Source organism: Rhipicephalus sanguineus, chromosome 1, assembly GCF_013339695.2.
Source record: "Rhipicephalus sanguineus isolate Rsan-2018 chromosome 1, BIME_Rsan_1.4, whole genome shotgun sequence".
NCBI classification, from domain to species: Eukaryota; Metazoa; Arthropoda; class Arachnida; order Ixodida; family Ixodidae; genus Rhipicephalus; species Rhipicephalus sanguineus.
The window spans coordinates 281,667,167-281,738,949 of NC_051176.1; the positions used below are offsets into that span (position 1 = coordinate 281,667,167).

Here is a 71,783-nt window from a genome sequence, read left to right on the forward strand (position 1 = left end):
ACATAAACTTTCACATGGGCTAAAAAATGTTGCAGGAAGATACAACGTCAAAGTTCTCTTGTCAGCTCCAAATAAAATGAAAAACATTTGTGGAATAATTGATGAGAAGTTGCTTAAAAAAGAACAGGTGGAAATAAGAAATGTTGCAAAGTAAAACATATGTCCTCGATAGTTCCATGCAGAATGGGCGTTGTTTACCAGGTGCATTTCTCATGTGCTCACTTCTACATAGGCCAAACGGGTCGCTGTTTGAGTATTAGATTACAGGAACATAAACGCTCACTAGAAGGCAATCCTTATTCACATCTGGCTAGACACTGTAATGAATATGGGTGTACAGCGATATTTGCAGACACAGTGTGTACTTTTGCGCATGCGGATCAGGCTACGAGAGAAATTATGGAAGCTTTGTACATTCACAGAAAGGGCCCTAGTTGTGTAAGCGTGCCTTCTTTAGCCCTGCATGACAGAGAAATTTCTTTCTTGAATAGTTCTGTCGCATGATACAGTTTGTTCATGGCAGGCCCGTAGCCAGGAATTTTTTTCGGGGGGGGGGGGGGGGGGGGCACTTGCTGAAAATCTTGACTTTTTGTGAAAAACGCCTATTTTTATTATTTATTTTTGGTAAAAACACATACTTCACCAAAATTTCGGGGAGGCCCGCCCCCCCCCCCCCCCCTGGCTACGGGCCTGGTTCATGGTCAGTCCTAATCTTTTGCATTTATCCTCTATTGACGTCATCACCGTGTGGTCACGTTGTTATAGGTTGCGCTTTAAAATATGTGTTTCTGCGCTAATAAACTTGGGTGTGAGAACTGCGTTGGTGTTCGTGTCCCTTCTTCATCTCTGTCCTCGTTGTATCGCGCTGAATCCACCCAATATGGCTAGCCTCTGCTGTGGCTTAATGGTTACGGTGCTCGGCTGCTCAACCGAAAGACGCGGGTTCTATCCCGGCCGCGGAGGTTGAATTTTGACGGAGGCGAAATGCTATGGCCCTTGTACTGTGCGATCCTATGCTTGTTAAAGAACCCCAGGTGGTCAACATTATTCGGAGCCCTCCGCTATATACGGCGTCTCTCATAGCCTGGTCGCTTTGAGACGTTAGACTTCCTAAACCAACCAACATAAGGGCCTACTTATCCTCACGCCACACTGCCGCCCCGAACTGAGCGGAAGTCATGCGCAATGCGCGGGTCGGCCGTGTGGCACAAGCGGCCCTAAACCAAAGCAGCCTGGTTGTAACCGTCTCGCAAATCCAGGATACTGAATTGCTGTCCACCACGCAAGTTCGCGAAGTTGTAGTTTATGACTGGCAGATGTCGTCTATGACTGACTTCATTTCACACACTGAGTTCGAAGTCACATTAAAGTCACCACAAATACGCACCGCACCGTTGCCTTTCAGCACCGGCACTATAGGCGCTGCATGCCTGTTCCGCATCTATACAGGGGACTGGCGATATCGCCGCATTCTACGAGTTTATCAAGCTCAGAAGGCGTCTTATCTAGAGGTGCAAAGGGAACTTTCCTTGCCTTGCAAAATATTGGTACTGCAGTGTTCTTGATGTAAAGCCTATCTGCAGCGGGCCCTTGAAGAGTCTCAAAACTTTCGTGAACACATTGGCGCGCTGTTCCATCATGGCACCTGTGCCTGCTGGCTTGCCGCGCTCGGTATATAGTCACGTGCAGGACCTGTGTCCAGTCTGCTGCAAGCTTCTGCAATAAGTCCCGTCCACACAGGCTGGACCTTCACAATCCAACACGGCCAGATTGCAATCCGCTTCCACCGCGGCTTGAAATATAAGCCTTCGTTGCCAATGTGTCCAATACAGGCAGTTCCTGTGAATAAAATGAAAGCTTTAACTGTGTATTCTGCAGCTATACGGACAATGGTCGTGATATATGCTTCGCACGTTGCTCTCAGAGTGGCACAAACAGGAGAGCCGGTACTCACATCCATGTTATGGTGACGCCACCCCACATGACGAAGTTCCGATCGAATGGGCGGGACCAAAGGCTCAGTACGCGTGATGGACCAGATTTCCAATGCACTGCTGTCACTATCGTCACTCTGCTTTGACATCAGTCCGCTACCGCTGCCAACAATTTCAATGGTAAAATGGAAGCGCGCATGGCGCACGTATGTTAAAGGGCCCTAAACAACCTCTGAAAATACAAAGAGAGAGGGCGCGATTCTCTTATGGCGTTTCCCGTCTTTTCGGTACAATTCATCACGCCAGCAGTCTGTTCGCATGACGTCATGAGGAAATAAGCTCTCGATTGGTCCATATACGAGGGATATCAGCTGTGAATTGACTCCTACCCTGCTTTCCATACAGTCGCGCACCCGTTCTGCCTTGTCTCACATGGCTATCGCGCGATCAACTGAGTTCAGTTCGTTTTGTGCGTTTTCGACTACGCAAGCAAAGATGACAGCGTATAGCCGAAAAGCGCGAAATCCTGATAGTCTCAACGCTTAGCGCTGACATTTTCCACGCATTTTATGAAGAAATTAGGGGCGATGAGGAGAGAGGGCCTGTAGGAAGGGTAATGAAGGCGAGAGGGAAACCGCTCTTTCATCTTTGAACTCGGAGTGGTTTAAGGGCCATTTAACGAATGTAGAACTAACACCACTGCAATCGTTGTCGTCAACACGGTGAACAGCGACATCATTCTGGTCGTCTGCTATTTCCGCTCCCTGGCGCTCCAGTTTCAGTTTCGCTGCAGAATGTAGCGCGATTTTACTACTTCACAATAATTAACAGAAGCCGCTTTTTCGAAATCTCAAAGCGGCAATGGGCTCTTCGCGGGAAGGACTTCAAGCCTCTCATTTAACCCGACCGCCTGTCTCCGCTAATTAAAAAGTTAATTAATATAATATTAATCACTGCCGTTATTGATGTCTCTATAGCCATATTAAGATATTTGCTGATACAGAAAAAGTAATGATGAATACAGCGAGCAAATACACCATTTTCTTTATTTCTGAGGATTTTTGGACACATTTCTTGAAACAACATGTATATAGGTTGTGATAGAGGTAATGAACGCGTGCAGGTTGCATCCTTGTTGAAGATCTTCATATTTTGCCGTTCTTTTTTTTTTTTTTTCATTCACCCAGGTATCTATATACACCTCTAGTGTGCTCAAAAATACACGCTCTTAGTTGAAAGTCAGCGCTGTATACTGCATGTGTGTGCGTGCATTTCTTTGGTGTAGTTCTCGCAGTTGACGACCCAACACATCCTTTCTCTGCACTTCCGCATTTTCAACAAATAGTACTGCCTAAAAATAAATCTAACGCTAACTGCCTAAAAATAAATCCTACCAAAACTAAAGTAATGTTTTTTTGGCGCAAAAAACAAAGCTCTCATACTAGCAATCAGACTTTAATGTTTGCTGGTAACAAACTGCAAACTGTTGATGCACATAAGTTATTAGGCGTTACTCTTTCTTCGCACCTTACTTGGGACAAACACGTTGAACATATCTGCAAAAAACTGTCTGCTATCACAGGTGTTTTGTCTCGATATCGGTATCTTCTTCCAGTGAAAGCAAAACTTAACATTTATTACGCCTTATTTTTTCCCCCATTTAAATTATTGTAGCTTAGTGTGGGTGACTACTGGAAATACGAATACTATGAAAACATTTTCATTGTAAAAGAAGATGATTCGGCACGTTGACGACATGGGTTTTCTGGAGACAACACGGCCAGCTTTCCTAAAGCTAAAATAATTAAAATACAATATTTCTACTCTTTTCGCCTGCTTCATTCTTTTTATTTCTCAAATACTGCCTTAAAAAAATTTCCTTGTGTCTGCTGCTTCATTGACACATATAGTCATTTCTACCAATACCAGAAATAGTGGCACGTGGTATGTTCTCTGGTTTCGCAACAAATATAGCCTACAATCATTAATAATATCTGGGGTTTAACGTCCCAAAACCACGATATGATTATGAGAGATGCCGTAGTGGAGGTCTCCGGAAATTTCGACCACCTGGGGTTCTTTAACGTGCACCTAAAGCTAAGTACACGGGTGTACAACTATATCTTATGTGTGTTCGTGCGTGCGTTTGTGCGTGTATATACACACGTGCAAAATCGAAAATTTTCGGGGGGAGGGGATGTTAAACCCCCCCAACACCACCCTAGTTGCAGATCGGTGAGCAGTGGCGAGTGCGTCGAAAAAAAAAACGAGTCCTAACGAGAGACATATCTCAATCCCCCTGGCGAACAAGTGGTTAATCGCAACACCACCACTTCTTGAAGTGCACTCAGTGTGGGTGACGGCCATAGAGAAAAAAAGTATATTAACTCTATGGTGATGGCTGACAAGACGTGCGCCGTAGACATCTTCTACGAAGGCCAATAACCAACGGCTTGCCGGTTCTCGAAGGTCGACGTAAAAGACCTCGGGTGAAAATCAACGGTGTCGTCTTGTCTTGACTGTTGTAGTCAGGAATCACAGTCCCTGGTGCGCACTGAATGAAACGCGGACGGATGTAAAGAGTGGCCAGTGCGATTTCCACGTCCCTCCATTTGACTCGTGCAGCACACAGGTCGCCCACACAGTCAGTAAGGATGAGCTCGACCTCTCGGCTGGATGGTGGCAACAGGCGCGTAGCCAAAAATTTATTTCGGGGGGGGGGGGGGGGGGTCAACCATACTTTATGTATGTTCGTGCGTGCGTTTGTATGTGTGCGTGCCTATATACGCAAGCAAAAATGAAAACTTTCGGGAGGGAGGGGGGGTTAAACTCCCCCCAACCCCTCCATTGGCTACGCCCCTGCCTGGCAGCGACTTCACCGGACCGACGAGGTTTTATCGCATTTCTTTTCTTTTCGCTGCAACATTCCTTTCGTTGTCCCCGCGCGACAGAGGAGAAACGCTTGTTTCAGAAACCCGTTAGGTAGTGTGGGGCGGCGTCTTCGGAAGGGGGGGGGGGTGAAAGAAGAGAGCCATATTATTTCCCCATCACAACCGGCGCCGCCGCTGACACGAAATCCAGTGGTAACCAAACGCACGACCTCAGTGTCCTACTGGGCAGCGCAACGCTATAGCTGCAGTGTTAAACTACCAAGATGGGGGTTAATGGTATACAGTGCGTAGCCAGAATTTTTTTTTTCGGGGTTGGGGTGGCGGGGTTCAACCATACTTTATATATGTCCGTGTGTGCTTTGATATACGTGTGCGTGTATATATAAACGTGCGAAACTGAATAATTTCGGGGGGGGGGGGGGGGAGTTGAAACTCCCCCCCCCACACACACACACACACACACATACACATCTGGCTGGTACCCGACGGCGCACGCGTCCCAGGCCACAGCAGAGCGAGCTAAAGTGGATTGAAGAGGCAAAGAAATTAGCTTCGCTTTAAAACGAAGATAACATTAACCCACCTTGGTGGCTTAGCAGCTATGGCGTTGCGCTGCCAAGTACGAGGTCGTGCGTTTGATTACCGACTACTGCAGCCGCATTTCGATGGGGGTGAAATGCAAGAACGCGCGTGTCCTACATATGTTCAGAAGCATTTCAAAGAATGCCAGGTGGTCAAAATTAATTCGGGGTCCCCCACTACGGGTGATGGCTTGGGCTATTTGGTATGTCATGATGATTGCTATTGCGCGCACTGAGATATATAGGACAAGGAGATACGAGGACGAGCGCTAACCTTAATCCAAGTTGGAAGTTTGAACAAAATGTGTCAGCTAACGTTGCCATTCGAAATAAGCCCTTTTCCACCATATCTCATATCATATGGGTCATTTCTGAAGGGGATTTGGCGCCAGGATGACTAAAACCTGGAAGCCGATCCTTAAGTATAGAAGTTTTGTTCCACCGTTATGTTTCACCATAAGGTGACCGCATGAGGTGCCCACCAATAAATAAATAAATAAATAAATAAATAAATAAATAAATAACCCATGCTTAAAAACGGTCACGTCTGTGTAGCTTACCCGAACCGTTATTAATCACGATGGGCGAGAAAATAATGCGAACACCATTTAGCAATTGCTAAGTGGTGCTCGCATTTTTTAACGACATTTTGACTGTTTCTGATATTAATGTCGGAAACAGACAAGGTTATAAAAAAAATGGGACGAAGACTGTTATGTGCGGGCCGCAAGCGAAAGGTCGGCGGGCCGCGTGTTTGAGACCCCTGGTATAAACCAAGACTAAAACAAATGAACGGGGAAGTCACACCAGGACTGAAATAATTGCGCGCTATCGCTTCAGTTCGTTGGTCGTTTATTTTCATATCTGTTGATGAGAATATATATATATATATATATATATTTTTTTTTTTTTTTGGTTCAGTCACTGCACAGGTGTGACCGACCAATGCAGTAATCGCCGTGTGGAGAATTATTTAACTGTAGTTGCGGTGGTTATTCTTTGTTTCTCCAGATAACTACACTATAAACTTGAAAGAGCGAGTAAAAAGGGTGTCTTTTCGTCTCACGACAGTAATCTTCATCTATCTCGCGTGTCTTTCCTTGCATTATCACCGCGCCCCCGGTACCTTCAGGCCACGAACGACATACGCGTTATCAGCGTGGCATAGCTTCCTTGATAGGAAAGTGGCGAGAGCCGAGTTTTCAATAAAGGAAACGCAAGCAAGCGAGACGATGATTATTTTTGCGGGACAAAAAGACACCCTTTTTATACGCTCTTTGTTGAGAGTGCGCGTCGTCATATATGAGGACGCGAGTGTATAACACTATACCTCGCGATAAAAACTGCAGTAATGACGCCGTTCATAGAGGGGCTCATAGCTCTTATACAAGCCTCTCCGCAATGCCGCTTCTACGGAGAACCCGCATCCCTTGGCTGTGGACAATCCCTACTAAAACCTTTAACTCAAATGGGTTTTGGGAAAGAGCATTGACAAGCTACAACCTCGAGCAAGGCTAAAGCTGGTCGCGAAGGCCCGAGCTCAAGGCATCCTGGAATAAGAGCGCCTCTCCTAAGCTATCTTCTCAAATAAAGACATTTATTCCTTCTCTCTAGCTCCCTTTAACCCGATTGAGACACTAGTGCAGACAAAGGTGGTGGGGATGAGGCCTATCCTTTGTAGAGGGCGGACATGGCTACGGAAAATTAGAAAAAGTAGCATATGCTAAAGTACAGTGAAACCTCGGTGATACGATCACAGCTCATACGAATTTCGGGGTGATACGAATTTTTCGTTGGTCCCGGCCAAGGCCCATTGGCCTGCAATGTAATGTATTACGGTTGTTGCGAACCTATTTTCACCCAGCCACGTTTGATACGAACGTACACTACCGCCCATGTACGAATAGGTGCTGTCCGCGCTGTCGCGGAAGACGCGCCAAGCACGTGCGAGCGCGGGAACGCAAGTGTGGGCATGCGCGCCGCACCGCCAAATCGTCAGAATCACGGTGTAAGAAAAACACTTTTCTTACGGTCAGAATAAACCTTCAGAAACGCGTCGCGGCCTCCGATATTGTGTGCGCGAATCTTTGAGGCTCTTATGTGCCCCCGTGTGCCTTCGCGTTTAGATTACAGAGGACATTAGCGCCATGTTTTTTTTTTTTTTCTGACGTGTCGACGCGGGCTGCTGTCGTTGTACTGTGTTTACACGTGCCTGCATCGAGCATCAGACATCCTATGACAGGTGGACAAGGACCGAAACAAGGCGAGGATGGTCTTAGCGAAGGAGTAAGGCCTCACATCGTCAACATGCGCGACCGTTGAGGTTGCACTTGTGCGGGCGCAGCCGTAAATCTCCCAAAAAGCATCCCCAACACTTCCACAATAACAAAATCATAACGCAGGAGCATGGTTTAGTAATTTTCTGGCCTTGATCCATCGCGTCAAGGCGCTTCTTTTGTTACTTTCGCTGCAGTACTCCGTTGTCATGCAAAAAAGCATACTAAAATTTGGAAGGGTCTACTGCTGTCGTGGGTCACAACGCACCTGGTTCATTAATTAAATACGAGCGTACGGGCCGTGTATTTACGAATGCTGGTATAATTGCTGACATATAAAAACTTAACTGACAATTATTCAGGCTTCTTTCTGACTTGAAAGGCTTTTGGTGTAGCGCGAAAGGAAACACGGACACGAGAAGGCACACAGGAACACTACACAGCGCTACTAGCAACAACAACTTTCTGACGTTGCTGCTTCCCTGAAAAACAATAAATGAAAATGCACGCCAGCTTTCTTTTGTCGCATGCTAATTTTCCATGCTTTCTGGTGATACGAATTTCGGATGATACGAATATTTTTGGTGGTCCCGTGAGATTCGTATCACCGAGGTTTCACTGTATATGTTGTTGTTTCAGTTTAGTTCGGTTCGACGTACGATACATTCAGTTCCGACGATTAGTCTGCAACGTGAAAGGTCTGTACCATGGTTTGTACGGTTTATTCATACAATGTTGCCAACCGCTGCCTGAGCCTGTTGGGGTGTGGCTAAGGACACATCGCAAAAGCAACACGCTGGACTACATTTAGCCTTCATCCCGCATGCCCTTCTTATTCCATCCTTTCTTGTGAATATGCACCTCGCCTAGAGTTACTGTATATGCATATAGAGTTACTGTATATGCATGGTAGCATAAACAGTAACTCTAGCCTTGCCCAGAGAAGAGCGGCACAGTGCGACCATGCATTACACTACGAATGTTCATACAAAGGCGTGCTTTGTTCCAAGTTCCAGCGGTCCATGACGATCACTGAAAGAGCCAGAAGGTGCCCTATCCACGTTCTTCTCCGATAGACTCCAATTATTATTGTTTCAAGTCATTTTTCAGAGCTATAGACTGCGAGCAAGGGCCATCAACATGATTAGAGTGAAAAATCGGCTTTCAAAATGCGCGCCTTTAAAGGGAGGTCACGCACGTTGATGGCATTCGACATATCGAGCTGACAATTGTTGCTCAATATATAAATATGTTACATTATACTACATCTACGTTAAGGTTATGGTTCTTTTTAAATATTTCTTTTGTGTGCAGAAGTATACGCCTTTTTTCAGCGAGGTGGCAAAGTTTGCTCTGGCAACCATAATTGACGTAATCGCGGTGTAACAAGTTTAGGGGCTGCTGGAGCTAATCAACATATTGGTGCGAATATTAATTTGTTCGGGTGGTTTTCATTTTCTGTTGCACTAATTGACGTAAGCAGTTGTCGCCCAAGAAAATAATGTTCAAAATTGCGGGATTTTCGCAGCTGCAATGAACCGTATTTGACAGCGTCGGCAGCGCGCGGCCAATTAGTGAGATGTCACAAAAAGGTCGTCTGCTTCTTTTCTCAGTTTTGTTCACGCAGCACATGAGACAAACTTGACCTATGGACGTAGTTTTCCGATTAACCCGTTACTTTCGTCGATTATCTGAGCGCTTCAGGGCAAGAGTTCGCCATAGGTTGCACTACTCACGAGTAGTTTTCAATTCTCTCGTGTACAATGAGTTTGCCGACATCTATTACGTTGGCGACACGTGCATGGAGCCGCTGTTCTGGATCGTCGACCACTTTACGAAAGCCATGGGGCCGGTACGAGTAATTTTAGCCGTGGTGCAATTCATGTAACGCCATTCTGCGTTCCCCTTTTCTCCCGTGCAGATATTTGTCACCACGGTTACCGTCGTGGCTTGCACTGTCATAGCGATCGCGTACGTGATCGGCATTCCCTACTGGTGGGAGAATAACAAGTGTGTCCTTCTCATCGCCCTAGTCATTGGACATTGGCTCCTCATCAACATAGTCTTTCATTATTGGATGGCTCTCACGACTAACCCTGGCAAACCCCCAGAGGTATGTTACTCCTGCAGTGAGCTCTCACTTACCCCACAAGCTTTAATGTTAAGAAAATACGCGTTTGTCGTATTCTTTCGACCGAGGCTTCGATCACACACACTCTGAGGATAAATTAAAAAAAAGAAAGTTCAGTGGTTTTAATTGCTTTCAAGTTCTACTTGTTTTAAACTCTCGCACTAACTAATTTTCATTTTGAAAGCTTTCATCTAATGCGCTATGCTGACAGCCGAAGTGGTGGTTTCATCACTTATGCATGAATAATACATGGTCACTTGTGTCTACACCCACTATCCCCCCTTCCACACACACACACAAAGGAATCCTACATGAATAATATTTAACTTCCCTCATGTGACCCTTGTAAACGCTTTAGATGCTGCAACAATGTGCATAGAAGTGACTGTGCAGATACTACGATCACGAGCAATTGACACCCTTTTAAATTCATGTGTACAGCCATCTGTAGCCGCATTGATTCATGTTTCTACATGAAGAGTCATGCACGTTTAGTAGGGCTGTGCGAATGGTGAACTTCCGAATCGAATACGAATACTAATCGAAGACTATTCGAATAGTTTTCAAACAGTAAGGCAACAGTTTTCAAAGCAGCCCTAGAATGGTAATGTAACCATTTTCAAAACAACCCAAGCCCAAAAAAGAAACATTACGATTACTTTTAACCGTCAAAAATAGCACAATTATGTAAACTTACGCAAGCTCGTATACAGCAGCAACTAGCGCCTTACAAATATTTTGTAACTGCAGGTTGAAATACAGAAGTGACCACAGTATTCAATGTGGCACTTTGTCAACAGATTTTAAGTAAAACTCATAAATGTTAAACAAATTCATATATGTATGTAAACAAACGTATATGTATGCACATGTGTATATGTATACATATATATGTTATGACGTGACAAACTGCGTTAGTGATATGTATGTGTTCTGTTATAGTCATCTCATTCAATTAGTTATCTCCTGTTCTATCACTGATGTACTTTTATTTGCATGTATATTTTGAACTATCATAAGTTTGAATAATAATTTACACTACGTTCATTTTGTTTTATTCGCTTGCTGTTTTTTCCTCAGTTGCCAATCATTGTTCTACCTTTTTTATACATGTATTCACAGGAGATCCCCCTGACAGTTTTTACTTTGGGACCTCCTTCTGTATTAGATCGATTTTCTACTTGTACTGCATTGTGTTTTATTGAATAAACTCAACTCAAATTCATGAGTCATCAGCATTACGAATGTCATGGTGAAAATAGCGGATTGATGACTCTGTCGCTTCGGCGACATTGGTGTTTTGAGCAAAAACGCCTTCATCCTGTGATCATTCTAGCCTCGATAGTATCGTAAAACCTTTGGCTGCTTGCATCTTGGTAATTCTACGACTAAAACAAGAAACGTTACGCCTCTCTGTTCCAACGTTTCGTTCCTTTGAGGTTCTCTCATCAGTGTTTATTATTCGGCAAATATTCGAAAAATATTCGACATTTTGAATATTCACTATTCGATTCAAGTGCTGAATCGAATGTAATGGTATTCGATTCGTTATTCAAAATTTTTGAATATTCGCACACCCCTAACATTTAGCTATTTAAGTAAAGGGTCTTTACATCCTATTTTGACCTCAAACATATCAATTATGCCGACTTCTACAGGTTTTTTAATTGTTTTTTTACCATTGTGCTTTTTCATCACTTTCATCCACAAAGGCGTCCTTGGTGCCAGAGGTGGTCTCGATATGCAAGAAGTGCATAGCACCCAAGCCGCCCCGCACTCACCATTGCAGCGTGTGCAATTGCTGCATTCTGAAAATGGATCATCACTGCCGTATCCTTTACGCAGCCAAGTTTTGGTGTGTGATGAAATCTGAATGTCGCTTCAACAAATAATATGCACTTCAGTTATGCAAACTTCAGGGAATCTATTGCCTATTGAGATACATTGAAGTATTGCAGTATAATCGCTTTATTAAAGCTCACAAACATCCTACCAAATCTACAAGTATTTCATGCCACTGGTTGCCCATACTGCCACAAAAAAATCGGCGCCCAAAAGACATTTTCCTGAACTCTCATTGCAGCTTGGTTGAACAACTGCATTGGCCACTTCACACATCGATACTTCTTTATGTTTTGCTCATATGTGCTCCTGGGCATCGTATTTCTGATGATATTTGGCTACAGAATCGCATATGAAGAGTACTTTTCCACCTTGCCAATGCCAGCTGTTGGTCTTGCCAGCTCAAAAATTCAACTTGGTAACCTTGACACGTCCGTCAACGTGACGCTACAAGATACACATGGGGTATAGTAGCATATCCTGGCATATTTTCTTGAACACTGTTGTGTGGCACCTTCTTGCATGTGTTTCATTATTATAAGTATAACTCGCTTTTCATAGGCTTTTGCTTTAAAAAATAATTATGCACTGTAAAATAGTTTCATTCGAAGGTGTATAGAGGTCTCTATTTTACAGTATATATCTCTAACTTCTTTTAGGGCTTACCACAGTGGATAAGCGACTGCAGCGCTCTCCGCTGAGCAGGAGTGATCGATCCCCAGCTGCTGCTGGCACACACACTGATTGAAACAGAATGCAAAAATCCTCATGAAACTTTGTTTTGGGTGCACATTAAAAACTATAAGTAACCTTCCATAGTCTGGAGCCATCAACTGTTCTTTCTTTAGAAGGCTAAATCCCACACTTTCCTCTTTTTAGCATTTTCAAGCATAGTCCAGTAACTGCAGTTGTACAGAAAGTGACAGCAGCCCAGTAATAAGCAACTTGGTTTTACTTATTAGTAATGCAGGCCTTAGCTAGCATGCTTTGACTAAATGCAATTATCAACCCTTCCCCCCCCCTTTTTTTCTGTAGATTAATTTTTTTAGTATGAATGCAAATCACTTTGCAGACCATGATGTAGTCTCTTTTCTCTCTCTTTTTTTTTTACTGAGTCGTAGACCAAAATTATAGAATTTGAACCCCATATCTTTCTTTTCGTCGTATTATCTGGAAGGACCTAACGATTACTTGCTAGTTATTTAGGAGGAGCCATCGAACATTTCAGATTAAAATTCCCAGAAGTAACAAGTGATCTAAAACAAACTTTGCGAGCAATATAAAATTTTGACAATACGTGGGAACTCACAGAGAATACCTTGCTTGAATAAGATTGCATCTCAAGTCTAAGCAAAACACTGCAATGTCCCGACTGTTTTGGACAAGATTATTCGAAAGAAAAAAAATCCCATTTGCAGCATTTATTATGCACTTCAAATCTACCCTTCTCTCACACTTTTATTGGTGTGGAGGCTGGCTACGAATTTTTTAACATTTAATTTCATTTTTTTTTTATTATGATCCATGATGCCATGTGGCCATTTCTGGCACTAACAATAAGTAGTCCTTACAAAAACATGTAACTCCATTTCAATTTGATACAAAAGTACGTAACCCAATTTGAATTGTTGTGCAAGCATTTCATTTAGATTGGCTCCATTTTATTTGCATCACTTTTGCTGCAAAGCTACAAACGTCTTTATGACATTTCAGAATACCACTCACCTCACCACACCTAAGCAGGACTTCATGAGGAAGTACTACATCACATTCACGGTGTTCATCTGCATAGGAATTTTTTTTGCCTTGGGGGCCCTCACCATGTGGCATGCTCGGCTCATTACGCACGGTGAAACAAGCATTGAAGCCCACATCAACAAGACGGAACGGATACGCCTTGGAAAAGAGGGTGTGGTAAGCTTGCTATTTCGTCTGATTTATTCCTTTTTGAACGGATCAGTATCAAGTGGGAAAAAAAAGTGCTTGGAGCATGTATAAGCCTCAGCAGGGTACTACTGTGATGTCTTGCTTGCCATGGTGGCTCAGTGACTCTTGTGTTCAACAGTTGAGCATGAAGTTGGAACAGCATGCATAAACACTTGTGCACCTTTTTTTTAAATTTTCTTTGATGTACTACCATTCATCAATATGCTACTGAACAACCATGCACAAGTGGACTACTAGAGACCTGCCAGAGCCCATGGTGTAAAAGTAAATGTTAAAACGTGTTGGCCACAATGTCATATGCAAATTAACAGAAAAGTGCCCTTTCATGTGTCTTGCAGCAAGTCTTGCATAATGTGCATTTGCTGCCTTTCAGAGTTCACAAGTAAATGCTGTGTCAGTTTCTTGCCATGAAAATGGGCTAGATATTCAATGCATGAAACAGGTTATGTTATTTACAAACAGTTTATTATGCCCAAAGGGAAGAGGCTGTTTTAGGTGCTTAAAACCAGCATTATAGGTGTTACCGGATAAAAGTAACTAAATACGTTTCGTGTTGCGCTAAAAAAAAAGTTACGTGTTGCTGTTACCGAAAAAAGCAACGCACATTACTTCTGCTGTTACTCCATGGTCAGAAATATTAATCGATGAGTATTCGCATCAAGAAACCCACAATAACAATTTGATAAAGCTTATATTTATACTTCACATTAAACTTGCAGGCCAGTGAATGATTTTACCCAAAATATTGATTTAATGAGAATAGCTTCCACAATCCTGCCAGACTTTAGCAATTTTATAGTGGTCTAAAGTTGCCTGTACAGTTGTTACATGCAGTGGCGTAAATCCAGTTAAATCACAAGGGGGACACACACATCTTGCCATGGTGTCCATTTTGTTTTTATTTGCATAAAAATTAAAATCATGCTTTGAAATAAAATTTTAAAAAACGAGCATGGGTCCCCAGCTCATGTAATTGCAATGTTCTGTTGAGTCTTCTCCAAAAGTGGTCAAGCGGCAGTTGCGATTTCAATAGTCTCACACAGCTGAAGGTTATTGAACACAAGCCTACACACAGTAGAAAATAGACAGGCATTAACAAAAGAAGTTGATTGCACTATACTTAACTCTCAAACAATTCAAATGTATGGCATTTGAAAGATAAATATCAAGGGAGGACAATGCAAGGGGTTTCCCCCCAGCCTGAACACAAGGGGGGTCAGGACCCCCCTGACCCTCCCCCCCCCTCCCCCATGATTTATGCCAGTGGTTACATGTGATGGCCTCTAACTCTAGCACATGGTGAAGCCATTTCTCTCAGTGTGACATTATACACAAACTGAGATTTCATCATCAACGCTCTCCACAGAGAAAACATAGCTGAACTCTTAGCAAACTTCAGCTATTATGATGGTGTGCTTCTACTAACAGAATAGATGCACAAATTTTGTAGCAATAAAGAAGTGCTTAAATGGCATAGCTACGGAAAAATAGAAATTCTTGTGCATAAACAATTCCTTTTTCCCTTTAACTTGTAAAAATATTGCGAGTGTTTATGTGAAGGTGTTGAAGGTGAACTTTTATTTGCAACATCACTTCAGATGCTATATGCTTCTTTTTTTTCTGGACACCACCTCCTGGAAAAAGGGGCATCAAGGATCATTTGAATAAAAAGCAACTGCCTACTTGACACCTCATGTTACGAAAAAAATGTTAACATAAATATGTCGCCATTTACAGTTCCAAAGTGATAACGAGTATGTTACAAAGTTACCAAAAGAAGTAACGTATTAACGGTAACACCATTACTTGCAACACGTTACCACCAACACTTAAAACCCACATTTTTAGTGCTTGAAAATCTGCACTCAGCTTGCTCATGATGATGTAGTTGGGCTCACTGAACAATGTGCACCCAAGGAGAGCAGCAAAAAAAAAAACAAAAAAAAACACAGAAATGGTCTGTCTAAAAGGTCTTATGTGGCCAGAGAACAAAAAAAAAGGCAGGGGAATATGGCACAGGGACAGGAACATTGGGACACCTATGACACTACATGGCACTCCCTGCATTGGAATTTTAAAAATGAATAAGGTGGTTTTTTTTGGTTTTTTTTTTCCTGTAGTGGCATTTATTTTACTTTCTAGGACTACCAAAAAGAAAATGTGAGACAAGGTTTTCTTTTCATTCTTCTGGTCTAAAATTCATCAGCAAATACTTTTAATAAGGCAACATATTGATCCCTAGCTTTTATTTATTGAAAACAAATTGTTATAAGTCTTAATCATTGCACTTGGCATAACCCGTATGATGCACGGAATACTTGTAAAAAGATAAAGAAGAACAAAAAAAAAATTGTGGTGTTTCATATCCACTATGTGCAGTGTTGTAACTGAACAAAACAAATTCTCAGCACTGTCAGTAACGTATGTTTAGAAAGCTTTGCTGGGTGAGTTCGTTCGTGGTCATAAAATGAAATCAGAGCCAAAAAGAGACTGGACATAGAACGGGACAGAGTGCTTGTCCCATCTTTTTGCATTTCTATGTCCCGTCTTTTGTGCGCTCTGCTTTTATTTCATGAATATATGTTAGGTCACATAAGCTGTGTGTTTGCTGCAGATTTACAAGAATCCATATGACTTTGGACCTCGACAGAACTGGAGGATTTTTCTGGGACTTACCAATGGCCGGTAAGCATTTTCCCGTTCTATTGTTCACTGCTTGTGCTTGAGCAGTATGCTATACATGGTGTACCCTCATTATGACGCAAGTTTATGGAATGGTAGAATACACCTACATATATGAGTGACAAGTACTGGAGCTGCGAAGAACTTTGCGTTCAACACCGCTTACTGCCTACAGTGTTTTGCTGCCGAGCACTAGGCGGACTTTTAATATGACGGAACTCGAGCGCACTTTTCTTGCTCGGAATTCAATGCTGCAAATGCTTGTAATGTCCATGTATTAAATGAGATTCATCTCCAGCTTAGAATACAGTTGTTGGCATAAAAAAAAAAAAATATGGTTGCAAGTTGCAACTGAAGATATATGAAAAAAAAAAGACTCACTGTAAATACATTTTAAATATTTTACTGTAATACTACCTGCACAGAATCGGTAAACGGACCATGATTCTTCCTAATGACTGGCTTATCTGATTTTATTTATGCTAAGGACACTTCACGTGCATCATTTAGTATAACTTTGCGACACTGAACTGAATGAGCAGTGTAGTGAAGAATGGTATTGAAAGTTTTTTTAAGTAAGGGTTTGTACAGTGTCGTCCACTCTTAGGGTGAACACGGATCAGCATGGCCGCGCTCTGCGCATCGAAACGAAACGGCGCAGACGCTTGGGAACGTGCTCCTCTTGCTGTACTACAGGGAAGCGATCACGGGCGTGCCAGCACCGGCGTTGGCTGGATGCACTGGCGCTCCGGAGAGCGCGGCCACGCTGAGCCGTGTTCACCCTAAGAGTGGACGGCACTGTACATCCTAATGTATGAGTATTAGACAAAGAAAAACTTCAAAGGTATTATTTTATGAGTAGTACTATTTACTTTCCACACAAGGGGCAACAAATGACCACAGCGAAAGTGACATGCAATGCCTTTTTGTGTTTTTCCCTGCTCTCTCTTGTTCCTGCTCTATAAGCAGAGATGAAAGCAGTGACAATTTATGCCTGCACCACTTTTGTCCATAGGCTCTTTCCAGTCAATCGCAACACAGCAAGTTATGCAAAGTACTTAATTTACATGCATAAAATTTATGCACGGAATTAATTGGTTAATTTGGAAGAGTGAGAGCTCCAGTTCGAAAATCTTAGCGTTTTTCAAAATGGCAGCAAAGTCTGTAGAAAAAGTGTACAACTGTGACGACATGGTACCGATTCCAGCTCTGCACTTATAAATGCTGCATGCGTCAAATGACAGGCAAGCACAAGAATTACATGCAATAGGAAATTTTAGTTAAACATGCACCTGCCATAATTTCATGATTGCAGAAAGCTTATTGCATGTGCAAAGAAAGTCGCTAGGAAGTGACATTTCAAAGCTAGAATGCAGAAACCAGCCAAATCTGACAGCTTCACGTCATTTGTAGTCATCTCGCCTATTGAGCTTCAACAGATTCTTTCAATCTAGATAATCAAGGGCACTTGTACAGTGCTCAGGACGTAGTAAGTGCAGCCGCGGTGGCTGTTCCATAGATGCAGATCTGAGGTGATCTCAATCTCTCACCCTCCTAAGGACAGGACCAATTTAAAGGGCCCCTAAACCACCCAGAGGTCATATTTAGTTGTGGTGTTGCAGTTGTGCACGAAGCTACAACAAACCCGGAGCTGTAAGAATTTTTCGAAACGGTGCTGTAATAGTGCAGTTACACGTGTCTGATGATACGAAAGACGCCCTCGCTCGTCTCTCTCTTTCCTTCCCTATGCTCCGTTCGTCTGCTCGTCTCTCCCCCTGGCCGAGTGTTCCTCCTCACCGTGCGAGGAGGAAGATCAGAGCGCACGTATCTGCGAGCGGACAAACAGGTGTTGTAGATGATGAGCAGACGGCATATTGACGTCACGGCGAACATCGAGGGGATGAGGAATGTTAAAAGGCACAGAGAGGAGAAGGGATTGTTTCTTAGAATTTTTGGGGCGCCCCCGCAGCTTGTAGCGCTGCCGCGCTTGGCATTGTTGATCGTGATGGCATTCTGAACTCGATGCACGCGTTTACTTGAAATGTTAAAAAAAATATCGGAGGTGGTTTGGGGCCCTTTAATGGCTGCATTTTGTTCCTAACATGCGGATCCTGGAATGACCCATGCGCAAATAGACTTCCAAATTTTTATTAGAACAATGACTATATTGTGTGCCCTGCTCAGTGCACTGTTATCTCACTGCCACATGAAGAATGTGGCAGCCCGCATAGTGAAGTCTAAAGTCGAGCAGTGTCCAATTGGGCTTGTTGGTACAGCATAATGAAGGGAACTGTGTAGATACCGATGAGGGCTAAGAGAGGGACACAGTAGAGAAACGCAGCGCTACCCCTTTGGTATCTGGGCTGTTCCCTTCACGAAGTGTAAAGTCACTCTGAGTAGTCATGTGACGTGTGCTTAAACTAGCAGCATTTCAATACTGCACACTTTTAGGATATAGAGGTAGCACTTTATTACAAAAATGTAACAAAAATGTGAACAAGGAGCACCAGTTTTCAGATGCAACAGGTTTTAAGGGATGAAAACAAGTATAAATGGTATGCCATAAAAATTCATTATCTAAACATTTTATGTAAAACTTAACTTTGCCAGCAAATTAAGTTAACATTTTTATGACAACCTTACCAATTTCATAGAACACTGTTCAAACCATTTCTTTCTTAAAGGGGCACTAAATCAGTTTAGAATGATAAATTATTTGAGAACTCAATTATCATTAATTTTTCTCTCTTAGGTGCATTATTAGAAGAGAAAACGAAGGTTAATTTCATTTTTCAAATTTTGCACCGGAATTAGTGCAATTCCACAGATTTTATTATTTTTTAAAATCGACATTTTAGCCTCATTGGCTATGTAAAGATTCCTGAAACTTGCTAGAAGTCCCTGGCTTCATTAGAACACAAGGTAATTTGTTTTTATCAATAAAGAATTATGTAGACCGTAGAACAGTGCCAGAATCTATGCCATCACCTTGAGCTCGTGCAGGAACCTCACGGCGGCGCCACCAGCTGTGTTTTCTTTTTGCATGTTTTTTTGTCTTGCTTTAGTGTCTTCCCATGGCAAGAGTGGCACGTTTCGTATTGCAACAGGTTCAATTACTAATAAGAGAAAATCTTTTCTCTTTAGTGTCCCTTTAATATAATGTCAACCCACTACAAGATTAATATTTCCTGGTACCTTTAAAACTGTTTGGTACTTATTGAGATTTAAACTAAACAGAAGTTTGCGGGAAGATGGAGGCTTGAAGTTATGAGAAATTGTTGAACAGGGAGTGTGGCTGGAGCCAATGTTTCAACAAATGGATCTCCGCGACATACACAACATATTTACTATATGGGAACATGGCATAAGTGCACTAAACACTTTCATTGACCATTTTAACAACTTTCACCCCGGTGTTAAATTTACTATGCACCATCCTTCCACTTAACTTCCTCCACACGGCAGTATTCATCGAAAGGGGACAATTAAAGATGACACACTACAGAAAGCCAACAATACCTACATTACATTAGTTATCAACCACGACACTGCAAGCAAGGAATACTTGTTGGACACTCGAGGTGCATAAGGATGTTTCGTAGTGACGACATTGACGATGTGCATCACTTGAGCAATCCAAAGGAAACTTTAGTTGAAAGAAATTACTTCCATGACACGCTAAACAAAGCCTACAATGAAGCATGTAAATCAGATAGGAAATTAGCACTAGCTAGAACAGACCCTAAAGCACATTTGCGCGCTCCCAAGCAAATGATATCCTCCATAAGTATTATTCAATATTAGCATGCAATGAGCGCCTTAGAAAAGCGTTTCCCAACCATGAATCGCCTATTGTCATAATAGAAAAATTAAAGACATCATTGTACCGCCCAGATAACAGCTTGTTCTTGTCCCAGATGTAAGGCTTGCAGCAAACGCCTTCAAAGTGATATAATACTTAAAAGCACCAGAAGTAATAATGTCCATCATATAAAATTTAGTTTTTGTGCATTAGTTAAAACGTTTTATACGTGTGTGAATGTTCACTTTGTCACAAGCTACATTGGTGAAACAGGGCAACCAATTAATGTTAAACGGGCGTCGCATGGACACGGCATTTTAGTGTGCTCAAACTTCTGTTCCCAGAGAGACAGAAAATATAGAGCCGTATCTGATAAAATGAATAAAAGGAGAAAAATGATCAAAAGGGGTAAAAGGATATCCAATTAAAAGTTCAATACACTCCAGTCAATAGGTGTAAATGTTTCAAAGGGAGCTCTTGAATCTCTAATATAGCAGGTACATAACGGCATTTCTCTTAAAGGGCCCCTGCAACACTTTTCCAAGTAATCATCTAATGGCATCATTAAAAGAGCTTATTGCCTCACGAATTGACTGCCCTCAAAAATTTTTAGAATCCATCAAGTACGAGCAGACTTACAAGGATTTGCTGCACGCTTGAAGCGCTTTCTCCTTTCAAACCAGTGAGCGCGCTGAAAGCTACACAGGTAGGGGGATGACAAGGGGGCAAGAAGATGTGTCCCTTCATTAGCGCGTGCCATGACCTTGAACATTTTCTTTTCATTTTTCCTTTGAACACGTGGCTTACTGTCAGTGTGATCGCGAGCGCAGGCACGTGGCGGCATCCCGCAGTGGCCACGGTAACTATGCAGCTCACGATGCTCAAGTCAGCCAATGGCCATGGACTTTGGGTGTATGGTGCAGTAATTTGGGTATATGGCATCCTTTGTAGAGAGAAGAGGGAGCGATTCTTAGCTGGCTTTGAGAATTAATTGTAAATTCCAGGCCGCATACTACGCTATAATGTTTGGCTTGCATGTTCTCAGGAGCCTCGACTACCGATTGGCAGCACTTTCTGACCATGCTGAAAAAGTGTTGCAGGGCCCCTTCGAAATTTTTAACCGTTTTGACTATGAAACTCTCATGTTCAGTTCACATGTGATGTTTCTTTTTTTTTTTGACTAAATACAATAGCGCAATTTTCCCGAACCACAATGTCCCAGCACAATGCTCTCCCGGAGACTCCTATACAAACCTGGTATCCCTCCCCCAGGCCTTCTTTTATTTATCTTTTTTTCCCATTACTCTCCCCCTTTGGCATCCCAACCTATCTCAATAGCCCCCTTCTATCCGTTATTTCCCTTCTCTTCCTCTACTATTGTGGTTGGGGGGGAGAGTGAGTGAAGTGTACACAAACATGCTGCTAAGGAAGGCAGTTGCTGCCCTGATGAAGGCAACTCCACTTGTCAAAATGTTGGCTTCAGTGGCATTCCCTGTTAAACAGTGTCTCAGCACTATTGAGATCTAGGCAAGCAAGTGCCACCATAAATCACTAAACACTTTGCTATCTTGCTAAGTTTCTCCCGAGTCTCTTTATCCTAGAACAGTATCATCAGCACCAGCACAATACAAAATAATTTCCATAAAGAAAATACATCCATACCACCTAAGTATGATTTTGCAAGGTTCACATCTTTCATGCCCATCTGGCATATTGTCAACAGCTATGATGAGTTGCTGTCCATATAAAAACACAACTTGTCACTGTAGTGAAAACAGCAAAACCTCATTACAGAAATGTCACAGCTTTAGTCGCTTATGAATGTTGTACTTGGAAAACAGTGCACAATACATAACAGTGGACGGAACAAACGTCTCTGTGGGCAGAGTCAGATGTGCACACGGACAGAAAGAAAAGTGTCACAAGATCCTCGACAGTTAGCTAAGCATGACTTTTATGGAATAAAATAAAACCTTTCCAAGGCGATTTTATGCCCATGAGCGAGTGAGGATCTGCCACACACTGATGTCCTGTTACACTTGATGGCAACATTTTCTGTTGAACTTGCCATTTGGTCAGAGCTACACACATTTCCTGCCCATGTAAAGTACAAAACCATTATGCCATTCAACAAACAAAGAATAATACTGTATTCACTCACATAAAGCTTGCTTTCTTTTTCGTCGCAAGTTGATAAAGAGGTGGAGGGGTATGATAATTATGCTGGGCAAATTTTCTCAGAACATTTTAGGTTCTGAGTTTGGAGAAACGGAATCAGTCAAGTTTGGAGAAACGGAATCCGGGAGATCTACTTAACGGGGGGGGGGGGGGTATAAAATATGTCGACCGCGGGAGGGGGGGGGGGGGTACTGCGATAGCAATTATATGGACACTGTCAGCTATATTTTGCGGTCGCCGCTGATCTGTACAGAGTCCAAAGCGATAACATCGCTTACGCATCGTCTGTTTCACGTGCGAGTAAAAGCGCGCTAGCGCTAGGGATGAACGCGGTTGAAGCAGAGATGAAACGACCCGGTCGTCAACGTTGCGCGAAGGGCACATGCGATAACATCGCTCCGCCTGCGAGGCCTGTCGTCGCTTGCTTACCAGTTATTTCGTCTGGCAAGATTTTGTGTGTACACAAACGCATCATCATCTACGAAATATTAACGGCTGATATAACCTATAGCACATTTAGGATGTGGCCAGACAACTTTGCTCATGTGCCCAGGCAAAGCACTGGACGCGCGGGGCAAAACTGGATTTCCGGGAGATTTCCTGTGACCCGTACAACCGGGAGAAACGTTCAAAATCCGGGAGTCTCCCGGGTAATCCGGGAGACTTGGCAGGTATGAAGTACTATAATAAAGGTGTTCTCATGCCAACTACTGTAATTTGAAATTAAATGTTACTTCAGAACGGCATTTTTCTTTGTAATTAGAGTGAAGACACTGCAAAGGGCCTTTATTTGCAAACAATAGCTGAACCTAGAGTAATTGGATTGTGATTGCAAGTGCTGATAGTGTGCATTACACTTAATGGACGAAGGTCAGCTGCCATGCACCATCATCATCACCAAATGAAACAAGTAGATGACAATTGCTGCAGCAATTTTCAAATATGTGAAGATTACTAGAGGGAGAAAAAAAATCCAATTTTTGATAGTCAACGTGGGGGGTGCGAGCATTATGCTAGTAAATACGGTGAAGGCACATAAGTGACATATGAAAACAAATTCAACTGTGGCATAGGACTTTTTTGCATAAACTAACTGCGACCGATCAGCAAATGGTTTGCTCCATACACTAACATTCAGGTGCTTTTCCTGCAGGAGCGGGTTCCCTAAGTCATATTCACAAACACTGTATAACACCCCGCCCCCCTCTCCGCTCGATTTCTTCTCCACCAAAACATTGCCAGTTGGTATAACGTATTTACTGCTCTTTGACAGTATGTAGTTGTTTTTAAAAATGTCTACTTGGGGCACTGCATTCAGATTTGTATTGACGGGGGTGTCAAAGATTCACCATCTGAAAGTTATCAGGGTTTTAGTTTGGGAACTCCTTCACAACAAAACAGAGTTTAGTCTTTGCAGCCCAACCAAATGGTTCAACACAATGCAAGCTCATTGCTTGCAAAAAAAGCATAAATGACCCGGTCATTACAGGTAAGACACTAGGCAGTGCCGTTAAAGCAAGCACAGGACTTCGTACACCTATTCGTTCTGTTCACTGGGCCCGACACTTCCCCTTCCATGCTGCAGGACATGGAGACACCTGCTGCTGCCATCAGCACACCTTCCAGAGGGCAATGGTCTCACTTGGACAACCATTTACAGTGAGAGGTGGTGACCCATATACAGTTCATGGCTTCCCTGTCTGAAGCAGGCCAGGATGTGCAAGAAGTAGCTTCCAGTGCTGTGCTTCTTGGGACTTGCTAGCGAGTGAGCGAAGCCAACAGGTCATGATACATCTCCATTCCACACGTCCGCTCGCTGCTTGGCTGCAGTCTTTCTCTTGCCTGCATAGGAGGCACAGTCAGAGGGGCCAGAAAGTATTGACAAAAGCAGCAAAAGCAGTGACATTTGTGCCAACAACTTTGCCAAATGCGCAGTGCACAAAGTGAAAGAAATGCAACTATCAAGTGCAAATCAAGATGTGCCTTCTTTCATACGTGCAGCAGCAACTTGTCAACATTTGCTCTTATTTTCTTAGCTGTTTGTGATACATATATACAGTAGCTACACAATTGTAGGTCGACCTATTTTACTTAAGTTAGAAAATCCAAAGTAGGGGGTTCACTTGCAATCGAAATTGAAACTTATACTTCCGCCAGTAACAGCAAAACAAATGAGAAATCCGGAACATTATGGTGCTGTCACTTTACATTTGCTTTCTGGCTCTACCCATAGCATATGTCTATTCTGTGTGCTTGTTTGGAACGTTGCTTTTTATCTTTTAATGTGTGCCCTGAGCATGTGGCTATCGTTGATGGATGAGCCTCTATTCCAATTAGCAGCAGCACTACTATAGTGCCACACAGTGGTGATTTGTTCGGGGGGGGGGGGGGTACCGGTACTAGTTGGCGGACGAGCTTTTACTTTATGGCTTATTGGAAGGTTTTTTTTTTTTTTTTTCAACACATGCATGCTACTACTGTTGTGCTAAATCATCATTTGTCCAAGAGGCTTTTGCTGTTTGTTCGAAGCAGTGTTCAAGAGGGCTGCTGTTCTCCATGCAAAAAAACTGTGGGGTGGGGCACAAGTTTGAAATTCCTGAATGGGTGGTGTGACAGTGGTGACTGCAGCTGAACCAACTTTTCACACGCAATGCCATGCACCGAGGTTTTCGTGGACCAAAGTCAGGACGCTTTTCGAAGGTTCCGGCATACGCAGCCGAACTACGCAATCGGTCTCTACTGGTGGCATGAGAAATGGCCATGACATGCAAGAAGCCCGTGTCTTCTCTTTGGAAGTGGGAATACCAAGGATGCTCTTCAAGGCGAGCAGGGCCTTAGCATCGAAGTTCACGAAGAGGACAATGGCTTTAGTGCTGAAGAGTAGTCAGTCCAGTGGCCAGGTACATAAATTTTTGCTGTGGAATGTGCTCACTTTTTTTTTCTTTTGTGCGTGTGATTTGCGATGTAGTGGGGTCGACTTACAATTGCGTAAATATGGTATGTCTATGTCAAGATTCGTTTCTATGTTGCCAAGGCAATTTTAGCCAAGACTGAAAGTTCCTTTTTGTTTTTAAGAAGAGTGCCATAGTCTTTTCTGTAAGTCCCTTGCTTGGCACTGCTTATGCAATGACTGAAAAAAAAAAATTCTCGAAAAATAAAGTGCGCTGCTAGTCTTTCAATGCAGCACTAATCTTCTTGCTGGTGATTACTATTGTGTTTTCCTTTTCTTTTCCTGACATGCAAGATACACAACAAAAGGTAAAAGAATTGGCAAGCAAGAGTATGAGTAGAAAAGCAGCACAAAAACAACAGGACTAAGAAAGGACATAGACCACAACGCTAACAACCAAATGTGTTTATTCTTCCAGTCAGCATATATATACTCCACCACTATCTCAATGAAACAACAAAAAATACAGAAACAAAAAAACCCGCATTTCCCCGAAGGGGAGTATGAGGAAGTGCGAAGCACGGGGTGATGCTATGAGGGGGCGCGCGCGACTAAACTGCAGAGCCGAGCGAAGGAGACGGCAGCGAGAGAGCACGCGCCAGCCGACCCACGGAGGTCTGGCCGTTTTTAAGTGCAAAGCACTTTTACTGATGATGATGATCTGTCTTCCGAACTCGTTCCAAAGAACCCGCAACGCGTTCAACTTGTTGGCGGCGTTGCGCACGCCCGAGATGGGGCTCAGGTTGTTGTCGAACCACAGTCGATCGCACACCGCGCAGCTATATCCGAAGCTGCGGTCCAGGAAGTCTCGCTGGAAGCGCGCGTCCGGCCGATCGAATTCGAGGGCCCGCGCTCGCTCACGCGTCGCGCGTCCCCGCGCCAGATCGGCTTCGGGGTGCTCGGCTCGCTTCGCACGCTTTCGTTCGGCGTCTCGCCGCCGGCCTTCATCACCACAGGCAATGCGCGGGGCGCGCGCAGTCACGGAGCGGAGGGCGGAGCGCGCGCAGTCACGTGGGGCGTGACGTCGCTGCGCCGTTGCTACTGACGCTCCTCCTCCTCTCCGCTCTCCGCGGCGTTGCTATGGGACGGCGGATTCAGGGTCGCTTATAAAGTGCATTCGCACTTAAAAATGAAGACTCAGCCTGTGCAGAGGCTATAAATGTGATCAATGGAAGAGCAATGCCATCTCCTTCCAAAGGAGATAGCTTTGCTGTGCCATTGATCACTTTTACCATGCAAAGTGTAACACGTTCACTTCTATTTTCTAATACAACAATGACACTGGTGCCACCCACACTATCTCGGATCACACTCTCCTGCCCTTCACCTATGTGAGGAAGAATGCGAAAACTGCATGTACTCACCTTTTGCCTCTTTCAAGATCTGAAGTTCCTTCCTTCGTTGTTCAACATCCACCTTCACCCGCATGCCAAGAGCTCCGCTCACTAAACGGCGTGCCACTGAGGCAGACGTCTGCGGACGGGGCTTGTAAGGCATCAAGAATTCTGCATTAAAAAAAAAAGGCAGACTATATACTAGTGACGGTAAATTGCATGCCTGAAATTCACTTAAAAACCCTGCTTCCAAAAAGGGTACTTCAAGTTTGCCCTAAAGGGTTTTTCACAATAACATCTTGTTTTGCTAAGGAAACAAAGTAGCAAGTGCTCATGAGCCAGAACAATCTTTCTGTGCTATGTTTGCCACAGAAAATTCCAATACATGACCAGCACTAATTCTACTGAAAATGTAACTGCTACATGATGGTAAATATACACTGATGCACTGTTAATCTTCTGCAAATCTATGCTAGGTGTAAAAAATTAATGGATAAAGCTGCAAGCAAAAGCTAGTTATTCTTATCTCTCGTACCAGAGCCACAGTAGTGACGACACCAGCACTTGATGTCTCAGATTTTGTGGTCATTTTGTGGATTTCATTTCTTATTTTCAAAAGTTGCCAAATTATAATAAGTTTATTGGTCAATAAATAGCTAGCTGCTGCCAGCCATAACCACATAAAACATAAAAAAAGGGAAGGTGAAATCACTACCAGTCTTTGACTTATATGCCATTTTCTGGCATGCTAAACACTCACCGGACCATAAAGGTGACATAAAAACAATAAAATCGTTGCCTGTCTGTCTTATTGTTTGACCTAACAATGTACATAATGTCTCATTAGCAAGTTAAAGTACCACAAAGCTTCTAGTGCTTTAGGTAGCCCAGTTCTTTGAAAATGAACCATTTTTAAAGGATCCTTATCATTTGCATGAGAGAACACCCATATTGAACAAGCGACTTCAAACATAGCAGCTGTCATAATTCAGCTTTAAGCAACACTGGCACTTCCAGGCAATCTGGGGACAGTAACATGGGCTCTATAGCATATACACAGTGTACAATACCACTAATTCCCACAATAAAAGTATGTAATGGATGAAAGCACGACTTTTGCAGATCGCACAGCTGATCAACACTGGAACAGCACTGCGGGTTCACAGTTGCATACGAAAACGTATTACAATGTAAACACCACTGAGCATCTCTTTGATGAGATGTTTACATAACTCGATATTTAGCACATCTTGCAGTAAAGTGACATACAATCCCTAAAGATGCCCTGAAATACTTTTTCAACTTATTAAGGAGATGTTAGCACATCTTGCAGTAAAGTGACACACAACGCCTAAAGGTGCCCTGAAATACTTTTGCAACTTATTAAGCAAATGTTGACTATCTTTGGGTGAGGGTCACGTGAACATATGAACCAAATGGCACTGCACTAGTACATGCATCAGGGAATTTACAATCTTGTGTCAGTAAAAAAAATCCTTACTTTCTCCTTTGCAACAGTGTGGCAGCAGCTATGTAGCTGACACACTTCCCAACAGGTACTGGCTGATTTCTTGATCACGAGAATACTCTCAGTAATAGTTACTTTTAATTTTCAGTTACGTAAAGTCGAAAGCATACATGTCTGCAGAGTGGTAAAACTGAAAAAAAGTTCTTTTTTCTCTGCTCTTCCAATATCGATCAATCACTGTCTGCCAAGTGTTTCTTTTTCTCCTACAGTAATGTAAGGAAGCACCAAGCATGTATGCTCTTTCAAACAAAACAATATGTACCTGAGATGGTCACTTGCCTTGTACTGTGTCTGCCAGAACAGTACTCGCCAAACCGCACATATGCTTGACAGCATGCTAGCTGTCTTCTACGCACTTTGCACCTGCTGTGCCTCATTAGCAAGACTCCTTGGCAGACACCACTTCATATTCGGCTAATCAATAGTGCTTCAAGATGCACAGTTCGGATTTGGCTACCATTCGTAGGTCAAGATCGCACAGGACGAAGCTAGTCTGCACCATGAACTTGCATTGATTGGCAAGACTAGAGTGCATGAGCATAAGTGCGCACGCCAGCCTTGTCGTGAACACAGAGAATTTGTTCTATACACGTTACAATCATGCACAGTTGCATCTGGTGCAAATCGTAGATACAATGGCCACCACAGGGTGTCACAATAAGTCCACTCGCAAGTGAGATGCTGTGACAATCACGTTCTCTGATTCATCTCTATGGGGTGACGTACTGCCAGGCATGTAGCCCCACGTCAGCCAGATCATTTATCTTGCACTGACAGAGCACTACACACACCTGATTCATAAGTAGTGGCCAGAATGTTGTAAAGAAAAAAAAAAATTTCATGGGGATGCAACGTTCATATGGAAATCTATTACCAGTGAAGCTGTATTTGCATTTCTGCTGTACACAGCTGTCTGCCTGTTTCTTTGGCACAAGCGACTGCAGATGGTGACGTTCTTCCTTGGACTCATGTTCTTTTGGCACGTTCTCCATTTTTGCATGGCCCACTTTCGCTGTTTGTATTCGTGTTGCTGCTGTTAACAACTTTTCAATTTGAGTTCATTTCTTCTCCGGCGTGAATACGCTATGAAATCTCGGCATCTCGTCGTCTCTGGTTTCTTGAAGTGCTCTATGTCATGCTACAGATGTGCCACCAGACAACACCGAGTCAAGTGCCACTGTGTGAGTGCGCTCTGCCAGTTGCGCACTCAATTTTTTTTGCTTATATTTTTTGTCTACATACAGTGTCTACATATGGACACAAGCAAGCCAAAATGCCCCATTTGGAAACTCATGCACTAGAGGTAAACAACTTCACTGTAAAGAAAAGAGAATATGCCCTAGGCCTTGAAGCGTCCTGATGCAACCTTTGGACAAGCCTTGCTGCCTTGTCATACCCCGTGTATAGCTTCCAGTGTATTAGTGGACACAAAAGAAGGAAAGCAACATGCTGTTACGATAGCAACCTTTAACTCTACTTATACATGAAGGGTTTGAAAAATTTCTGCCAGAGAAGATTCATGAGACATTGTAGCCCAATAGTGAGGCCATTTTATGATTGTCTAGGTGTTGCAGGGCCCATCTAAACATGTTCTCTCCCTCTCGGACAGATAGACAGGTCAGTTCAACCAAAATGCACGTAGTCGACAAATTACCCTCAGGGGAAATGAGGGACAAAGTTTGGGCGAGGAGGGAGGAGGGATGTCTGCTAAGTAGGAGTCAAACTTACCGCTACAATGCTTAATCTTCAGCTTGGATTGCTTGGATGCTTCAGAGACATGCCTCATCTTCATTAGTGAATTCTGCAGGCTGAGAGCTTCTGTCGCTGGGAGAGAAAGGAGATTGTAAGGCACAATTCACAATCCACAGTGCCATTTAGCATGTACTTATAGAAAAAGGACAAGCAAAACACTACTTGTCAGTGTTCAGCAACAATGGGATAAAGCTAGTCCGGTAAGGCAGGGGCGTAGCCAGAAATTTTTTTCGGGGGGGGGGGGGGGGTTCAACCATACTTTATGTTCGTGCGTGCGTTTGTATGTGTGCGTGTATATATACGCAAGCAAAACTGAAAAATTTCGGGGGGGGTTTGAACCCCCCCAACCCCCCCCTTGGCTACGCCCCTGAGGTAAGGTGTCATGCTGCTAGCTCGAGGAAGTGGGTTTGATTCCTGGCCATCGCTGCCACATTTCAATGAGGGCAAAATACAAGAACACCCGTGCAAGTTAAAAAACCTCAGGTGGTCAAAATTATTCTGGAGTCCTCCACTACAGCATGCCTCAAATCATATGGTCTTGGCACGTAAAACCCCAGAATAGTTGTTGGGGTAATGACAGCAAGGAAAATTCCAGTTTTGGATAGCACAATTACAGAGAGGGATGCAATGAAGGAAAAAGCACGACGGCTTTTTAAAGCAACAGAAACGTAGTGAAACATTTCGAGAGAGCATAACATCATTTCAATACAAAAAAAAAGAAAGGAAAAGGTGTACAGCTCCTTTCTGATATGTGTTTTTGCCATCACAGATGTTTTTGTAACGTCACACTTAAAGGGGTGGTGCCACCAAATTCGTGGCTTGCCCGTTCTTTGATGTAAGCGTTTCCTATTGCTCCAGGAAGCATGATACACGCACCAAGATTCATATATTCTCGCTAAATAACTTAATATCGCCTTTTTGTGAGGACAACTTTCGGTTTCGGTTTCTGGGCGCTGAGGTTGGGCAGTGACGTAGCAGTGTGTAGGGGGCTTAGTCACGTGACCACACAAGGCTGTGACGCACTTAGCCAGGAAGCGATCGAAACTCGGCGAGTGATGCAGCAACCAATGTTTTGCCGGTACGTACAACGTTTACAGATACGTTTATAGATAAGTATCTATAAACGTTGGGTACGTATGTTGCAGAGGTGGTGGAGGTCCTGGAGGTCACTCGCGTCACTACAGCAGATCTGGTGTGACGTCACTACAACTTTCGTTGCCCCTCCTATAGAGCTACGTCAGTGTTGGCGCGCTAGCGATGGGTCTCGATCGGGAGAATGGGCATTTAAGTACACTTTGGAAGTGAATTAATATATATTCTAAACGTTTGCTGTGTTCGACCCTTCGTGTGGCGTGTCCTTGCATACTGAGGAAACCCACAACAGGCTTGTTATAGCCTCGAAATTTGATGACGCCACCCCTTTAAAATGCACAGTCTTTTATTCACACAAAATCGGTATCAACTGCATATATACATTGTAGATGATCTGCTATTAAATAAAATTTTAGTTCCAAGTATTGAACACCTGTGTTTTTCCCATTGTGTAACCATGCACTACCAAATGCTACAGCATCAATGTTCATTACCCACCCACCTGATTCAGAATTGAGACACCTTCACAAAACTACATCTCATATCCCTACATAGTCTGCAGAAAAACTCACCAGCAAATGGCGTTGAAAATATTGCCAATGCATGCGTGTCATCCACCCACTTAATGTTAAACTGATCTCTGAAAGAAAATGGAGAGGCAATGTCAAATACATTAAAGGTACACTTCAACTTTGCTTTAAACACTGCAACAAAATATTTAGTCCTTTTGTGCAGACAGGCCACCCTTATCTTACCATCCACACATTTTGCTTTCTTCAAACCTCAAAGTACGTATGCAATGTACGCAACTATCATTACATGACATTTATACATACCTGCAAGACGACAGCGCTGTCACAAGATCCTTTGTTTCAAATTCGGCAGGAAAATCGTACATCTCAAGGACATGGCCATACTCTGCAAACACCCCACAGAATTTTTCATTCATAGGTGCAAAATAGTCGAATTAAAAAGAAAGGCGCCTACCTTCTTCCGAGACGTCGGGAATGCGAGGCTCAAACTTGGTGTAATCAAGTTCTGCCTGATGAACTTTAATGTCACCCAAGGCCTTAGTGATCTGTAAGACGAAAATTCAAATCGTAAAGGCAAAAGTTCATCACTGGTGCCATTTCCAACTAGACATATTTAGTGCTATTTTCAACGAACAATCGCACTACTAACAGCCACCATATGGAGGAGCAATGAAGCAGAGAGAGTGGTTTGAAATGCACTTAGCAGCTATTCACAAAAGCAAGAAAATGAGCTTCTGCTCTAAATAAATATTTTGTAGGCTTTCCTAAAATATTTTATTGAACAGGCAGTGATCTTCAAAAATGCTCTGCCCATTCTGCTGATGGTATGTGTACAGCTGGTTCTTCAGGGGAAATGCACTTCAAGAAGTCGTTATCATTTTAATAAAGCTGACAGCTTTGAAAAACATAAGATAGATATAGGTTTGTTTTCACTTATGAAAACAATTCACCAGTTTGATGTAGCCTTCAATGCACTTTATTTTATATGGTTCATTAACAAGACAATGAGTTTCTTGTGCACTCTTCAATTGGTAACTTTTTGCAACGATTATTCTGAAAGAGTGTTATTTAACGCATAGTGCAATTACGTAGTTAGATTTTGGCCAAGGCATTCTGGTTTCCAAGAAACACAAATGCTCTGATTGCCTGTACTTTGTAACCCACTTTCAGAAAATGCTTCCTTTCAGCACTGCATACACAACAAAGAGCAAATGGAATCTTTCACTGTAATGTGGCAATTTTAGGGTAGCACAAAATAACAAACAAAATGCAAAGACACTCTTTTGTTATGACACACGCAAATAGACGCCAAGATGGCGAAAACATACCTAAATAGCCGAGCAGCTCTGCACACACATACACACACACAAAAGTGCTTTCCAAAGCCACTATTGGCTGCCCTTTTCATTGCCTTGCCATTTAAACTTCATTCTCATCATTTTACACTTAAAAGTAGAACACTGGAGCATAGTACCTATTACCAAAACCTCAAAAAAATGAAATACTCAAAAAACAAAATTTTGCCTCACCAAAGGGTAACAAATGAAAATATGACTTAAGCATGAATGGTGAGCTATACTGCAGAGAGAGGAAATGGATGACCTGCATCATGAGAGGCTGGTTACCAAGAAAACAAATCAGAAATACATGCTGGTTGCCTTGAATTTTAGTTCCCAACTTGACTTAGCATCACGAATTGTGTCAAATCCTGTCCGATGCTGCATTTAACTTTAAATGCAAATAAAAAAAAGTGCTGCCACACTATATTAAAAGGAAACAAAAATTCAGCCAGGCAATCACCATACTTGGTTTTTTTTTTCCTTGATTACAAAAACAAGCTTAATCAATTTTTAATGCATCAATTTCACAGTGTCAACAGAAGTGCTATAAAAATGGGGAACAATATTAAAAAAAATGTGCAATTCATTCTCTCTACTAATCAGTCAGCCTTTCTCACCGCACAAATTACACTTCTTTTTTTGCCAGTTCATCAGTCTTTAGAGTTTCCATTTAGCATTTTACATTTCCATTTAGGCTACATTCATCACGTGGAAATTATCTCTGCAATGAGCAGACATTTTTTTTAATTTCTGCCTTAATAAAACGAAATAGACCTTTTATGGGTCCTTATGGTCCTCAGTGCATTTTGAACAACATATGGCAAAGCATGGTAAGTATCTTGACACACCATCTTACAAATCTCATTATGCAAGTACTTTGCATTCAACAGTTTTAATTGAGTTGTTGAAACCTCACAGACGGCAGAAGCACTACAAACAGTGTGAAACAGCATGCAAGAAAATGTTAAAGCACTACATGACGCGTCACTCGGAAAAGCAGTATCGTGTGTCAGGAAAGTCTTTCACCATATGAAAATTATGAAAGAACAACAAGAGCTTTGGAAGTAGCAAAGAGTAACTTCCACCACAGACAACACTTTCCCTATGATGTGCTTGCTGATGCACTAACTCTTCTATTTTTTGCATGCCTGAATAGGCTAAAGCCATTTTTTAAGTGCACAAACTGTAAGATATATCTCTCTGATCTCCAGTTTCTTGCATTCCCCACGACTTAGTACAGTGTAGCCTTTCTACATTCCTAAAGTTTCAGGAACATAGCCATATGGCAGATGCCACTGCACCTTGAAATTCCCCAGTCTACAGTGTATTTAAGGATTATATGGGCACAAAGCCATACAGCCTATCTCAGAGGTATACCGTTTACTTAACATACGACTAAAGCTTACTTGGAACACTGAAGTGGGTCTTTCTCAAACATCCCAGGCAATCGAGGATATCTTTCGCCCCTTAAGCATAGCGACAAACCATATTCTTTGCACAAGCGCTTCTTCGTCACACAAGGAAAATAGCAATTCTATTCATGATAGATCCATCAGCCTACTTTATGTCCTTCGCAGAATGAAGGCCTCTCCCACTGAACTCTGATTTACGATCTCCTGCATGAGCAGATACCATTTTGCACATGCAACTTTCAGAAGTTTGTAGCACCACCTGTCCTTGGCAGCATTTCCCATCCTTCGGTGCCCATTCCATTGTTCTAATTAAGCATTACATGACCTTCCCAGGTTATGTAATGGTCCTAGGAACAGTAGTGGGAGCTGAGCGGGTTGAGAGAGATGCACGACGACTGGCATGGTTGGCACGCCCGTTTCCGGTGACATTAAACTTCACCTCCTCTAGTTCACGGCATGGCCGCTAGACATGGCAGTTTGTAATAATAATAATATCTGGGGTTTAACGTCCCAAAACCACGATTTGATTATGAGTGGAGGGCTCCGGAAATTTAGACCACCTGGGGTTCTTTAACGTGCACCTAAATCTAAGTACACGGGCCTCAAACATTTTCGCCTCCATCGAAAATGCAGCCGCCGCGGCCAGGATTCGATTCCGCGACATTCGGGTCAGCAGTCGAGCGCCATAACCACTAGACCACAGTGGCGGGGCACATGGCAGTTTGTGAAAAACGCATCAAATTCATTATTCTCCGCTAGTTTCTGTCTGAAATCAACCAATCTTTCAGTTTGGCTGAAAATCTCGGCAGCAAAAATTTTGTTCAGTATCCCTTAAAGGGGTACTGACAAAAATCTTGGCCTCGCGTTTTTTTGCTGCAATGTGTTGCTGAGGGCCCGTTAGTCATAACACGGCACATCGTTTGCTGCAGCGCGCGACAGATAATTTTTTACAGGCTCTTCATTACCGACCAGTGTCAGTTTCAGTTTCAAAAACGACAAGCCTCCGGGTGCAACTATCACGACCTAGCGGGTGCAGCGCTCGATCACGTCAGCACACAGAACTGTGACGCACTTCCGCGTGGTTCGCGAGCAGCTGCTGAGAAGTAGGCTGCTAGAGCGAACACGGCGGCTATGATGAAAAATGGCGGCTATGATGTCGTCATAGCTTGTTGCAGCGTGGTCACATGAGGGAAGTAGGAGGTCACAGAGGGTCACTTTTGAGGGTGTCAATAGCCTGAGGGTGTCGATCGTTCATGCAAACTTCAAAATTCATTTAAAATACCTTCCAAGCTATATTCGCTGTTGATATTTTGCAGATGATATACACATGTTCACGGGAATCGATCTCGCAGACTATCTCAGCCGCGAAATTTTGTGTCAGTACCCCTTTAATGTCCACTAGGATATTGCCTACCCTTTTTTGTTGTCTGATCCACTCTGCCGTCTTCCTATCTCTTGATGTTACACCTATAATTTTTTGTTCTATCGCACACTGTGTGGTCCTAAACTTGGACTCGAGTTTGTTATCCTCCAAGTGTCTGCCCCATATGTTAGCACTGGAGAAATGCAATGATTGTATACTTTCCACTTCAAGGACAGTAGTAAGTTGCTGGTCATAAATAGGGAATGCCTGCAATATGCGATATAATTTTGTCAATAAGGTACCCCACAGCAAAGAGCTTTAGAGCAACAGCAACGACGAGAACCAGTATGTAGCCAAGTATAAATTACACAGTTATGACAGGCATTTCTTTTTCTTTAGGTTACTTTTGCACTGTAGACATAACATTATTAACAGCAAGAAATCAGATCAAAGCCAATTTACATGTTACAGTCATGCTTCAGTGACAATAACTGGAATGCTGAAAAGTAACACTATCACAGCCTCCATCTTTGCATGACCATTATTAGTGCTGCACAGTGGAAGCTGCAAATGGTTCATCAACACGGCATCCAAGACGTACAAGCCCTTGCTCTTGAATGGCATATCCCTGGACTAAACTTCATCAACAATCAATGTGCTATGAAAGAAACAAACTATTGCAGTGTTCATGGATGTCGTATGCTTTAACAAGCTGTAGCTTGCTATAGAATATAAGACAAGATGTGGACTCCACTTTGTTTTCTGCCTTTTTTTTTCATAGAACGGTCTTAAGAGAAGGGCATGCTTGGTACTGGAAATTCAGATGGACAGACAGCACAAACAAGTCCAAACTGCCAATTGAGCATCAAAACACTAAACTTAGGCATGTCAAATCACTCACATTTTTCAAAACTTCTGGATCAACACATTCCCCTGTTTCATCAAAAAGGGCATCCCATGAATCCTCAGCATCCTTATGGCTCTCTCCAATGCTTGTTTCTGTGCTATCTCCACCAGTGTCCACATGCTCACCACACAACTGTGCCATCTCCATTTGACTTGTAGGTGACGGTTCTTCATGTGCTGCATTTTGAGTACTTTCACTAGTTCTCACAACACTGTCGTCCACTGCGATGCCAACGCTACCCTGCAGTGCTTGTAGGCCTGTCCTTTTTTGTGTACCTGCGCTATCGGTCACAATAGATGGAAACTCCTGCAATGAATTCACTTCTTGAGAACATTCGTCTGCAGCCTTTCTAATGTATTCACTGTCATTTTCCTGTGAAAGTGACAAGCACACTTGGATCACACCTTCACCATTATCAGAATTTCCACTTGTTGAGAGCACATCACAGTTACTGTCTAAATCCTGGCCAGTATAGTCAGCATCACCATCCATACCACACGCATTGGTGAGCTCGTTCAATTGAGCACAGGTTTTTTTGATGTCTCCTGAATGTGCTTCTACACGATGGTATCCAGTGTCCTCTATGCATCGAGGGCCTGCTGCACCTGTTGTTGCAAAAGGTGCTTGACTTTCTGGCAAGTGTGGGGAAGGCACCCTTGCTGCTTGTGCAGGGGAATCTCTTGCATCAGGTTTCACGACCTCTGCTGCATCTGTTGCAAAAGGTTCTTGCCTTTCAGGCAGGTGTGGGGCAGGCATTCTTGCTTCTTCTGCAGGGACACCTCTTTCATCAGGTTTCACGGCCTCTGCAGCATCTGTTGTTGCAAAAGGTGCTTGCCTTTCTGACAAGTGTGGTGAAGGCACCCTTGCTGCTTGTGTAGGGGCATCTTTTGTGCCAGGTGTCAAGGCCTCTGCTGCATCTGTTGTTGCCAATGGTGCTCGCCTTTCTAGCAAATGTTGCGAAGGCACCCTTGCTGCTTGTGCAGGGGCATCTCTTGCATCAGGTTTCAAGGCCTCAGCTTTACGACCCCGTGGCACATACAACTGTATATCTGGACGCCTTTGACGCTGCCTGCATTTAAGGAGTTCAGAACAAATTAGCATGATCAAACTTTACATACACGTCACCTTCAAAGTCAAAGAGACACTAAAGTGAAACAATGAATCAATTTAGACTGATAAATTACTTTTGAAAACCCTGCTGTCATTATTTGTAGCATCACAGGCTTATTAATAAAAGAGAACTAAGGTCAATGTCTTACTTTTTTATTTCACGCTGAAATCTGCGCACATGAACGTCAATGTGACATCACAGATTTCAAAGTGTTTTTCCGTATTTTGGTCAAACAGACTCAACCTATTGCTTATCAGGGACAACGACGCTTCACTGCAGTGTGCCACTATCACAAATGCTGACGCACTGTGAAGCTGATGCCTGGAGCCGTGGCCACTCATTTCACCACAGTTCACGCACACGGTTTTTTCGCTTCAGTTGTGGTAAACAACTTTTTTTTTTTTAATCCTTGGCTCTAGTTATGTGAAATGCCTGTTATATGCTCTACCAGCAAGATATGTTTACTGTTCTTTTTTTCAATGCACATATGTGTGATGGACACACAAAGAAGGAAAATGAAAGAATGTAACAATGCTAGCATGTTCTCAACATTACTGCCAGCCCTTTATATTATAACATGGTCACTCAGGCAATATCAGCTTACACACACGCAATGATATTGTAATCAGCAGCCCGTGAAGCCATAGCTCTCATGCAATGGAGTGAAATGGTCATGAATGACATATGTTACCGTGCGGGCCTAGGTGCTTGCATCTCTCTGCTTGAAGGTGGCGGTCTCTTGATGCTATGCGAAAGGAAATCGACCGGAAGCCCTTTCTCTCTGCAGAGCCTCACAGCTACTTTCCGTACTGCTTCATCTAAGCAGAAGCCGTTGTTAAATGCACTGAAAAGAAAATACTTCTGTCAAGGTCACCTACTTCTGCAACATTACTGCAGCAAGAAAACAAGTGGCATAATTTACAAAATAAGCCGCGATTTCAGGCACACAGCTGTCCTTCGAAGAACGCCTCCCAGTGAGAAACTGCACAGGTCCTCAAACTCTTCTTCGACAACCTTGTGAGTCAGGAATCTCTCGCGTTTCGGCAGGGCTGGAAAGATCAGCACACTGGAGAGAGAGAGAGAACCGTGTGTGTTAAATAAAGAAAAAGGAGACACACTTGATGCTTAGATCGAATTTTATGCAAGCATTTCGACAAGAACGACGCGTTTCAACTTTCAAGTTGAGCAACAGCGTCACCCACAGCTCAAATTTCCAAGTGCCAGCACTACCTTTAAAGACACATGCTGACCAGTGACAGTCCTTATCGCATGACACACAGACATTCAAAAGTAATTCCACTTAAGTTTAATTATTGATGTGGACCAAAATAAACTGAATACAAGCGTGATTAAAATATTAGCAGATAACAGGCAGGACTGCACTTTACCTGTTTTGAACATCACCTTGTACAAAATTCGTTATCTCCTTGCAAACAGTTTTCACAAAGACTTCGTCTCTGTCGCCGCCAGTCTACGCACAAGGGTACATTGGCGACAAGCGTCAGACACCGACACTGTGGGTACATAAACGCCTTCAACATAAGCGCACCGCACTAACCTGAAATTCATCACGCTCCATGTCTGAAACGTTTGGTGTTGGTGTCTCCAGCGGAAGTACGGACGACCGGAAGCGACTATTATGTGGCTAGACCACAGAACACTTATATGGCTAGACTGTTTCTGTTACAATCCATTGAAAGCCGAGCCGGTCGCAGCAGTAGTGATACGGGTGGTCTCCCTTTCCGGAGGTGCACTGAGGTACGGGGGCGGAGTCACTTTTCTTTTGGTGTTGTTCGTTTCCCGACGTCACTTCCGTTTCCTCTTTTTTTTCAATTTCTTCTTTCTTGCGTGGAGCGCTGCATGTTTTCCAAAGTCATTATTGTTTTTTATTGTTTGTTTGTTTGTTCGCGCGGGTAGGGACAAGACTGTGCCGTGCATGGACCCGACAGCGCCGACAGGCTGACACGGGCACATTTGATCGCAGTTTTGATGACATAGTCTGAGGTGCTGCTGCATGGTCGCATTTAATCGCGATTTCGCTAACCTCCGAACCAAACTCGACCCGTGTCCGTGCGACACCGGTATTATGACACTGTGAAAGCAAGCTTGACGGCACGCAGAAGTTCGAGCCATCGTGGTGACGGCTGTCATGACGGTGGATACGCAGGTCGTAGGAGGCGCACATAATATTTCCGAAGTTATTGTCGTGATGGATTTCGAACATAAACCTAAGTTCAGTAACAAAGTTCAGTTCAGTAACAAAGTTTAGAATTGAAACTGCTGAACGAGTTGGCTGGGTGAGTGGAGTATTAATTAATGCGCGCTAAAGATGTTAATACTTTAATGAGGACGCGTCCAATGTCGACCGCATCCTGGATTTAGCGTTGTACGTATACGACATCACGTTGGCCGTCGTTCCAGAACCAGACAGCTACTTGGTTGTTTTGATATAAACCACTGAAACGGTGGCCCGCGGGCTGGTCGTATGTCGTATCCATTCTTTACTCGCGCGTCGCAGGCACAATGTTGCAGGAACAAAAGCAACAAACCGTGTATCATTGCCACCGTCATAACAGCCGGCTCGAACTTCTGCGTGCCGTCGAGCATGCTTTCACACCATGCCATAATACCGGTGTCGCACGGACACTTTTGATCGCGATCGGGGCCGATACAGATACAGTGCGGAGGTGTGCCAAATCGCGATTACAACTGACCATGCAACAGCACCTCAGACTAATGAAATGTGCCCGTGTCAGCTCGTCGGCGCTGCCGGGTCCACGCTGCGTGATCGTTTAGGCTGCGCAATCACGCGTCCACGCTCCGCACAGTGTGATGCCTACCGGCGCGACAAAACGAAAGAAAAAAAAAGACAATGACTTCAAACAACGTACAACTGGTACAACCGTTCCGCGCAAAAAAATAAAAATAATAAATAAAAAGGAAACAGAAGTTGTGATCGATTTCGAACATAAGCCTCCTGTGTTCCCGAAGAATCTGTCTTGGAAACTGGACTCGCTTGAGCGCCGGCCATACGTCAGCTGAGTTCAGTAATGAACTCTGGAATTGAAACTGCTGAACGAGTTGGCTAGGTGAGCGGAGTATTAGTTAATGCGCGCTAAAGATGTTAATACGTTAATGAGGACGTGTCCAATGCCGACCGCATCCTGGATTAAGCGTTGTACGTATAAGACATCACGCTGGCCGTCGTTCCACCTGACAGCTACTTGGTTGTTTTGATATAGAACACTGAAACGGTGGCCCGGCGGGCTGGTCGTACGTCGTCTCCATTCTTTACTCGCGCGTCGCAGGCACACCAACAACAGATCGAGCAATGTTGCAGGAACAAAAGCAACAAACCGTATATCATTGCAGTGTTTAACGGCCGACATCACGACGGCTCGGACTTCTGCGTGCCGTCGAGCTTGCTTTCACCGGTGACACTTTTGATCGCGATCGGGGCCGATACGGATCGAGTTTGGCGCGGAGGTTTGCCAAATCGCGATTAAAACTGACCATACAGCAGCACCTCAGACTATGTCGGTATCACGGTGGTCGGTATATCAAACCTGCGATCAAATGTGTCCGTGTCAGCCTGGCGGCGCTGTTGGGTCCATGCACTAGAGTTATACAGTAGGGAGTTGTGGGAGTGTCTAGCGTTACGTCTAGACGTAACGGTACGAGCCGTTGCAGTTACGTCTGGACGTAAGAATAACGAGTCTTAAAAGTTACGTCCAGCGTGGCAATACAAATACAGCCCGTTAGACCTATACAGTAACTCTACATGCACCGCACAGTGTTGTCCCAACCCGCGCGAGAAGAAAAAAAAAAAAAAAAGAAACGATGACTTCAAAGAGCATGCAGCCCATGCAGCCGCATGCTTTTTGAAAATGACGTCAGAAAACAAACAACAACAAAAAGCAACGAGGCTCCGCCCCCGTCCCTCAGTGCACCTCCGAAAAGGGCGACCCTAGTGATACACCCTAGTAGTGAGGAGCGCGTGTGAGTAGTGTGAGTGGCGTGAGTGTTGAGCCGGTTGAGCGACAGCGCCACAGCGCGTCATATGAGCGTGTGCAGTGTCCCGCAGTAGGTAGTTGTAATGGTTGTGGTAGACGTTGCGGGCTGCTGTTAAAGTGCCGTATGCTTTGGTACCATATTACTAGCACTTTAAGCCGCACGAGGTGTGAGAGAAGAGCAGTTTTGCATGTAGTACGTCTGGCATAAATGCCCTTGATTTGGACTCATCGGCATCGGTCCTCTGTCGGATGACTTCTGGTGCTTCGTTTAGTGACCAAATTTCAATCTTTGTTATGAAGCTGAGGAGCCTCTGCAGTGCGGATAAGCACTTGGGCTTTTTGACAATGGTGCTCATGGTGTGCGTTCATAATGTTTTTGTGAAGTGGCAGTGATCTTCAAATGGGGTGCCCAGTTCATCATGTTTCTTCGTCCCAGCCATGTCATTTGTGTACTTGCGTGCATGTTAGTTGACCGTGTACTCGATTACGCGAATCAGTGCGGCGATAGCAGCTGTAGACAAACTGACAGACATTCTAGATGGGGCCCGGTCAAGGCATCGAGCTCTGTGTGGTGTCGTGGCCCCAACTATACTCTGAGAACGTGCATATTTAGGAACTTGTACTATCGAGGAGACACCGGAGATTTTGTTTTTCTTCATGGCCCAGAAACTACTCTTCTTGGTGACCTAAACGGAAGAAACGATCCTGCGCTTACCGATCTGTCATCCGTAAACGATCACGGGGCGTTTTACTTCAATTTTGTGGATTTGCCTTTGTCGGCGTTTTCAGAGCTCGATGTTGTGGACGTTCACGGTGACACACTTGTAGTCAGTCGCTTCAACCCGGACAATTTGATGCATGTGTTTCACGATGACCTCATTCCAGTATTTTCGACTGTTCGGGAGATGCGTAGCTGCAGCAGTAGTGTAGAGGTGCTGCACTGCCTTCACAACATTACGTTGTTCCTGGCTGATGAAAGACGAAAGGGACCTTACTGGCAGTTGTATAAAGCCCTTATTAAAAATGGGAAGATACTGCACAGAACTGAAATGTCTAAGTGGTACCGCTTTACAAGGGCGATTGTTGGATTGCGAAAGGACAGCACGTGGTATCAGTATGGTTTTGTGGTCCCACAAGGTCCTCTCAACAGTAACCTTAAGACAGCAGGGGCCGAAGTCAGTCTGTTTGCTAAATTTTTCCTTCATGCACTTGATGTGCCACTGAAATCAAAGATAAACAGGAGCCATGCACTCATAATATCAAGAACCAAGAACAGGCTAATTGCAAACCTAGATGAACTAGTGAACATGGTAAAGCTGCACACTAAGCTTACACCTGTAGTCATTAATCTGGAAAGTGAAGCCCTCCAAGATGTAGTAGCTTTGCTGAGATGCACCCAACTTTTGATAAGTATGCATGGCTCAGCGTTGATTTTATCAATGTTCTTGCAGCCAGGGTCAGCAGTGTTGGAACTGTTTCCGTACGGCATTAATCCTGACAATTATACTCCATACAAAACCCTCACAAATCTTCCATCAGTGGATATTGCCTATGCAGCATGGAGAAATACAAACAAGACCAACACTGTCTTTCACCCCGAATTTGAGCCACAGTATGGTGGAATATACCACTTGCCATTGGAAGCCCAGCAACAGATACTCCTAAGTAAAGAAGTTCCACCACACTTGTGCTGCGATAATCCCAACTGGCTCTTTCACATTTATCAGGACACGGCAGTTGACACATCAATTGTGCCAATGCTTATCAACCTATCTACTGAACGTGTCCCCACACGCAATAACCTTAAGAATATTTTTCCAGGCCAAGTTCTGAAACTGAAATGTGAAGTGCACAAAGATTCCGAAGGCAATACACAGTTCGTAGTTTCCTGGCTTGAGCCATGGAATGTAGCATTTGCTAGTTTTGCTCATTGCTATTATGAAGCATGGCTAAAAAATGGTGCTGAGGTTCAAATGATACATACAAATAAGACAGCTTTTGTCCAAAACATTACAAGCAATCACCTCCACATATGGGTGAAAGCTGTGTGTGATGGAAATTCTGGTGGCTTCAGTGCATTTCCTCCCAGCTGCAGGGACAACACCTATTGAAAGATTTCACAATTGCATGGTAGCGCATACATGCTATGCAAGAAAACGTTTTCTAATGGTCAGTAGATCATGACAACATGCTAATGGTCAATGCTCTCTGTAGTGTGTGTCAAAAAGCAGTCTTCCCATTTTTTTTAAAGAACAAATAAAAATGCATTCAGCAGGGCAAGCTTGCATTGAAATTGCACTGAACTTGTCCTTTATGTTCAAAGAAGTACCAACCCAAGTTTTTTTTTTTTTTAATTTAACCCTTCGAGACTCTATGTACACAATTGTGTACACCACTTGTTTTTGCTAATTGTATGGACTAGGGGCTGAGAGCACGATACATTGAGCTTTGGATGAATTGAACCTCCTGTGTAGTAAGTTTGTCTCCATTTAACTTCATTTTGCAGTGTACTGTTGCATATGATCACTTTGCTGAAGGCACTACCATATTTGACGAGTCGTTCGGCGTGCCGCTTCCCGCGACCCACATCAAAAGTATAATTTTTCTTTGTTCAACATGGACATAACCAACAAGAAATTTACACTATATTTCTAGCCTGAGATTTCATTCTATTTATGCAAAAACAGAGCATCAGTGGCATCAGAATAAGTAGGTGTTTAATTACTTTATGTTTAATTACAAATTAGGAATGATTACTATAACACACATAAATGAACGTATTACGACCTTATTTTTGTTTCAATATAATATCGAGTGCCTTGGAATAACATTGTATTGATTTGATGCATTTACACACAGCTCTTCATAGATGGCGTCTGAAAGGGTTAACCTCTTGCCTGCCAATGACAAGTAAATGCCATGTGACAGTCTACACTATCATGTAATTTTTGTCACAAATAAGTAATACACTATGCCTCTTCCTCTTTTTTTTTTTTTTTAAGAAAGCACTCCTGCTACTTGTCCTTTTTTTTTTATGCCAGAATGAATCTTCTTAAAAAATTTATTTCTGGTATGAAGTCAATTTTTTTAAGACGTATTGGATGCATGCTTTGTGAATAGCAGCTTAGCAGTTACAAAAATTATGCCTAAAATGAATTCAATACATCAGCGTTTATCAATACAGCCACTAAGCCATGATGTGAAAATATTTCTGTCATTCGACATAATGTGGCAGAAATATTCACAAGAAAAGAAAGTCACCAAAATCAACAGAAATATAGAAAAATAGAATAAAAATCAACCCTTTAATTGCTAAGGGTTTATCTTTTATCTCAAGTACAATAACAATATACCATTAAATGTTTCATGCTAACCTCTTGGAAATGGCATTTGCTAAATGTACCAAGATAAAAACTTGCACTCCATAACTTTGGCAGGGATCTTTCATTTCGACTAAGCCATACTTCGGTAGCATTGCACTAGTCCTATTTCCGACAACCATAATTTAATGAAAGCTTCACAGAAGAAGCTTACAACCGCTGCCACTTCTGCTTGCGAGCAGAAGGATAACGCTGGGCTCCCACAAACATGTCAATAGAACTCGCACTGGTGTGACATTCAGCACAAGCCACTGATCTAGTGTTACACCATACACATTTGAGCAACTCGGCTAAAACTTTTTAGCCATCACTAGCACCTAGATGGGAGGGCTCGTGGTTTTTCACTAGCTTAGCAACTTATCTTATCGCTTGAAACATGCCACAAGTAGCGCATTGCTTGGCCCTATACATGTCTCACAGCTCAAGTGCTATTACGCTTCACGTTACCATGATTGCCGCACTTTTTCATTTGAAGCTTTCTGCTCCAAGTTCTCTTTTTTCCTTCAATATTATTTTATGTGTGCCGCAGTACCAACTACTTGATGTGGTTGAAAATGAATATTCGCAGATATATGGTGACATATGCCCCTTTCATCCTTTGCTACGTCAACGTGGGCTTCCACCCACGTTTTTACAGCATCTACAATATTGCCCATTGGATTCACCACGCTCGGCCACCCGCTGCTCATACTGGCACCAGTACTATCGTCCCCTGTCGCCCACCAATCGCGCAGTTGTGACTAGAGCCGTCCTAGACACAGCCAGCTGCCCAGTCGGCTGGCTACCTTGACAACTGTGCGAGCTTCAACCCAGGCCACTTCTGGCATCTGCGAAATTAAACAGCGCGAAGACGAAAGACAAGAACAACAGGACCAGTGCTGAACTACCAACTGAGCTTTATTCGATAAAGGTTCTTTTTATAGTGTCGCTCATCACCACTGACAACAAGCCATACGCACAAAAGTAGCCAGTAATACAGTAATAATAACAATCATGACTGCCGTCTTTCAACAAGAAACACACACACATGGGGGACAACATGGTTGAATAAACAGAAGTGCATGGCATATTGTCAAATCACATAGAAATCAGAACTTGTTGGTGTGTAAAAAGGTACTTCGCACATTTAGCATCTCGTTCAAACACGGCATGGCACATGTCTCTCCCATATCAGCACAAAAAAGCAAGATATTAAGGTGACTAAAACGTGACAGGTTAAAGATGACGAACGTACCCGATTCGAAAATGTGAAAGAAAAGAAATATGGAAGTTCTAAAATGCTCTGTCACATAGAAGTTTGGTCATTATACTATATACTATGACAGAGCATTTTAGAACTTCCGTATTTCTTTTCATTCACATTTTCGAACTGGGTACGTTCGTCATCTTTAACCTGCCACGATTTAGTCACCTTTATACCTTGTTTTTCCGTGCCGATTGGGGAGGAGCACGTGCAGTGCCAATTTGCCATGCACTTCCGTTTATTAAACTATGTTGTCCCCTGCGTGTGTGTTTTCGTTGAAAGATAGCAGTCATGTTTGCTATTATTACTGTATTAGTGGCTACTTTTGTTCATATAGCTTCTTGTCAGTGGTGATGAGTGACACTATAAAAAGAACCTTTATCGAATAAAGCTCAGTTGGTAGTTCAGCACTGGTCCTGTTGTTCTTTCGTCTTCGTGCTGTTTAACTTCGCAGATATCGCACCAACTTTCCCAGGCAAGAGCACTCCTAAACCATTTATGGCAGAACAGACTCGGCTCACTCCAAAGTAGTTTTAGGGTTTCCACCTTACTTCACCAACATAGACTGCATGACAACTTTTCAGCCCTGTGGTGTGCCGGAAATTTCCAGACACGCCCACCAGGAAGGTCAGTTTTACTGCTCTAGGTTGGTAGCCGTCACCATGCAACAGCCCGGTCGCCTGCTGAACACTCGCAACACAGCCTCTTGTGTAACCTGCACTCTCATTTCCTCAGGCAGGCAGTTCATGGTCAATGGCCAGCTCCTCCTGTTTCACCACCACCACCAATACATGCTGACATAGGTACTCCTGCACATCAGCGCACGGTATGTGCGCTGCCACTGCCAGGCTCATCGCCATGGGCAGGCACCAGTGGCATACGGCTGGCACGGGCAGTGGATCGACACTGGGAAAGACCAGCAGTCAGACAGTAATGGCTGTCGTTAGGCATGCTTACCTAGCCACGTGTCATATCTGGGATCATCAGCTGGCCACCGGCTCTGAAGCCACGGCCCTGAGCCCACATAGTGAATTGGGACACTTGTTGCAGTGATGTACTACAGCACACCCTCCATCGTACGTCTTCTACAGCACTGATTGCTGAGAAGTCTACCACGACTTGGCAAATGCACAGCATAAGGCAGAGAACAGTGCATAGAGTGAGGCAAACAATTTAAAGGAAATACTGAGAGTAAAAACCAAAGCTATTATAAAATAATGAAAAAATTGTTGACAACCTTAGTGGGGACTGTCATTGCAGTAATGCAGTGATGCTACTGGCTTAGGCCACTTTGGAGCAGCTTTTGGAGCAGGCAAAATTGCGTTTTGGAGCAGCAAAACTAGCTTTTGGAGCAGGTGCTCTGCCTTCAACAATTCATTCTGAGCCGAAGAATTCTTAAAAAAGTAATAAACATCGACCACAGCAGCGTCGACATCCGAGCCAACAGCACTCAAGCCGCGGGCAAATGAGTTGTGCACTTTGTGCAAGCAGCACTCTCCTACATCTATGATGTCAGGGTATGCTTCCTGCATCTTTTTTCTGAAGCTTTTCATTACATTAGGGCCATCCGTAGAAAAGCAAATGACATTTTTCTGCTGCAGGTCCATCATTGCTCTCCGCACTTCACTAGCCAAAATTTCCGAAGTCGCAGAGCCCAGCCGGAAAGACTGTAGGTGTTCCACAACTCGCTGCATTTTGTTGGAGAAATGCCTAACTACAACATCAAGTTGTTGGCACCTCTGTTCAGGAAGAGGGGTCTCGTCAATGCTAACAGATAAAACCACATCCGGCTTGTTCAGCTCGTCAAGCACAAGTTTCTTGAAATACGGCCCGAGGCCATCACTAACTATGTAGGATGCCTCGAACCTCTTACAACTAAACTGCTTCGCTGTTTCGGAATCTCCAAATAACTTGGGAAACAAGGCAGTTGCTGTGTCTGCCCATGAGTATGGGATGCCCTTGAGAGTCATGCCAAGCACAAACTGAGTTTCTGCGTTTGTCACGCGGTCACACTGCAAAACGTTCCATGGACTGCCGAATTCCAAAGTCGGCTGGATCGTTTTCGGCTGCTGCAGCCCACCTGAAGCGTCTCAATGACGACTGGTAGCATCAATGTGCTGTTTCATGGCTGCATGTCGCTTGACTGCTGCTACGCCATGTTGCCTACAGTTGATGCTTTGATTACAAAAAAAAAAAAAAAACGCAGTTCCTTCGTCCGCTTGACAACACCATATTGATACAGTATAACCTCATTACAACAGACCTTCATAGTGAAGAGGATTTTGGTCTGTTGTAAAGGGAGTATGTAAAATCCAAGTACTGTTACAACAGACTTTCATGTAAACATTGAAAATTACGAGTCACAAACATGGTCTTATTTTTAATGGGGGACCAAAAAAAAAATGCGATTTTAGGAAAATCGCATTTTCAGTTTCTGTAGCCCATTTCTATCTGATTCCAAAATATCTTCAATGAAAACTACGTAGAAGTGCTATAAAAAATTTGTTTTGTGTCTGCCGACTTGGCAAAAATTGCGGAAATATAAAAAAAGCGTTTTTCAAAATTATAGCTCGGCAACGGCGCAACTGGGCGCCACCATTTTGGGCTCGTCGTAAAGAGCATTTCTCCGCGTTCAAGTTCTCCGTTTCAGCTGGCTCCTCCATTCAGTAACAAGCGTACGAAAAACACCGTTTTGGCTGCTTCTGCGGTATTACCGCAGAAGCAGCCAAAACGTGTTAATGCTCGCTTCGGGATCGTCGTCTGCTGCTTGTGCGTCGCCAGGTCGTGGCTGTCGAAAATTGCGCTACTTAGTGACGCGTTCGCACTCGTTCTGTGTTTACGGGTCGACGATAATTTGGAACGCTTTAGTTGGGCAGCTGCAAGCGGAAGCTCAATCATCAGATTACGATAACGCGCCGCACTCGTCGCGAACATCGCAGACGTGCGACTAATAGCGTTGACTAGTTGGACCCGCTGTTCGAGGTTCTTCTTATCAGCACTTCGAAGCTTATGACGAAGACCACCGCGGGACAACTCTTTGTACTCGCAATCGAGCATGACGTACTTTGAAACATCGGGCACCACGGCCACGCACATCGCAACCGAGCTTTCTACTAGATGTCGTGGTTAGGCCTAACTCCGTTCACGGTGCCGATGTACGAGTCAAATCCGAACTTTGCGGGCAAGAACATCGCGCTAGCGGACATGCGAAAGCGAAGAAGCCGTAATGTCCTTCGTCTCAAGCAACGAATCGCATCGCCCGCTGGCTCTTCAGAACCGCGGATGGGCATTTTGCGCATCGGCAGCGGACCCCCCGGCCAAGCTCGCCGCGCAGCGACCGCGCGAAGCGGTGGCAGCGGCTCGCAATTTCGCGTGTCAGCGTCCCAAACGCAACACCAAGCACGCTGCGCGCCATTTTTTTGTCGCTACAGCTAGGCATAGCTGATCACTGACAGACCGGGGATCGGCGGCCTTCGTTCTTAAATCGGTACGTCGATATCCGCAGTGCGCTGCTCCCGTCCCGAAAGTATGCTAAGCGATGTTTGAAGTCGGAAGTTAATGACCGTGGTAGAAAAGTCCGCTCTAAAGGAGTCCTGACCACCTTGCTGGCCTGAAATTTTAGTCAATTACAGTGAAACCTCGGTGACACGATCACAGCTCATACGAATTTTTCGTTGGTCCCGGCCAAGGCCCATTGGCCTGCAATGTAATGGAGCACGGCTGTTGCGAACCGATTTTCACCCAGCGACGTTTGATACGAACGTACGCTACCGCCCAGGTACGAAGAGGTGCTGTCCGCACTGTCGCGGAAGACGCGCCAAGCACGTGCGAGCGCGGGAACGCAAGCGTGGGCATGCGCGCCGCACCGCCAAATCGTCAGAATCATGGTGTAAGAAAAACACTTTTCTTACGGTCAGAATAAACCTTCAGAGACGCGTTACGGCCTCCGAGATAATGTGCGCGAATCTTTGAGGCTCTTATGTGCCTACGTGTGCCTTCGCGTTTAGATTACAGAGGACATTAGCGCCATGCTGTTTTTTTCTAACGCGTCGACGCGGCCTGCTGTCGCTGTACTGTGTTTACACGTGCCTGCCTCGGGCATCAGACATCCTACAAAAGGTGGACGAGGACCGAAAGAAGGCGAGGACGGTCTTGGCGAAGGAGTCCGGCCTCACAACGTCAACATGCGCGACCGTTGAGGTCGCACTTGCGCGGGCACGGCCGTAAATCTCCCAAAATCATCCCAAACACCTCCGCGATAACAATATCATAACACAGGACCGTGGTTCTGTAATTTTCTGTCCTTGATCCATCGCGTCAAAGCGCTTCTTTTGTTACTTTCGCTGCAGTACTCCGGTGTCATGCAAAAAAGCATACTAAAATTTGGAAGGGGCTACTGCTGTCACGGGTCACAACGCACCTGGTTCATTAATTAAATACGCGCGTACGGGCCGTATATTTAGGAGTGCTGCTATGATTGCCGACATCTAAAAACTTAACTGACAATCATTCAGGTTTCTTCCTGACGTTGCTGCGGCCCTGAAAAACAATAAATGGCATACATTTTGTACGCCAGCTCTTTTGTCGCATGCAAATTTTCCATGTTTTCTGGTGATACGAATTTCGGATGATACGAATATTTTTGGTGGTCCCGTGAGATGTATCACCGAGGTTTCACTGTATATCCGAACGTCCGTTGTGCCAGAATCCGTTGTAAACGAAGCTCAATCAATGGAACTAATACGGAGGTCGGCATAACACCGCAAATTGGTATGTAATATCCGAATGTCTGTTGTAAACAGATCCGTTGTAACGAGGTTATACTGTATTTTGTCTCCATTTTCATCACTCTCATGGAGAACGTCCGCGTACAGCGCGATGTCGCTCTCAATGGGGGAACCTCATGTAGTTAGTTTGAAAGTCAGAGTACACCCCTTTGGCGCAGGCTTGGCGCAGAATAGCCAAATTTTGAGGAAATGTAGCAGGTTGTAGCAGCCAGGGCACTTTGGCGCAGTCTGGCGCAATTGGCGCAGCGGTAGCATCACTAATGCTGCACTATGTTAACTATGAGCCAGTTGTAGAAATTATAATTCATATGTACTATGCAAAAAAAATTGCAAGGTGTGAAGGCAGAGCTTTAGCCTACTCCAGTTCCCCAGAAGGCTCATTAGCACATTTTCCGAGTCCCTAGCCTGTAGGCATTACTTCCTGTGCAGATTCGAGCAGGTATTCAAGCTTTTGTGCAGAATAAGCTTATGCTCTTCTCGTAATTCTTGGGTTACACCTATAAGCTAGGGTTGTGTGAATAGTGCAATTTTCAGATAAAGTACAAGTATTAGAAAAAAAAAAAATAAATGGTTTCAAGTATGGCATATCGTCACATTTCTGAAGCAACATCAGACACAAAGCTTATACAGAGTCCATTTCATACAAGAAATTTGGTATAGTATACACAGACATGTACATATACTAGCATTCACAATTGCAAATCTGAATAACCTGGGAGCATGTGAATGATAAACTGCTTTTAATTACCTGGTGCAAAATAGCAACATTGCCAAAACATGTTACCAGATCCACATACAAAGTAGCATTCGTTTAGAGAGAAGTGTGATACCACAGGAATGCACATTGTGGTTACGTATGCAAACATGGCAACACTGGCAAAATAATAAACAGAACGAATTTGTGTATGAAATTCCAATACAGCATCCAGTATGCTGGACATGACAAAAATCGTCCCTTAGAAAGCCTCCCCACCCCCCACCCTCCCAAAAAAAAGAAAAAATAGTATTCGACAGCTTCGAATAGTGACTTCTCGAAAGCAAGTTGAATGACGACTGTTATATTCATATTCAAAATATGAAATATTTGCACATCCCTACAAATATAAACCAGTTAAAATTGGTTCAACTGTTAATTTTTTCACTGTAACTGCTCCTTCTGAACCCGGCAAGCTAAAATTTCTCGTCTCACTTAACCCTACATTGCATTGTTACCCAGCATAAACACAAAGACATTGTGCACCTTGGCAATGCAAACTCTTTATAAAAAAAACAACTGTGGCAGTGAGAGGGTAGCCGGCTCTCTTTACCAGCGACCACCCTTTTTCTTCTTTTTCTTTTGTGCAGGCAACGGTCTTTGTTGCCTGGGGCCTTGCTGTGATGGCTGCTGTGCTCCGGGTGATGACTGTGCTGCAGGTGCAGCAGGACTTGGCAGCGGTGTTGTTCTTTGGGCCATGTCCCTAAGAAAACAAAAAGAAGTAAGACCACCACTGACAAAGAAAGCTATGCAGTTACAGTACATAAATGAAGAAGTGACAGGTGCAGGTTTCGCATAAACAATGCACAAAAGTGGCATGTGCCTCGGTTGCTTTCCAGAAAATTTGCACGCCATTGTTCTACAAAACTTAAACAGACCACTTAAAGTTTATAACGTTACTTGCAGTGTGTGGCTGTCCACAAAAACAAGCTAGGGACATCTTGATTTATACCTTTCAGGAGTTTAAATTCCATGTGACATGACATCCAGTATGATTACGATTGAATGGCTTTCTAGCAATGCTCTGTCACTTGGTGACTGAGTATACCAGTAGCTTATCAGGCTCCTCTTTAGTATGTTTGCTTTTTTTTACACTTGATAGGTTGTGAAAAGCTTGATGGCTGAAAGCATTGAGATCAATGTACAATTCACATTCTTGCATCCCATAACTTTTCCTACCACACTTTTTTACCTATGCATACTTGTTCATGCTGATGCAACATGCACCACTGTTCATGGGCAGCAACACCTACATCCTGGGCACATGTGTACCGGGCATCCGGACATTCTGCACAGTGCGTGCGCAGTCACACAACACATTTCAGTGTCAAATAGTGAGCCAGTCCTATGACCTTGTAGCAATGCCTTTCCCAAAGCTATTCTTTTTCGTGCTTGGCGGGTAGTCAGATTAACACTTTGTGTGCAGTGACAATCAAAATATCCATGTGATGCTCATTAAAATTATATTTGTTTTGATTTGAAATAAGCTGGCCATGAATGGCACATAATAGCCGAAGAAGGGGAATTTTAAGGGCTCATTTTTTCTTTGCTAGACACAACATTAATTGGAACTAGACAAGAAAGTCAAGGAAAGTATAGGGGATGTTATCTGTAGTAATTATGATGTAAATGTGACGAAAGTAAAGAGGACCTAAAGATAACTTGTCGCCAGCAGGGACCGAACATGCGACCTTCGTATAACGTGTCCAACGCTCTACTGCTGAGCTACGGCGGCGGTCATCCTCCCGTCCACTTTCTGGGGTCAGCGCCGCTACTAGCTATGACAGCGAGTGTAGAACACTCTTTTTCTGCATGCTGGCATCACGAAGCACGTGATCTTTTTACGAGCTGGCAGCTGACCAATAATCCCTCGCATACTACGTGAAGGAATAGAGCCAGCCAGAATGAGACCCTCACTATGATTGAACGAAAGAAGGGGAATTTTAAGGGGAGATGCTACTGTAGCCTAGGGTAATGAAAATTTTGTTGTTCGCACAGTTTTTTATACTGATTTCAAATATGTAATCAGTTTTATAGTAAGTTGCATAGTTTTCATTTTGTATCATGACAATGTGTAAAATGTAGCTCTTTTTGGACACCATTTTTTGTCACTTAACATTTATATTTATGAGCCATTAATGGCTCATATTGCTCCACATTAACTGCAGAATGCAGAAAACTTACTAGAAAGTGTGTATAAGACATTTTAATAAACAAGAAAAATTATAATATGAGAAGTCTTAAAATGTTCAGCCCACACTAATTGCTTACTTTAAGTTTGCAATAATTATATACTAGTTCCTTGATTCTGGTACAAGTGATAACTGAATAACCAGGCAGTTTAAAAAGAAGAATCATCAAAGAATTACATCAAATGCTGTCCCCTTTCCCTGCCAAGACACAATTCTGTATAGTAGTGCACTTCTACAGCCTCATGCTTCAGTAAGAAGGCTTCTCCTTAAATGTCAGCTAAGAGCTGTGCCAGTGGGCCTAGAACATAACTGAAGAGGCACACCATCAACGCTTCAACTTGTAGTTTTAGATCACTGGTTGTATTTCAACAAACACCACGCTTTGCCAAAATTATGGAAATTAATTTTCAAAATTACATTACTTGCAAACAAAATGTGTTATGCTATAGAGATGCTAATCTTTTATTGAGGGGACATGACATAAGGTATGTCCATATGTGCAGTAAAAATCAAAATGTGCCACTAAATAAAGGCATGCAGCCTATATGCAACACTCACGCTTCGGACGTTGACCCAACTGCGCCTTGCGTGCCCTTACCTGAAAGAGAATATTTTCAAATGACCAAACATGGTGTAATATAGCAAGTTAACCCACGTACTGCACATCAAGCAGGTCTCGTTGAGGCCTGCTTGATGTGCTGTACGTGGCGCTAGTCACCAGCTAAAGAAATAGCAATGTTAGAGTGCATCAAAGAAGCGTCCTATATGTAGGACACTGGGCATATATGGGTTAATAAATTCCAAATGACTGATTCTAGTTCGTGTGAATAAATCTTGCCAAAATTTTCACAATTTTGTTAACTTCTGAACTATTAAGAACCATTAGTACAAAGAGTTCATTTGATGTGCACTGCTTGTAGACTGTCACACACTACTACCTGCACTGCGAACTTTGTAATACACTTGCTGATAGAGCTGTGCGAATATAGCAAAATTTTGAGTGTGACGCAAATTCGAATATTAAAACGCAAGTGCGAATTGAATCAAACATTTTTCGAATAGTTGTCGAATATTTTTTTTTAATACTTCGAAGCGAAATTACAGAAAAAGAAAGTTGCAGAGGATCCCTAAGCATATTCTTATAAGAAGCAACATGAAAGCATTTCTTTTGGCTAGGTTGGTGAAGTATATTTATTTACATGATTCGTTGCAACCAATGTGGTGTCGACAACACTTTACATGCGAAAGGAAAAGACGCTACTTCCTCAACCTCTCCTCCTCCAACCTCTGCGGAGGCCCAACTGATGTGGTGGCCAAGGATGAGCTCCCTTCGAGTACGGAGTTCCTAATCTGCCCAATAGAGGTCAATGTATAAGAATATCAAATTTCAGATGGTGAAACTCTTTGCAGTCCGATTTTTCGGACTTTCTGCCCAAATTTCCGGCCCAAAATGGCATTAATTAAAGCCTCCGCCGCTGCCACGCCTATCATCTCGTATGTTTGAACCAGCGCTTTCGTGAGTCAATCTGTTTGTGGCCATAGCAGAGTCCGAAAGGCAGCTTTGCCGCAATGCCAGAGTGTGATGGGGTGAAGGATATCGAAAATCTGAAGGAGCCACTGTCACGGCGCTGTGCAGCGATGTCTTTACGGGTAAACACCAGGAATACACGGAGGCGTGATGGCGGCGGGTGGCAAACACGCCCAACCCTTATGATAAGCATCACCAGCTAACTGCTCAGTTGTGCGTGTGGCCTAGCACAGTGGTATGCATGTAACTCGTACGCGCCGCGCCGCCCAGACGCGTTGCCTTCACAAAGGGAAACAGCTCACCATCGCTGTGCCCGAGTGGGCATCACGAACACTTTCATGACAAACGCGTGTGTACGGTACAGCAAATGCCCCGGCAGTGATGGCGTCAGCTTAGTTGGCGATGTGCTGCACACAACTAGGAACGATTGGCTTCATGAAAAGCAGCAAATGTTGCGTATCAGCGGAGATTCGGTGATGCTTGTACGTGCGCACACATATCGGAAAAAGCCGGAGGAGTTGTCCACTCTTCTGCCACCATCTTTGTGTTCCGCGTCAACCGTTTCCAAAAGCTCCATGCGAGAAGCCGTAATCTATTCTGCGCTTTGCTGGTATCAGCAGCGCTCATCACGAGATGCAAATTTGCAACTGGCGGTTGGCACGTAGTTAAGCGAGGTTTGCGGCAGGTACCGTATGTATTCACGTGAGCCTGGGCACGCACCAAAATTCCTGATAAGTGTACTGGGAGGCATTAAAGTTATTTCGGATGTGGCTGTGGCGATTTGACCGCTTGAGCAGAATAAAAAAGCATGAAGTTTTTTCGGACCACCCGATCTTTCGGACGATTTCGCGGTCCCAAGGGAGTCTGAAAAATTGGACGTTGACTGTATTTATCTTTCGGAAGTTCGAATACTTCAAATAGTCAAATTCCGGTACAAATCGAATAGCAAACACTATTTGAAAAATATTTGAAAGTTTGAATATTTGCACATCCCTACTTGCTGACCTTTCTTTTTTATATTTCAATTCATCTGTGTGCAACATATGCCTACAGCTCGGTCAGTAGTTATGTGGCATGTATCACTGCTTTGCCTTTTGATGGCAACAAGAAAGGCTGGGAAATGCACCAGTGAATCAGTACTTTTCTACTATTTTATGATGCGAGCTTACAGCGTATAGACATGGCAAGGACAGTTAACCAGTGGCTTATGCACTTCTTTTGACATCTCGAGCTGTCGTGCAAACAAAGGTGTTCCACCCAGTTTAGGATTTTGAGCAATTTCTGGAGCAGGAAAAAAGCTGTTTTGAGCAGATTTGGAGCAGAAGGAACTGTGTTTTTGAGCATTTTCGGAGCAGACAACACATAGTTTGGGATCACTTGGAGCAGTACAGCAGTACACCTGCAACTTCTTAGTGCATATTCTTATTAGTGTGCAAACAGGAAATGCTGCTCTACTACAAAGCAAGGAGACAAACAGTCAGAGAGTAGCTATCAATCAGGCTGTCCACACAAGATGCAGGGGTGCAACAGGTGAAATAGGATTTGGAGCAATTTTCGGAGCAGCAAAATTGTTGCTTTTGGAGCACAAAAATGCAAATTTGGACCAGGTTATGAAAAAAAAACCTGAATTTTTAGCACGAAATCCCAAATTTGGAGCAGTATAACAAAGAAAGCTTACTTTTAGAAACGAAAACAAAAATACGTACAAACGATTCAACATCAGCTAACTCGTGCACAGTGCACATGAACACTGCTATTTCAAAAAAAAGCATTGTGTTGAGCCACCCTACAGTGCGAACAATGACTAAGTCCACATTAGCATTTGCAGGGCCTGTCCAATATTTCAACAGGCACTGCAAATGCTAATGGGGATCTGCGAACCTGGCAACCTCGAAATTCGGGAGATTCGTAAAGCATGAGCAAGTGGGGGTGGAGAAAAAAGAAAACTGGTGAACGTTTTTGTCTATTTGTTTCTCAAGGCCGCAGAAACGCCATACACAGCAGCTCCAAATGATTGCCAATAATTTTTTAGATGTCAGTGATCATACTATTACTCGTAATTACACGGCGCATGCACGAATGAATAATTAAGGAACAAAATGTGTAGTGTCTCTCACAGCTAGTACTAACAGCACCCTCTACATCTCAGTACGCTTTTACTCAGGACACCAGTGTACTGCGGCAAAAGTGGCTTAAAAAGAGTTCTGGACGCAATAAAACAAGCGCCAGAAAATTCGAGAACCAATGTCCTTTTTTATTGCGATGGCAATTATATGGACACTCTCGACGGAGTTTTGCCGTCATGTCCCGTATAAGTCCAAGTTGATAACATCCCCCCGCGCATAGTATGTTCTACCGCGAGTAAAAGCGCGCGAGTGCGGGTGACGAACGCGACTGAAGCAGAGATCAAACGAGCCGGCCCATCTCCATCGCTCGGAGGGCACATGCGATAACACCACTCCGCTCACGAGGCTTGCCGTAGAAGCAGAGAGGAAACGCCCCGCCCGTCTTGAACGAGCACAAAAAGACGCGGGGGGTGGGGGTGTCGCTCAAGCAGCAACTTTGAACTTCGATTCTAAAAGCGCGTGCTATCTCGACAGCCATCAGCGGGCGGCTCGTATACCCTTCTACGTGCCGTGCTCTCGATGCGAAGACACGGTGCAGAAAGAGCATCTTTCCCTGGAGCGACCGTATTTTCTTACACCAACGTTTTGCAGAGTTACGCGAGATCGGATACAAAAGAGTTTGCTGCCAGCCTCACTTCGTATAACATTACAATTTGTTGCTATCGCATTCAATGCTTCATTCCGCACTGAAACTGTGACTTTTTTCTTTTCTTTCGTTGGGGGCTTAGGGTCTGCGCATCTGTATTGGATGATGATGCCCACACTGCAGATGACCAATGCGGCCTCCATTTCTTGCTGAAATTTGCGCAACTGAGAAAATTTTGAAGCTGGTCGGGCATTTTGGCGCAGCGTGGCGCAATTTCAACAAATTTCACGCTTTTGGCTCAGCTTGGTGCAAAAATAAGGAATTGTATCAAATTGGCGCAGCTGTTGCATCCCTGGAGATGTCATATGCTGGTTCACTGCAAAACACAAAATATGAATTGTGGTGAAGCATTAGTAACAAGGTGAGCTTGAACATGCAATTTCTGCGAATGACAGGTGTCAAAACGTTGCTCCTCTGCAGTTTTTGAGAAGGGGATGGGGAGGTAACCATCTCCACAAATGCCCCCCCCCCCCCCCCCACCCCAAAAACAAATATTACCTCTTGTATCCGCCGCTAAGAGGGGTCCTCAAAGTGAGTTTCACAAAGAGAAAATTAAGGTTCTGCAAACAAGTTTTACAACCTTACATTGAAAGTGTGATGCTAAAATACACTTAAGTTAATGATTAAAAATTATCTCATCAAAAACAGCACAAAAAACATCAGCTGTGCCCTAACAACACATTTGCTTTCATCCACATGGAATGCTTCACTTTTTCAAATAAAAAGCAAACAAACGAAGAGGCCAGGTGAATACAAGCTGGACTATGTCGTAGAAGAAAGCAACTGCACAGTATCCTACATATGAAGGCACATGTTTTGTCTAGCAATGATTGCATTACTTTTGCAGGAGGATCTGAGATACCAAAATTTTAGCAACATGCCAAAATATGGAGTAGAAGGAGCATAGATAGAGTAAAGGACGCTGTTACCAATGGCACTGCTGGCTCCTCTCCTATCCTTGCGCTTCTTAAAGGTGGAACGCTCACGCCGTGGAAGCCAACGCTCAGGGTCAGGGTCAACATTGGGATCGTAGTTCTTGGGCAGCTTGCCTGCAATGCACAAGGAATTTATTTAAGCACCTGAAGTCCATCAGCATACCATTTCAGAAGTTAAAACTTGTAACACCACAAGTGCACTGTTCATTATACTTGCCTAGGTCACAATTTCCTTGGTATAAAGTTTGTTTCTGCACCAAAGAAAGTAAAAGATATTGCCTAGTCACCAGATGCAAAGCCTGTTTCACATAGTTGCTTTCATTATCAATATCATGTAAGACATGACTGGCAGAAAATTTATGCTACAGAAGCTGAAAACACTGCAACTTACACAAGCAAGTGAACTAGCCAAGGGCGTCCATCCCTCATCTGTATGCAACAGATCCAACTAGGATTCATTATTTTTTTCACATGCTGGTCATTTTAAAGCTTCTGCCTACTTCAGATCTCAGTGCAAGTATTTTGTTCTCATAGCAGTATTTGTATTTTTTGTTTAACCTCTCAAGAGCTTTAACAAAAATAAGCCCTAATTCCAGAGGCACTTTATAATTTTGACAAAAAATGACCTTATTTCACTTTTTTTTGTGGCATATTCTTTTTGTTCCATTTTTCCAGAACATTCCTAAACCATACTTAACCAATCCATTTCATCCTTTACAGGTACAAACCCCATTTCTCCTCTTCCCTAAACGATATCTATTACACATTTGTCATTGCCACAAACTGTACAGTTGGACATTTTTAGCGACCTAAATAAAGTTACCTATACAGAGTCTTAGCAACATCTCAAGCCACTTTTTACTAGCAAGTTAGTGTTTCTCACAATATTGAAAGAGTAAATGCTTCACTGATCATCAAGGAAGTGAACTGCATACAGAGCTAAATTGTAAGATTTTCAGAAGGTGCATGGTACACAGCTGGAAACTGCCATCTCCATTCTTTATTTCAATGCTTTTTTTTCACTCAGCCCAAAAATTGCCATCATGTAGAATGAACAAACCATAAAATAAAACAAAAATGTGCTTTTCCAGCACAAGCCAGCTGACATACCAGGGCCAACTATGGCATAGGACACTTTGAAGTTTCACATGGGCCTAAAAAGCCTTCATATGTGCCAACAAAAGCATTATATGAAGCAGTGAATTCCACGTGAAGTTACGTCTAAAGAACCATATGGCCACAACAATGCATACTAAATCATCCTAGCCCAACTGCAGTTCCCAAAAGAACCTGCAGTTTCAAGCTGCAGCCAACTCTTCCATAGAAAAAAAAAAGTGAAGACGTCTGGGCTCATTCAATAGCGAGTCTGCATAATTCCTTTCCACTAATCATCTCACCAAGCTCTGGCAGAAGCAATTCATAGACTGCCTAGACTGTAACAGGCTTGTGTGCATGAATCATCGTAAACTTGTAGTCTCTAGATTTCATGATGATGTGATGGCCAACATTGATAATTCAAGGCTAAACCTAATAATCCACAAGACTACAGATAATTTACTAAGTTGCTGGTTGAAGAGGCACACTACTACACTACTCGGGATATGGGAAACAGAAATGGGACTACAACCTTAAAAATGAAAGCTGGCACTGTTACAGGAATTGCCAAGGCACTGGAAAAGCTGATCCCATTCATGGGATTGCCATGAAATTCGGAACGATTCCAGCAGACCTTCCAGCTGCCATCCGTAGCCCAGTATACCTAGTGGCATGGTGAACTTATTTTCTTTCCTTCTCCTACGCGCCTCCATAATATAATGCCATGACATCCAGGCATCTCCCATGTGCAGCGTACTCACTAGCAATAAATATCCCACAAAGCACCATTTGCTCGATAGCTGGCACCAATTTCAAATAATGAGAAAGGTACTGAGGGGGAGGAGAAGGATGCTTGCATTTAAAATAGGGGCTTGCTTAGAATTCGATAGTAAACAAAAAGTGTCCTTACCGTTTTACTATACTGGTTATAACTTATCACAGATATCACAGAATTTTGATTTTTTTGGTATTCAATGAAGGTATGAGACCTCAAAACCCTAGCAAAAATACATACTACCAAGCCTCAGACAGGCACAACTAATTTATTAAAACAGTTTTTCTACACCAAGTTTTGCTTTCGTGTGCGAAGGTTATACAGTATCGCAACGTAATGACACAGAAACTCGTCATGCGAGAAGACATTACGATATTGTGGCATTCTCTCCGGCTAACACGACTGCCTATTGTGAAGACCAATGTAGCAGATGACCGAGTGAGACAGAGGGAGCAAAAATGTAAGTTCTCACTCCCACGTGACCAGCTTCTGCATCATGACGTCACTATACAGTACGAACTCTGAAAATGAAACCAAGACTGCTTGTATAAAAGCTGTTATAATAAATTATTTATGGTGCTCAGAAGCCTGCAAGCATTCTTGCTATGGTATTGAGGTCCCACACCTTGAAAATGAACAGCTAAAAAAACACATCAATACCTTAACACTGTTCACTCACCATCACATAGTGAAAAAATGATAGTATGTGTACATACATAAGAACAAAACATACAAAGGAAAATGAAATCATCGTAATTCTAGAGCTACTTTTTGCTAGAAATGGACACTTTTGGGCTGTGAGTGGGCAACTTTCAACACAAAAAGGTCACGAAAACTGCAGGACTACAAAAGCCAGAGCTCGAGTTTCCCTTCGTTGTGTGTGTCGGGTATTACATGTGTCACCAGAAGAGCAATAATCAGCAATTATCTCCAAGATGCTAATGTAAAGAACTTACAGCCATTGAGGATAAAGTGCAGTTTTAACATATAAGTAGGGATGGGCGAATAGTGAATTTGAGGTTCAAGCGAATCCGAAGCGAATAGTGATTTGGTCGAATAATTTCGAATTGAATAGTTCGAATAGTATTTACCGCATATTATTAGGAAAAATGAGCATTTTTGTCATGACCCTTGCACAATATTTTTAAGGATTGGAACTAGGTATGAGTGAATGTCACTTTTTTGGTTTGAAATGAAGCAGCCTTGAATAGTATCAAGAATTGAATAGCAGTAGGGTTATAAGTGGTGCAATACGTTACAATTTAAAAATTACTATACTTAGCACATATAAGCCCATATAACACGCTTTTAATTAAAGTTAAAAATAACATGTACATTTAACCTTGAAGTGTGGCTTCATGGTAGTGCAGATTTCCCCTGGATGGGTTGTTTCACGGCACAGCAACCAGACACTGCAGTGAAACCACCTTTACAGGGGGTTATGTGAGGTCAAATGTATACATATATTCGTTGATTTCGAATAATTCGAAATTTCGAATGATCGAAATTTGTATCGAAGCGAATTCGAATACTGTAATATTCGTTCGAATATTTGAAACGCCCGAATATTCGCCCATCCCTACAAATAAGCTTATGTTCAAAGCCGAGACTTAATACTAGTATAACAGCCTAAGCAACTCCATATTCATTCTGTATTTGTAACAAATAAAACCCAAGTAGCCCCGCTGGAAAGCTAACCCAAGAGAGCACACTTAGGTACTCAAACTACAGGCTTCAAGTGAAAGTGCAAAACAGTCTGCACACTCACCCTTCTTCTTCTTTTTCTTCTTCTTCACAATGTCCTCACCACGAGTGACGGGAGAAGCTTCAGACTTGACCACTTTCTTGACATAACGAGCTCCCATTGTCCAAGACATTGTTTCAAGTGCATCGACATCAACTTGACGGGTAATCTCTTCAGCTGGAGGAAGGTCTGCGCTCACCCTGAATGCAGTAACTTAAGGAAAACGTTCACACGCATTGTCATTAGAATGAATCAACAGTTCCCTCAAGATAAGCTACTTAACTATTTGATATCAAGCCTGCAAGGCTGTGTATTCCATGCAAACAAATCTAGAAGATTAGAAAATGGAAGTTCCACCTCAGCTTAAGGATGCTATGGCCCATCTCAAACATTTCAACTCAAAGGTGTTTTATGCCAGCGCCCACAAAGAATTGACACATCATTTCAGTCATGGAACCGACATGAGTAAAAAGGCACGTGGGCAGGTCGCATAGAAAAATAGTCAGAAAAGAACATTGATTGAGCCACCCAATCGAGGAATCAAACCTCTGACTCCACGGCTCCCGAGCACAGAAGCTGGATGCACGGACCACTACGCCACAAATGCAGGCAAGTTGCTCAGCAGGAGTGCGTTATATGTAGTTGCTCCCTACCTCATCGTGCTACGCACTCTTAACAGGAATGGCGTAGCCATACATAGAAGCGATGAAACGAAGTACTGCACCATGACACCATACAGCACTGAAGCGCTGCAGGAGTGTCTCGGTGCTGCAGAGGATCCAACACTGGGCAGAGCACCATCTTCACTAACAATGCGATTTTGCAATTGATACCATATATACATTTGATGCCATACATTAGCCTATAATATCCAATTGCCTTCAGAGCACAGTTTCAACATGCAGCAGCATTGGTTAGACGTTGTCCACTGTTCACTTGCAATGGTTCCAAGTAAGAGTACTGCCGCGTTAAGCACCACAGAAAAGCAGCAACCATAACAACATGAAAGTGACTGCATCGAACCATCGAGAGTCAAACCAGCAGGAAGCACAATGCTTACACGTGTTTGAGGCGCACACCAAGAATTGTGCCTCTCGCAGTCATGAAGCTGGGCATGCTGCAACATACTGGGCTGCCAAAGACACTATGGAGCCAGCCCAAAATGCTCTGCAAAGATGTGGCAGTGAGTTCCAACATGGATGCATACACGTCGAGGGCTGACATGCTGGCCCAATAGCAATACACATTCTGCAAATTGTGTTTCTGAATGATCAACTGAGCTGCAACTACTCCTATGGAAACACATTCTGCTCCCGTGTTCTGAACAATTCCTATGAAGGAAGAAGAAATAATTTATTTTATCTTTATCAGTGGCAAATGAAAAGATTTTTAGCAGCCAAAGTGACAGTGCTTTTAACCGAACATCCCCTAGCCAGCTCCTTGGTACAGTGAAGACATCTTTAACGCCTATACTATAGTTACTGCATATTGCACACATCTTCAAAGCCTACCTTCTCTCTACCTTCTCAAAGCATTCATCTTTGTCATTTACTAGGCTATCCATCCAGACCCACCTTATAAGTCAAATCCATATCTCAATCCCAACACAATGGAGGTGTTACACTTAAGCCATCCTTACCCATGTCAGCTGGCCTCTCAGCAAAGTCACAGAAGCCTGCAGTACATACAGGGCATCCGTTCCACAACCACCTCAACAACACCACCAGCCCATTTCTCATGCCACACAAGTTCAAATCACTACTCCAGAATCCATAAACCAGATATAACTATCCCACAGCTACTCCCCCCACTTCCATCCCCCCAACCAGCTTCCAAAATTATTGCACAGTTACCATAACTTCACATTTCCTTTAGTAGTACCACAAATAAACTTTAAATTTTCATGCTGAATTCTTCAAAACTGGTTCTGTTCATTGTTGCATGGTATGTATATGAAAACAGTATACAAGCAGAACTTACCTCAGTGACACATCAATCACTGAGCAGAACGAGCACCAGAACCAATATGAAAAAGGATACATTTTGGCTTTCTTGGGGTCAAACACTGAGTAGGCTGAAATTAGCTGTGCCAGCACCTTGGGATCCTGGGGCTCCACCTTGCGTAATTCTTCCAGCACGCTGGCTGCCTCCTGGACTTGCCCATTAGCCAGGTAGAACTTGGCGCTCTCTCGTGTCAGCAGGTTCAGCTCAGCAGATCGAGGCTGTAAGAGGCACCATGCGTTGAGATGCCTGCTCAGTATATACAGTCAAACCTCAATATAACGAAGTACTTTCAGCAGAAAATTACATTATATATCACAAATTTTGTCAGGTAGGGGTTTCTATGTTTTAACAGTAAGTATAACCTCAGTTGTTTGTAGAGTAGTCCTGCATCTCATTGGTAAACATACTGAAGTGTGGCAGCCAACAATAGTGGAGTAGCACAACTGTTCGCCATGATTAAATGTAAAGCGCAGAACAAATTCCGGGATGTACCAAGCAGCATTTTAAAACCATGCAAGTGAAATGGCGACAGGGCAGACAAATCATCTGGCTTTGCTCCATGCATGAGTGCACATTTGTACAGTGATCCGCTACTGAATGAAAACTGGTGCCACTTGACTGAAACATGATACATGCAGCCACATGAAGGTGATCATCCTTAGATAATTGCATGCAGTAAGTCATCTACTACGCTTACACCGTTCGGAGGCATTAGCTGTACCATATGTATACTATACGCATTTGCCATGGGAGTGAATGCAGTGAGGTTTCCTTCTGCCTATGTCACTCCCGACTATGCAGTGCACGTTATATTGTTGGGCCAATGTGGTAACGACGGTGCTCCTATTCTTGCTGCAGGCAACAAACACTTGAATCGGTCCCACACAAGGTAGTGTGCAGTACACGTAACAACGGTACTACACCAAACGCACTGCTGAGCAGATAGTTAGAAAGCTTAGGACTGCTGGCTCATGCATTTGTTGGTGGCCGCCATCACGTCTCTGCATTTCCAATGCTTATCCGTATAATCACTGCACCATAATTGTAATCAAGCCATGACTTTGGTCAGTTGACCTTTGCAAAAGAAAGGCAGAGCGGAGCGTCAGCCACATGGCAACTTGAGCGGGGCACTTCACTTTTGCACGAGGACAATTCATAGCACGGCAGTGCATTCCATTCTGTTCACTAGCTGGTGCTTTTGCCCATAATTTCCAATGCTTGTACACCAATGTCATAATTGCTGGCCAGTTGGCATTCGCAACCGAAAATGCTGATCTTTCGTGGCACCGTGTGACATTTGCAACATTGCGAGTTGATGGGTGCAGTTAACTTTCCTTCTACAAAGAGTGATAGCACAGCGATTCATTAACAGTGCTTTTTCTGCTCACCGGCAAAGTTTCCATGTAAAAAGTGCCTGCAAAAGATGGATTCTCTCTTGTCCAATGTTTAAGGAAAACCAGGCATGTGTATGCAATACACGTGGACTTCAATAAATCGAAACCGCGGCATAATGTTACAATGCTAAGTTGCGCAAAAAATATACATGGTTTTCAATGGAGCTAAGATTGAGAAATCAAAACAGTTTACTACATTGTGAATTTCACTAAATCAAGGTTTGTTATATCAGGATTTGACTGTACATGGTAATGCATTGTAATACATGCTGTATGCAAAAATACAGCAAATCGAGCAATCACTGCAAGCACAGTGTCAGCTCAGAGAATATTTTGAGAGAAATAAAGGTTTTTCATCTGAAAGCTGCACATGGCCTATGAGAAACACCTTAGTGAAAAACTGCTGAATGTGACTGCCGAGAAATGTCGCACAATGACAAAGCACACAGTTCAAGTGCACGGAAAAACATTCTCCAAAGTTTCCCTTAACATGCTACAAGAAAAGAAGTGCATCTGCAAAGTGAACAACCATCAGTCATGTGAGTCTCTTCAAGATTTCTACCAAAATTAATTATGCAACCCATTGTGGCAAAACAGCGCAGACAACGGGACAAGGAACATACAGGACACCTCAGAACCCTTATGCAACCCAGCTCATCGTTACACTCGAGATTGTTATGAGAAGTTTGTATACGGGTATTTGCACAGAACATTGAACAATGAATGCAACTGCGACAACTAATTTGCAGTTTATGTCTAGTAAAATATTTATTCTGGAGAAAATACACAATGATTGTACTACTGCATTTTGTGCATTTGAAAACCCATTCCTCCTCCAATATAAAAGTAAGTTATGTCCATGTGTGTCCCATATTTGGTCAAAATTGATGCATAAATAGCCAAGTTGGTTTAACAGCCTTAATATTAAGAGAACTAACAGACAATAATGCCAAGGAAAGTATAGGGGCTGTTATTTCTAGCTATTAGGATATAAATGTGAAGAAAGTAAAGTGGACGAAAAGATAACCTGCCGCAGGCAGGGACCGAACCTGTGACCTTCGAATAACGCGTCCGATGCTCTACCACTGAGCTACGGCGGCGGTCATCTTCTCGTCCACTTTGTGAGGTATATATGTGCATTTAAACCTAGGAGTGAGTCAGCGCCGATCGCAGCCATGGCAGCGAGTGTGGAACACTCTTTTTTCTGCCTGTTGGCATCACGTAGCACGTGATCTTTACAAGCTGGCAGCTGACCAATAATCCCTCGCATAACTACCTGAAGGTATCAAGTCTGCCAGAACGAGACCCTCGCTATGAATGAAGGAAAGAAGATGACTTTTTTTATGGGCTCGTTTTTCTTTGTTAGACACAATATTAAAGGGGTCACGAACCACTTTTCCATGTAATGATCTAATGACCTTAGTATCGGAGTTTACTGCCTCCCGAATCGATTGCCGCAAAAATTTCTCGAATCCGTCAAGAATGAGTGGAGTTATGGGGGTTTGGCGCACGCTCTCAGCGCTTTCTCTCTTTTCTCGTGCCGACGAGCGCACTGGAAGCTACACAGGGAGGGATGGCACGGGGGAAAGAAGTTACGTCAGCATGCATCATGAAACGCGATCGCTCTCCCGCTGTGATTCACGTGCGCGAGTGCGGCAACCGTGTACTGAGAAGTGCATCTGATCCAAACGCCGCTCTCGATTTAAGTCGGCTATCGGCCAATGAGGATGCTATGTCTTTTGCGACGTGGAGATGCAGATCACGACATCAACGGGCAGACGCCCCGCCCACCGACGAGAGTGAGAACCGTCCTCTGTTTGAAAAGAGGGTGCCTGAGAAAACAGCAACTTCGCGTTCCGCTTGTAGCCTTTACACGGCACGCACGACTGCAATATTTGGCTGAGCAGTTCATAGCCGTGTCAGCTTTCCGCAGGATGTGTTTTTTCAACAAGCCCAAGGGGTGCTTCATGACCCCTTTAATGAGAACTAACAGACAATAATGCCAAGAAAAGTATAGGGAGTGTTATTTGGAGCTATTAGGATATAACTTTGAAGAAAGTAAAGTGGACGAAAAAATAACCTGCCGCCGGCAGGAACCGAACCTGCGACCTTCGAATAACGCGTCCGATGCTCTACCACTGAGCTATGGCGGCGGTCATCTTCCCGTCATCTTTAACAGAAGGACAGAAGGTGACTTGTCTGTTAGTTCTCATTAATATTCTTTCTTTAACAGCCTTAAGAAACTCAAGGAAAATTATGCCATGAGTGACACAACTTACTTTGTTCTTTTTATACCAGGATATGGCATCAGCAAACACTGCTGCAGTGGCTTCCTTGTCTTCGAGGTTCTTATAAACGGTCACCAAGGCTGAAATCTAAAAAGTGAGGCATTCATGATCTAGATTTTTTTTTTATCATGCAAGTAAGTTATCAAAGCTAACACAAAATTTAAGGGTGTGCCGAATCAGTTACAGCACAGGTTTCTTACATTGAAATGGGATTATAATGAAGTAGTGGTTTGCTTCTCAGATCTTTTTAGATAGTCCAACAATTGATCACAGACCTTTACAGATAAGCTACTTCTATGTATAATATACTGATTATTTTTAGTTTTATTTTATGTGTATGTGTTTTCCTGTTTTGTTTTATTACTAGTGAGTAGATATGCAATGAACACTTGTAAACAAACCTTTGTAAATGTTACATATAATATTACTTCTATGTACAATGTACTGTTTTCTTTTATTTGGTTTTGTGTGTATGCATTCGCTTAACTTTTCTTTTAGGTTGTATCACTAGGAAGCCGATAAGCACTGGACTTCGTAGCTGCTGCTACATGAATACAACTATGGGCCTACACTAGCCTGTGGCTACTGGCCAAACAGTCCTTTTGTACAAATTTTGTACAATGAAAAAATAAACCAACTCAATTGAAAACAAAGTAACAGATTCACCAGGCTATGTTCCGACAGCAACGCGTGTATCATGCTTAGATGAAGCAAAAAATTTTAATAGGTTGATATTTATTCATTTTGCCCTCAGGGCTAATTGGCATTACAGAGTGGGGTATAACAAACCCCTTTTTTTTTAGTTCGAAACAAAGATTTTTGTTAATACAGCATTAACTGGACCAACATCGGCCAGTGCGCTACACTTTGAGTACCTGCATGACACAGTACTTTCAAACTTTCATGAGCCGCTGGCCACCAGTTAACATGCCAAACAATACTGAATCGCAGGTCGATACGACTGTTTTCCCACCACTTCTGTACTCTGCTGCTATGTCACCACCACACACTGCCACCAAATCCAACATCTTCCCACAGTGCCGACAGCATGCTGCACTTTGGTTGAAACTAGAAAGTCATGTACCTTTGCACTGGAATAAAATCAGAACAGCAGGTGTGTGTGTCATTCAGCACATGCTGTGCCACCATCTCCAGAAACATGGATGAAAGGAACTGCTGCTAAAAGGGTTCATGGCTTCAAGCCTTGCTTTTGCATTCTCAGCAAGTTTAGGCTGTATTCACTTGGAAGGCCTAATTGCTGATCAATTTCCCAGATGAACATGATGCAACTATGTTCTGGTTTTTCAGTTACACAGGGTCAGGCATATGTATAAGCATGCTGGCCAGTCGACCAATTTACCCAGCAGGAGCTATTTCAGCATCAAAATAATAAAAGCTTTGGCCCATAGAAATCTACGAGTGCCATCTAAGACCATCGATCACGCCTGAATTAATAAAAATATCAAATTACTAGAGTCGAATTAAAGTCTACTGTTGTTATTGTGGGGCATCTGAGACTAATACACATGATCATACAGGGTTGATCAGGCACTCAAAATTCACTATAGCATGGCAAGCTCATGCAGGGGAGGGGTAGCCAAATTTGCCATGAGGCCTAGTAGGTGGACCTCTAAAATTTTTTCGTGCCGTAAGATGGTACTAATTCACTAAGCTCAAATTATTTTTACTTTAGAACCCAGTGTCTTAGTTATGCTTCAGGGTTTGACAAAACATGATCTGGAGAAAGACATACATTTTGTTATAGGTAAACAAGCATTTGCGATAGAGAAAAACAAAAAAGCTCATGCACTGACACATAACAGTAAAGTGCAACAAGTGAGCTTCAAATGCAGCGTCTACGCACAATTCCAAGCTTGTAGCTGGTGGCGCCAAGTGATTTCAGGATATCACAACAGTCACTGAGGTGCCCTTGGGACAATAGCAGTTGAGCCAAGGTGAGTGATATCGACAATGAACGGCTAGGGTGGTGTTCAGCATATTCCTAAAAGAAAAAAAAAAGGCAGAGGCATTTCTATGAAAACACATCACTCCACATACTGAATCATCTCTACCCACACTAAGCCAAAATGCAGTGCACCAACATGTAGAAAAAAAAAGGCACAGTTTCACCGCAAGGGCGAAGCAATGAATACTATAGCAACAAATTGAAATGACATACGAAGTAAGGCATCCGATCTGGCATAACTCAACAAAATGCTGATGTATGGGAGCGCAGCTGCTGCAGTGTGCTGTCTTCGCTTCAATGCAAACTAAGCAGTAAGCGCAGAGCACACACAAAGATATGAGCTGTCTGCTGATCCCTGTCAAGATAAGGCATGTGCAATCATGCCCATACAATCAAAGTGTGCAGTTCTTACAGAAGCAAAGAAGCCCCAGGACCCCCCCCCCCCCATTGGCATTTCGCACAATGAAAGACGGCCAGCACATTTCCTCTCCGCTTGAGCCACGACTGTTGGCTGCCCTTGCATGCTTTCACTCACAAACACATGCACAGGGTGATGTTATTGATTCGGAGTTTCATGGAACCTCAGACGACAGCAAAAATGCACCCGCAGTTTAAACATGATTGCTATCGCATTAAAACAGAAAGAAACGTCATTGTTATTACAGCATTGCAAAATCAAATTGTAGAGAATTTTTTAAGTTCTTTTTCACTTAAATGATCCTTCAGAAGGTTTGATCTGGGCATTGCAAACCAGACAGCCACAGTGCCTAGATCATGAGACGATCAGCAAAGTATAACACTGACGTACACAGTGAAGACCGATGAAAATTCAAACAAGAGCATGCACGTTCTTCTTGTAGGAATAACTTCAACAGTAAGCAGAAGGATAAACTGCACAACAACACTTCCACGTCAGGAACATTGCCTGCAGTGCACAAATAGTCGGCGGCAGTGAGAACGAGGTGAGTCTTCAGTCGTAATGTGGCATAAGGCACGAGGAATATAAATTGTTGGTGCTGGCTTAGGCAAAGCAAAATTGAAACAAAATCGAAAACCAAAAAATAAACATTATTTTTGCGCAAACCAGAACCGAACCGGAATGTTACGATCTGGTTTGTTCTAAAGTGAAATCGAAACAAAGTAACGGTTTTCAGTTCAGGTTCTATCCATTTTCTGGGCTTTCTGTCCACGCATTTCCGACACTAGTGGCTCAAAAACATTTCCGACACTAGTCGGAACACACTTCCGAAACTATTCAACCATGCTGCCATTAACCCTTTCTTTGTAAGGTGCTAAAAATCCACCGATGGCTTTTGCTCAACCATCC

The 71,783-nt window shown here is 43.3% G+C and overlaps 4 protein-coding genes across 7 annotated transcripts in view; 2 read left to right on the plus strand and 2 right to left on the minus strand.

Moving 5' to 3' along the window:
- Nucleotides 1–9,043: 9,043 nt before the first annotated feature.
- On the plus strand, nt 9,044–25,458 carry LOC119379127 (palmitoyltransferase ZDHHC16-like). Of its 2 annotated transcripts, XM_037648310.2 has the most exons (7): nt 9,046–9,534; nt 9,604–9,795; nt 11,526–11,643; nt 11,897–12,120; nt 13,369–13,569; nt 16,217–16,287; nt 23,850–25,458. In XM_037648310.2, the coding sequence occupies exons 1-7, from the start codon at nt 9,331–9,333 to the stop codon at nt 23,935–23,937; spliced, it is 1,098 nt and encodes a 365-aa protein (XP_037504238.1). In that variant the 5' UTR covers nt 9,046–9,330; the 3' UTR covers nt 23,938–25,458. The 2 variants fall into 2 exon arrangements, with proteins under 2 accessions (XP_049267834.1, XP_037504238.1); XM_049411877.1 differs by lacking the exons at nt 11,526–11,643; nt 11,897–12,120 and having other exon boundaries at nt 9,044–9,534.
- On the minus strand, nt 23,836–39,226 carry LOC119379124 (R3H and coiled-coil domain-containing protein 1). 3 transcript variants are annotated; one of them, XM_037648306.2, is made up of 11 exons: nt 39,145–39,218; nt 38,975–39,057; nt 38,509–38,652; nt 38,278–38,430; nt 36,470–37,544; nt 31,908–31,998; nt 31,757–31,838; nt 31,493–31,560; nt 29,805–29,900; nt 26,579–26,719; nt 23,836–24,106 (listed from the first exon to the last, which is right to left on the minus strand). In XM_037648306.2, the coding sequence occupies exons 1-11, from the start codon at nt 39,163–39,165 to the stop codon at nt 24,048–24,050; spliced, it is 2,013 nt and encodes a 670-aa protein (XP_037504234.1). In that variant the 5' UTR covers nt 39,166–39,218; the 3' UTR covers nt 23,836–24,047. The 3 variants fall into 3 exon arrangements, with proteins under 3 accessions (XP_037504234.1, XP_037504236.1, XP_037504237.1); XM_037648308.2 differs by lacking the exon at nt 38,975–39,057 and having other exon boundaries at nt 39,145–39,226; XM_037648309.2 differs by lacking the exon at nt 38,509–38,652 and having other exon boundaries at nt 39,145–39,219.
- A 2,376-nt stretch (nt 39,227–41,602) lies between these two features.
- On the plus strand, nt 41,603–43,892 carry LOC119379128 (protein O-linked-mannose beta-1,4-N-acetylglucosaminyltransferase 2). Its single transcript, XM_037648313.2, has one exon. The coding sequence runs from the start codon at nt 42,019–42,021 to the stop codon at nt 43,708–43,710; it is 1,692 nt and encodes a 563-aa protein (XP_037504241.1). The 5' UTR covers nt 41,603–42,018; the 3' UTR covers nt 43,711–43,892.
- Nucleotides 43,893–52,241: 8,349 nt separating this feature from the next.
- The window catches only part of LOC119379129 (signal recognition particle subunit SRP72), a 29,520-nt gene continuing 9,978 nt past the window's right edge, over nt 52,242–71,783 (minus strand). The window contains exons 11-17 of the mRNA XM_037648314.2: nt 70,355–70,492; nt 68,482–68,577; nt 64,845–65,026; nt 62,829–63,004; nt 59,185–59,304; nt 54,514–54,553; nt 52,242–52,466 (exon numbers count right to left, since the gene is read on the minus strand). Coding sequence (XP_037504242.1) covers nt 52,313–52,466; nt 54,514–54,553; nt 59,185–59,304; nt 62,829–63,004; nt 64,845–65,026; nt 68,482–68,577; nt 70,355–70,492 — 906 coding nt within the window. The 3' untranslated portion in view covers nt 52,242–52,312. The remainder of the gene's footprint in view (nt 52,467–54,513; nt 54,554–59,184; nt 59,305–62,828; nt 63,005–64,844; nt 65,027–68,481; nt 68,578–70,354; nt 70,493–71,783) is intronic.

Excerpts from the sequence above, each read along its gene's own strand:
- LOC119379127 (XM_037648310.2), top strand. The coding sequence starts at position 9,331 with ATGGACGTAGTTTTCCGATTAACCCGTTACTTTCGTCGATTATCTGAG. Across the intron at positions 9,796-11,525 it reads ACCCTGGCAAACCCCCAGAG|GCGTCCTTGGTGCCAGAGGT; the intron begins GTATGTTACTCC and ends TCATCCACAAAG. Across the intron at positions 16,288-23,849 it reads CTGGGACTTACCAATGGCCG|GACATGGAGACACCTGCTGC; the intron begins GTAAGCATTTTC and ends TCCATGCTGCAG.
- LOC119379124 (XM_037648306.2), bottom strand. The coding sequence starts at position 39,165 with ATGGAGCGTGATGAATTTCAG. Across the intron at positions 38,653-38,974 it reads CAAGGTGATGTTCAAAACAG|TGTGCTGATCTTTCCAGCCC; the intron begins GTAAAGTGCAGT and ends CTCTCTCTCCAG. Across the intron at positions 31,839-31,907 it reads TCCCGACGTCTCGGAAGAAG|AGTATGGCCATGTCCTTGAG; the intron begins GTAGGCGCCTTT and ends GGGTGTTTGCAG.
- LOC119379128 (XM_037648313.2), top strand. The coding sequence starts at position 42,019 with ATGTTTCTTCGTCCCAGCCATGTCATTTGTGTACTTGCGTGCATGTTA.